This window comes from Myzus persicae, unplaced genomic scaffold, assembly GCF_001856785.1.
Source record: "Myzus persicae strain clone G006 unplaced genomic scaffold, MPER_G0061.0, whole genome shotgun sequence".
NCBI classification, from domain to species: domain Eukaryota; kingdom Metazoa; phylum Arthropoda; class Insecta; order Hemiptera; family Aphididae; genus Myzus; species Myzus persicae.
The window spans coordinates 446,516-507,463 of record NW_019104344.1 but is presented as its reverse complement, the minus strand read 5'-3'; the positions used below and the strand labels follow the sequence as shown (position 1 = coordinate 507,463).

General features: G+C 29.7%; 2 protein-coding genes across 3 annotated transcripts; one reads left to right on the top strand and one right to left on the bottom strand.

The window, feature by feature from the left end:
- The first annotated feature begins 1,223 nt into the window (after nucleotides 1-1,223).
- On the top strand, nucleotides 1,224-24,262 carry LOC111041349 (acyl-CoA synthetase family member 2, mitochondrial-like). 2 transcript variants are annotated; one of them, XM_022325592.1, is made up of 13 exons: nucleotides 1,224-1,345; nucleotides 13,133-13,298; nucleotides 13,400-13,528; nucleotides 13,619-13,842; nucleotides 13,905-14,022; nucleotides 14,157-14,252; nucleotides 15,057-15,205; nucleotides 15,604-15,781; nucleotides 20,364-20,471; nucleotides 23,412-23,557; nucleotides 23,636-23,777; nucleotides 23,840-23,950; nucleotides 24,023-24,262. In XM_022325592.1, exons 2-13 carry the CDS (start codon nucleotides 13,188-13,190, stop codon nucleotides 24,155-24,157), a joined length of 1,647 nt encoding a protein of 548 aa, XP_022181284.1. In that variant the 5' UTR covers nucleotides 1,224-1,345; nucleotides 13,133-13,187; the 3' UTR covers nucleotides 24,158-24,262. The 2 variants fall into 2 exon arrangements, with proteins under 2 accessions (XP_022181284.1, XP_022181283.1); XM_022325591.1 differs by lacking the exon at nucleotides 1,224-1,345 and adding an exon at nucleotides 10,189-10,229.
- Nucleotides 24,263-28,346: 4,084 nt separating this feature from the next.
- Nucleotides 28,347-43,247, bottom strand: LOC111041343 (elongation of very long chain fatty acids protein AAEL008004-like). The gene is made up of 8 exons (XM_022325582.1): nucleotides 42,840-43,247; nucleotides 36,618-36,697; nucleotides 36,273-36,463; nucleotides 31,793-31,873; nucleotides 30,217-30,273; nucleotides 30,027-30,132; nucleotides 29,165-29,301; nucleotides 28,347-28,855 (listed from the first exon to the last, which is right to left on the bottom strand). The coding sequence occupies exons 2-8, from the start codon at nucleotides 36,679-36,681 to the stop codon at nucleotides 28,679-28,681; spliced, it is 813 nt and encodes a 270-aa protein (XP_022181274.1). The 5' UTR covers nucleotides 36,682-36,697; nucleotides 42,840-43,247; the 3' UTR covers nucleotides 28,347-28,678.
- Nucleotides 43,248-60,948: the final 17,701 nt, after the last annotated feature.

The window sequence follows — 60,948 nt, the reverse complement described above, 5'->3', positions numbered from 1 at the left end:
TCATGTAAGGTGGGAATAAGATTTCAATATTTAATTATTTCAACTCTCAGCAAATATTGGAAAATTGAAAAAAATTGATACAATCAATAATATTTTATAGGATAGTCTGTATAGAATATTTGCCTTTAATAAAAACTGCTTGGCAATCCAAAAAAAGAATTAAAAACGAACTTGAAGCTTCAATGGGTGCGGTTATTACTACAGAGTTCTATCTAAGTTTCTATCTCAAAATTTAAGAGCCGACAACTATAAGATTGAATAATTTTTACGTTTTTCGAATAAATAAAATGAATTTTTCATCAGAGTTCAGGTTAGTTAATGTTTAATCACAGAGTATACTTAATTGTATATTCTAAAATAAAATATTGGCCTCAGTTGGTTAGGGAGTTGATGACTTTAGTATCATTCTGTTTAAGTTTATGAATAGTTATAAAAATTAAAATCTAGAAACTTTAGTTTAATTTAATTACAATCTAATAGTATGCACTATGCAGTAATATCAAATAAAGAACCACGGCGACGACGGATGGACGGACACAACAAGCTTAAAAATGTATTTTTTTTCATACTTAATTATAATAATTATTATTATGTACATAATCCTAAAAATGGTTTTATTTAGTTTTCAGTTGGTACCTACTGAGGTATAATATTATTTATAAAAACTCGGCTCAGAATACATCCACTGTAAATAGGTAGTAAACTGTTTCAAATCTATTTCATAACAATAATAATTCTGAAGGGGTTCCCACATTAGTGGACCTCCTTCAACGTGCAGCAATTTGCATGTTATTATTTTTCATTTTTGATTTGTGATGTTTATTGTATTTATTATTTGTACAAAATAATGCTACTACCGACTGTAAATATTCCTCTATTATTTATAATAAAAAACAACAAATTAGTGTATAGCTATAATATAATATAGTAGCTGTTCCCTACCTACATTATGGTGGGGCGTGTGAGCGTGTGAGCGTGTGCGTGTGTGCGTGCGTGCGTGCGTGTGTGTGTGTGTGTGTGTGTGTGTGTGTGTGTGTGTGTGTGTGTGTGTGTGTGTGTGTGTGTGTGTGTGTGTGTGTGTGTGTGTGTGTGTGTGTGNTGTGTGTGTGTGTGTGTGTGTGTGTGTGTGTGTGTGTGTGTGTGTGTGTGTGTGTGTGGTGTGTGTGCAATAGCTGTGCAGACGAAATATAGTTTGATGATGACATATAATATAAGGAAGTAGCTTACTACGGAGAACCGGGCAGTAAAAACAGTATACTGTCAGTCGGAGAGTGCTGGTCGAGTATCAAAGGAGACTGTCAGGAAAGAGGAGGAAGAGCCAGCTAGTCCAGTAAATCATAATGTAGTTAGTATCAAGTTAAGTTAATTATTAGCTTAGAAATAAATATAGTACCTATATTGTGTTGTCGAATAATTATAATATATTATATAAGCGGTAACCCATTTACCCATATGCTGAGGCTGAACTACTGTACCGAGGGCCTATATGGGATAAAGTTTAGTGTATTATAAAATGAAACAAAAGAAAGGACTAATAACAGTTGTATACCTATAAAATATAATGGATGATTCACCAAGAACGATCATACAATTGTTTTCTTAATGAAATTATTCAAATTGTGATTACTGGAATTTGTTTTGGCACCTATAGGTGCCATTGTGTATTAAACTATTAAGTATCATTAGTTACAGTTAAATTTAATCAATGTTTGTAGGCAATTAAACAAGATATTTTTAAATAAATATTTGGAATTTTTATGCCATTTAAAGTATGTTCCCTGTCTTCATTTTTGCAAATTAAAACCACGCTATTTTACTGTATATTTTTAAACAATTAATTTTTTTAAATGTAATTTATGTTTATGGATTGAAATTCAAACGAGTGGTTTCTAAATAATTGAACTTAATGTAGGGAACGACTGCATGTGATAAGCCCACTATGATAGATTTTAACTTTTAAAATATGGGAACTAAGATGATTTTAAAATAGTATTAAAATCATTAATATTATGAATACCATTTAATACGCTTAAAAATTGTCTGAGTATAGTATTACTTATGAGTACTGAACTGAATATAACATACAATTTATATTTTATGTAAAACCATTACTGAGAATTATTATCCTTAGTACATAAAGTTTTATAGCTCAGAAACTACTCGTTAAAATTTTAATTCAGATAAATAAACTATAAATAAATATACATTTTCAAAAAAAAAGTGCTTAACTATCATCAGTAACCATTTAAATAAATTATCATGGTTGAGTATTTTACCAACTCACAAGTAGACCATCTATAATTTTGCACGTTTCAGCACTTGACTTAGCGGATACTCTAGTAGGAATATGTATAAGGATTGAAGGTTAATATTTCCGGAAAAAAACCAGGATTTTATCAAATGCCTATATAAGGCCATTGTTATAGTGTTTAAAATTAATATAAATATTTTTAAAATTTGATTATGCATTGAACATTTGAAAATAAGAATTTAAGTCATAAAATTGATTTTAAAGGTAGGTACAAAAGTAAATATATTTTGATTAACAACAAAATAAAAATTGTTAAAATATTTTAACTTCAAAAATGTCTGTTCGTATGTGGTTGCGCACTTTTTACCTACAAAAAACACAACAAATATTTTAGTTAGTTAAATTAAGAAACTCATAATTGCCCTATAATGTTTATTATTATTAAATTACACTATACGAATACCTACGTAGTATAATGTATATATGTATATTTCTGTATTTAATGTAGAATTATTTACAGAATAATTAATTTTTGTATTACAATGCGGAATAATCGTACAAATTGTATGCGCTATCTAGATAGGTAGACCTACCTATTATATTCAAAACTCTTTCATTGAAAACATTATGCAAATTATATGAACAAATTCGCATTACTACATATTCATGAGGTATAAAATTTAAAATGTACCTAAAAAAATAAAGAAATAAGATATCCACACATTAAATATTATATTCATAATAATAATACGTAATATAATGTATATTTATAATATGTATGTACATACAAACATATAAGTGTAGTCGAGTTTATAGTATTTTTTAGCTCTAAATCGTGATCACCGTGTTAGTAAATAGTTGTTTAATGATATTCCATTATTTTTATATTTTTCGAAGTGTTTGCTATACATTTTCAGATACATTATTAGAGATTGGACATTTTTTTAAAAATAAGGCATGTCTTTATTAGGTACAGTGTCAGGAATGGACATGGACGGTACATTACAAATAATAGTCCAAAAAGCATTAAGTGTGAAAACATGGTCACTCGCACGTATCGGTTATTGTTAATAAAATATTATTTACAGACCATTCTCTGTACAGTACTTGCATAGCCGATTTTTTAAGCTATTAAAGTAATTTAAGCCATTCGTAATTTTGACCAATATATATTTTGTTGCGCTTATTGTGCTTATTATGTTGTCCTTTATGGAATATAAAAAGGTAAAAAACGCACAATGTGTTACGCTTAGAAAATGTAGGTGTCAATGTATGTTTACTATGAAATTGTATTTTAATTTTCAATAATACAACATATGACTTTTGTCTTTTGAGGTACTTTGTGTTACATTTTTAAGTTTTTAACTCAAGAACAAACAAATTGAGAATACATTAATCGCAAATACTAAAAGAAAATCGATATTTTGAAAATTGGTTTTGTGTACTAATTCACGTTTATACCTAATTTTGAAAAGCAGTTGGCATTTTTACTTTTGATCTCTAAAAGTATCAACCAGATCAAATTTCCTACCAACAACCTTCCTCGAAGTTGAAAATCAAAGAATTTTTGGTGCTCCTAAAGTGGTGTCAGGCTAAAAAATAGAATCTCAAAAGTAAAAAGTAAAAAAACATATAGGTACCTAGTTTAATTTTTATTTTGGTAGTTATTTTTTTACTTTTTAATTTTTTGGCTTTAGTCTAAATTCATTTTCAGTTAGTAACTTCGTAGCCTCGTAAGTCATATTATCATATAGTTTATTTAATTTATTATTGAAACATTTTGTTTCTTTATCAGTTCTTTTAATTGTGAATTGTGATACTATTACATTTTTCGAAAAATTTATAATTTAATATATTTTTTTTTAAAACAGTTTTTTCTGGTATTTTAATCTCTACCCATACGAGGCACGAGTCCATAATAGTTCGCCGGCGTTGAACCGGCACAGCCGTCCCTGGCGTTGTTTTTGAATTAACTTGGCAAACTTGACTATTATAATATTATAATATACTGTGGTCAGCGAGGTCAGCAGCGTTTATACAAATAGCATATACCCACCTATTTACATTCCTATATTTTATTATGTATAATAATTTTGCCAGAGTTTGGTCAAGTTGCGGGGGTCGTTGACTCTGTTGTTTTTGCGAGTTAACTGCAAATTTTTGCGATGCTGCTCCGATGTGGGGATGTTGCCGGTACTGATTGCACTCTTTGGGCCCAACTGTAAGTGAACAGGTTTTCAAAAACAAGACTAGTCTGTTCCCTCACACTGATTGGATGTACGCAGAGGTACTCTTAAGGTTTATAAACTATAGTAGTGGTAACAGTGTATGAACACATTCACAAGACTACAAAATAATAATAATCTTATACCGCAGCTCTTTCGAGGGGAAAAAACGCTATAATTTATTGCTTCAAAATGCTAAAAATCGAAAAAAAAATTAAATCGCAACGATTGCGATATAGTTTTCTGGAAGCCCTCAAAGGAGATGCAATCAGGTGAGGTGATTTGTATACCTCAGAGTTTCAAATTTCTATCACTGTAATATTATACGCCTATGAGGTGAGAAATTGTACTTCTTGTTCCTGTGTCACCATCACGCTGTTCTATAAACATAATATAGACACATTAGACGAATTCGATTTCAATGTCATTAACCAATATAGTTGAATTGTAACGTTATTACAACACTCTTTTATTATTATTTCCGCAGATAGGAAACCATGTCACGTCCAAATAGGTATAATGTTTTAATATAGTAATACTTCTAAGATTATGTATATACCTATCTATAATTATGCTTAGGGCTCTGAATTTGATGCATTAAAAAACTGTAGAATATGCATAATCCACTAGGAATTAAATATTAGTTATAATATATATATTTTTTTAAATAAAATTACAAAACATTATTAAATAAAGAAGGACCTTAAATAAATCTTTGCGAAGACTATCCTATACGATTATTGGTGTTATTATCTTTTATAGTAGACAAACATATATTATGTTGTGAGCTATTGTTTTGTGTTTAAAGATAATAGTCAAAAACAGGACGCTTGATAATTTCTTTCTGTTGGTATTTATCAACAAGTGTTACTGACAACGAATAAATATAATTTGTCTTTGGAAAAAATGTTGAATCATTATTGAAATCAACGTTCACAAAAATATACCTGGAAGATAAATTGCAAGGTTAAAATCCCCCGCTCTTACACATAAAAAAAAATTATAATATATTTTGTATTATTAAAATACCTAGTACTAATACTATTAGTCATTATAAATAGCAACGGTATGCAAAATATATTTTTGTACTTACCTATTCAATTTTTTATAAATTAAATTTTTTTTCTTGATTCATTATTTTGCTCGGAATTAATGTCTTATCAATATAAACAATCATAAGCTTGTAAGTGTATGAATGTTAATTAATAAACAAAACAATAAAAAAATGTTTAAATTTATTACTTTAACCAACAGCACAATATTTTGAAAATCTGTCTATTATTATCGTACATAGGTACATATTATTATGTGCCTACTGATTCCAAAACAAATTGTTCAGACTTTTTACCTCAGTCTTCTGAGTGGACCCATTTGTGTTTAGTTTCAATTATCTTATGGGAATTTAGTGTAAAATGGATTTAATGTCGTTTAGAATATCACTAGATAAAAATGTTGATACGTCAAATGTCAATGACCCAATGGATTAGGTAAGTTAAGGTAAATAGGTATATAGGTATATAGGTTTTTATAATTGACACATTTACGGTTTATATTTTGTTAACTAAATAATTATATTATTTCAACATAAATATTGATTATTATATAAAATTCTAAAATACATATATAGTAGTAATAAATTACCGTATAATATTAAATGATTTGAATTAATATTTGGGTGCTTGTTAAAAAGTCCAAACTAGTTATTATTTGGGTTAATCCAGGCGGTACCCATGCAACGAAAAACATAATATTAGTTTAATGATAAACACTAGGTGAGTTCAACCTACTAACTATACTAACCTGGCTATTATAGTAAAATATGTTAACAATGAGCACATGAGTAATTTCAAATCACAAATAATAATATTACGAGGACGCTGTATGACCTATGAACTATACATTTTTCTATCGCTTTGGTATTAATGGTAGGTACAATATAATATTGTGACTATTGTTCCATACCGAAACACAACACTTCAGTTGAGTGTATACCAAAAATAGTCAAAATCTGTCATAAGCTGTTGATAGGTTATTTCACATTTCCACTTACTGATTGAAAAGTAGCTTTTGGTTATAAATAAATTAAAGACGATTTTATTCGCAGATCGATTATTATTCTCCCATTAATCGGTTATTAACCGATGTTTTGTTTGAGTCTTGGTGAATATTTAGACTGGATCTATTATTTTCAAAATATTTATTATAATAGATATATGTAATAAATAGGTAAGAACTTTTGTATGGGATTTGAGTTCAGAGTTTGCATGTTTTCGTTACATCAAAAATATTAAAATTTTTATCCTTCTGCTAAGTAGTTGTTATTCGTGTAAACTGCATATAGTAGTTTAGGTATACAAAATACTAAAATTAGAATGACATAAAGGCGGATCTGCCACATTCATATTTCAGATTTAATATCAGATAATACGCGTATAATACGCATACATATTTAATTATATATTGTGTAATGTGTCAAAATATATTAAATAGTATGATAAGCTGTTATAAGACATATTATTGATGATTTATTAATGGTTATTAAATTACTTTTAAATACCTATTCATTACTTATAAGTGAAGGAAATTTTTTTTTTTATATTACCTAATCATAATGAGCTATTGATAATTTAAAGTTGATGATATTAATATGTATTGCTTAAAATATATCAATTTGGAAAAACAATAAATAATACTGTGCAAATGTCTGGAAATATTAAGAGGACGCTACTCGGACGTTTGTTGTCTCCGTCAGACAAGTGCGCAACATACCAAATTTTAAGCTCAGCAGATCACGTTTACTTCCGTAAGTTTAAAAATTTAAGTGAAATGATCTCTTATTCAATTTAAAGGTAAGATTATTACCTAGGAAATTTCATAGGCTTTTTTTATTACATTTTAATTTTAAAACAAGCTATGACTTATGAGTGTTCTAAGATTTACAAAAAATTTTCAATTTTAAAATACTCATAACTCGCTTTAAAATTAAAATATAATAAAAAGCTCAAGAGATTCCCCATGCAATAATCTTGCCTTTAAATTGTATAAGAGGTCAATTCACTCTGATTTTTTAACTTAAGGAGCTAAACGTGATAATATGCTGCGTACCTATAAAATTCTGACATGTTACTCACTTGTTAGACGGAGACAACAGATGTCCGGTGTAGCGTCCTCTTAAGTCTAACTATGTATTGGCATAAGATATGTATTTGTTATTTTACTCGTTTTACTCGTTTTAAACAGATTTAAAAAAAATTTTACTTTATAAATATTTTTACATTTTTCAAGTATACATTTCAGAATGTCACTGTAGTCAACAGCGCCAACGCGATGAAAAATATTTTATTTTCTGCTATTAAAACACCTGAATCCATACTTACACGTATATGTTATGTTTGTGGGACAAAAACACATTAGCACTTTAGTACTTTACATACATATAATAATTTATTGTTGTTTGGTACCAAAACCACCTACCTCATATTATTTTAATTAAGGTACCTGTATATTATTTACGATGGTGACCAAACAATTTTTTAAAACACATTTTATAGGTATATACAATTTTCGTATGTATTATTACAATGCAAACATAAGTAAATTTGACTACCATTTACCTATTGTACTTATTGTTTATTTACATGACATGGACAATGGGCATGGAAAGAGATGGTACTATACATACGCTGGCGTAGATATATGTGAAAACTAACCAATAATATGTTATTTGTGCTGTGGTTGTCGTTTTCGCATCACAATTGTTAATTTTGACCTTTTTGTAAGACAGTTGTCCATCGTTCGATTTTTTGGTTATACATCGTTAGCGCATCAGCCGTTTGAAAGGTCGTACTTCATTTGAGCATCAATATTATTTAACGATAGAACTGAAAATAGGTGCATACGGCATACCCAAAAGCTCAAGTTGTTTTCTAACTTTAATCTTGAAATGTACGCATTTCTAAGTAAAACTTTTTAAATATTGTAAAGGTATTTCTGGATTAAAAGATTTGTGCCGTATAGTAATATTGTGTACGTCAAAAACTTGACTACATTCAAAAACATTATTTTAAGTACACCATCGGTAAAATAAACCGGTTTCATTTTGTAAAAATAATGGTACATTACAATATATACCAAGTATTGACTTATAATATTATTTTTGGTGTTTAATGAATTGATTTGTGTACAATTAATCTTTTATTAATTTCTACTCAAACTATATGTATAATTTGCATTTTAACTATGACTATAATGTGAATAATTGAAATGATTACAATTTATTTTTTATCCATTTTTATTCAAACTATAAGACGTATATTTGTATTTGTATTTGTATTTTTTTTTTTGAGTAAAAATATAAATTTTTATTTTTTTTAAACTTAAAATTCTTAAATTATTCATTATCCATAAACATTATATATTATATAATATTTTTTTATACGCTTCTATATTATTCAGAATATTGATGAGAATCTGGTGTACGATAATTTGGTGCGGGTAAACAGGCAATGCGCAAATGATAATCCGATGGTGATGCGCAAACGATGTACGATATTTTTGCACAAGTAAACAGACGACGAGCAAATGATAAACGGTCTTTTTGTGGTTTGGTGAGTTACGTATGCGCTCTGAGTGTACGTATCGGCCGGTGTTGTTGGCTCCCGGATGGGTGACCATTTTTAACAATAAATCTTTGCCATACATGCACAAATACATGTTAAAACTAACCGTTTCCTCCTACAAACAGATAATGACCCAAGTTGCCGTGCTTAAGATTAATAATAAAAGAAATATATAGCTAAGCTTTTTATTTTGTTTCTGAACAAAACATACAATATTACAATAATATGCAGTGTTAAAATATAAAAATATAATTAATAATATCTGTACTCACCTACCTAATCAATTAAATTGTATACGTAGGTACTTAGTTACAAAAATCGATTTGAACTAAATTTATAAGTAATTTCTAAAATTCCCTGCCAACTAAGTGTTTGGTTTCATAATGATCAGATATTTCGAGTCCGACAAATTATAACTAAATATGTTTAGTTATTAATATGTGTACTGTATAAAATATTTTGTCTATAATTATAAATATATCGTGTTTGTATTTCACATTATTCATTATTTTTTAATAAAACCGTATTGTACTGTTGTGTACTTTAAAATTCAACTTGGGAATTCTAGATTCTTAGAGTGGTAATATTATGTTGAAGGTTTAGCGAAAATATAAACTAAAAAAAGTCATAGATTGACACTTGTGTCAAGTTAATTCTAAAAGTCAACCTTTATAATGTTGTGTATATTGACTATTCATAGAATTATTATAAAAATGTTGAATATAATAGGGGACTGTAGAAAATATCATTACGAAACGAATTCTGTGTCTCGTAAGGAGAAATACAATTTTTAAATTATAATTTCAAATAGGTTCTATGCAAATACAAAAAATAATGATTTAAATTTCAATGGAGCGGTATTGTTTTGGTTATTCATTTTTTTTATCGGTCTTCATTTAACTGTAATGTCTTCGATCAGTAATTCATTCGTATGCAAGTTTATTCGATGAACCGAATCGGAATATTTGATCGACATTTTGCAAGTTAGGTACAAAATTATCAGATTTATTAGTTTATACTGTGAGCATTAAATTTAATTGTCAAAGTACTTTGACAACGGGTGTATCTAAATAATAATTTGAACACCTTTAAAATGATTGAAGATTATTTCATACAAAACGGCCAAGGAAATAAGTAAGCATAAATTGCAATTTTATTTATAAGGAGTTATAGTTCTGCCATTAAATGATTAATATCATAACCTCGAAAAAAGTGTGTAAACACGTATCAACAATAACATTGGTACAGAAATATTATTAGATGTATATAATTTATAATGATTTTATAATTATTGGGTACAATAATTATTCTATTCAGCTATAAAATCTAACTATTGGTTATAATATAACGATACATTTTTTTTAAAGTGAATTTTTTACATTTAAGTAGTACATATACCTGATGTAATGGCGCAGGTACAGCTTAAAATGTAAATCAGTTATACAATCCAAATTATTACGAATTTATGGGCTTCAGAATTTAAATATCATATCTGTGAGCGTATAATGTATCTTATATAAAATACACTTTATAAAACGGTTTACTTAATATAATATTATTGAGGGTTAGCAATGATTAACTGTACGTTGTATAACCCACAAGTATAAAATTAACAGCAAATTTCGTATTAAATTTTCGAGATGTGTTTGAACGTGTTTGAATGTTAATAGACATATTATTATTATTTCCCAAGAAAAACCTTCAATTGATCAATATGTAAACTCATGTAATTAAAATACTTAGGTATAAATGACATTCTATAATATTATTATAGTATAAGTATTGGCATATTATATGTATATTGAGCGAGTTTCCTGAATAGTAAAAACATCATTATCTCAACTTTGTGTACACGTGTATTACGTTACAAACGATGAATGAATATAAATCGACATTTGACAGCCAATGTAACAATCAAGTATCACAAACTGCAGTGTTTTGACAAAGAAATATATAATATGTAAACTTGAAGTTTTAATGTAATAACAGCTGCTATAGGTATAGGTATCCGTTTTATTATTTTTCACATATCTAATAATATAGGCAATATAAATTTATATTTTAAAAGGACGAAGATTTGATTGTATATCATATAATATTATACATCATATTTTTACTAATTACGAACATCTGTATTTTGTATGTATATATGACGTGTATAGTGTGAGTCTTACTGTGATAACTCGAATTTTTATCTTGCCCCTTGAGGGGTTTTTAAGTTGTGTTTGAGGTATATAAATCAAAAAATACATAAGTCGAAAATATTTTTATTCTTCTCGAGACTAGATTGTATTTTAATCAACGGTAATCAACGGTAATCGTTGTCTGCATTGGTTTAGTTTATTTAAAAGTCACAGTTATATTTAGTAAAATAGTGTCAAATTATTAAACGTGTATCATCTATCATAGTTAATTATTGATAATCTTTAAAAATAAATCTCACTATTTGTCTTGACATTCAAGTTAAAATCCACAGGCATATTGTAAATAACCTACTTATGAGTAACAATAATAGTAGGTACCCGCTACAGTACACGAACCGCGTATATGGTTATATTTATTAAAATGTCTATGATAAGACTGAGGTATGTACATTATTGGAATGTTAAATTTAAAATTATTTTATGAAGATTGAAAGAGAATATTATTTACATTAGGTAATAAAATAAGATTTTAAGTATTATTGCGTCTATTGCAAAACTATAAGAATACCTGAATGAATGTATAAATTAATTGAAAAAAATATTTAACTATCCTATAAGGCTATAACCTTTACCTATTCAGAAATAAAAAATCAGATGTATGAGTGTTTTAGTAATTAAATTTGGTCATGTACCTAAACTAACACGCGCTTTGATTAAGATTTCCGTATAGGACCATTATGTCTAAACGTTTTACATATTATTATAGTGATGTAGTGTATAGCGCTGTAACCACATATTTTATAGGTAGATATCCACTTGACGTATATCTACCTAAGTCAAGCATAATTTATGTTTACCCACAAAACGACTTCCTCATAACCATTCGGCCAAAAACAAGACAAATATGGTTCTATGTAAATCTACATTGCAGTATGATTTATGCTTCGTAATGGTTATATGTCTAGTATCATTGTTGTTTTTTGGATACCACGAAATTCATTTAGTTTGATAAAACGCTGAAAGAAATTACTTGTGAGTTGTGATGTTAGTATAGGAAGGTGCCTTCTTTAAATGGCATTTTTAATAACCGTTAACAAATGTTATTATTATTATTATTATTATTATTATTGTAACAATATACCTGTGTGTTATTTTAAATCCTTGAAAAGACAAACTATGCCATTGATCATATTTATTTTTTAGATTAATTTAGTTCAACATTTTGCGAAGGTTATACGCATTACTGAGATTATGATATTTCGTGTTATCTATAAGATGATCGGATGATCCATTAAAGTATAATATGTGTAATACCCTGATATAATATTTATCGTAGTATGCTGTATAGTTGTACGAACATTTTATAATGTTTCGTACTATTTATTATTTAATTCATTACATGCTTCATTTTGTTATTTTTTATCTTTAAATAACATTTTGTACAGTCCTTGTTTTGAAGGACGATTTTTAAAGTCGAACTTATATACTATTCGGTGTAGTATAAAGTGCAACTATATTATAATATTCAGTAACAAATATTTAAAACGATAAAAATCAAATTGACTCATAATATACGAACGTACTATTATTATTGTTGTATAAGTATAAAGATAATAATATTACCTTTTCATAATTTGATATTTTAAATTGTCAAATTTATTAGTCCAAAAAATATTTGTTTGCATTATTATTTTTGGCCGTCGTTTATTCAATAATATACTTTTTTGGACTATGAATTTATGACATTCATATTACTGCACTTGTCTTACACCATAATAATATGTACCCTTATAATTAATATAATACATTTAATTGTATAATTTGTATAGTATTGTTAAACATTTAATAATTTTAGAATATTTAAAATTTTAAAAATTGAATGATTATCCACAGGTCGACTGCTAAACCTAGTTACTACAAAGGGCCTAAACATGAACCGTTGAAATACATGACCGTTGGACATTTGATCGACGAAGCAGCAGAAAAATACCCGAATAGAGATGCTATAGTATCTGTACACCAGAACCGAAAAATTACATTCTCGGATCTTAAGCATGAGGTTGTAAAAATAAAAGGACCGTAATTTTTTTAGGCAACAAGTGATCAATATAATAAATTATTATATAATTTGATAAAATTTGTGTTTATAAAACAAACAAGGTAGACGAGTTAGCTGCCGGTCTTTTGGAAATCGGCATGAAACCAGGTGATCGGTTATGTTTAATGGGTTCGAATTCAATAGAATGGGAAATCACACTGTTAGCGTCGATTAAAGCCGGCATAATTGCGGTAAGTTTGATTTCCTGCAACATCTGAATTAAGGATGACAATTTTCTTTAGTGTGATGAGATTAGTATGTGTTGCATTATTGATTCTCAGGTAAATATAAATCCATTGTATATGAAAAACGAACTCCATCATTGTCTCAACAAAGTCGATGCGAAAATGCTGATCGCCCTCGAGTTTCATCCGAAACAAAACTATTACGAACTGCTGAAAAACATTGTTCCGGAAATCGCCCAGCAACCTTATGGTAAACCGGTTACAACCAGACACTTGCCAAATTTGGAGTTTATTGTGATGAACACAGAAAAAAACTTACCGTAAGTAGTATTGTCAACGAAGCGAAGTTTGTTAAATTTAATCACTGCCTATCGCATTCTAGAGGAGTCATCAAATACTGGGACGTGTGCCAATCAGGCACGATAAAATCAACGTCATACTTGAAAAAAATTAACCACGAACTGAATCCTCATGCGATATGCAACATACAATTTACTTCGGTAAAAAATTATTTTTGAGGAGTTTTAGTTTTCATAAAATATAATACAATTATTTTTATAACAACAACGAAAGATGTTGTAGCAGTCTAAGGTGTTTTCGATTGTAATAATTAATATAATATTAAATATTACAGGGGACTACTGGAGCGCCGAAGGGAGCGTGTCTGACTCATAATAATATCGTGAACAACTCGTATTTCTATACTAAGAGGATGATGCTAATGGAAAAGGTACTTAATAATTATTAATATTATACAACTCTGATTTCAGAGTATTTGTGATAACTGTAACATTTCACATAGGGGATTTTTTATGTATTACGATAATCTCATCTCGTACCCAAATCGAGATTCTAGAGAATGGTTTTTGAGCTATCAAAACTGTGTGAACGAAGAATAAGGTTTCTATTAATATAATCACTAAACATAACAAATAAAATGTATGTAATATTTAGTCTGATGCTTTTTCTACTCTAATAATCTTTCTATACGAATGATTAACTGTTTGTAAGTTAATATTAGTTACTATAAAATGTTCAAGTCATCAAAGCCCCTCTTCCCATATTTTCCAAGTCTATAAAGTATATATATTATCATGGACTTTCATCCTTAGGATACAAATTTCAATTACTCAGAAATTACTCGTTCGAATTTCCATTTATACATATACCTATCAACATTCCTATTAACATTTAAAAAAAAAATCATGTGCTTAACCATTTACAGTAAGAAAGGAGCTATTCCTGTTTGAAAAAAGATCACAGGACACTCCTTATATATGGCATATAAAGTCTATAACTGTTTGAAAGTATAGTTTTTAAGTACGTATCTCTAAGTACTTAAAAAATCAGAAATTGAAAATAAAATGAAAAAAAAGCATGGTTGGTGAATCGCCCTGTGTAAGAGAGTGATGAATATTCATTGTTATAACGTAATAACCGGAAAATTGTTATACGCTTAGTACATACCTACACCATCTGCTTATGTATAGTATGGGTAATAACTAATAACTAATAATATGTTAATTTGAAATAGGAACACCGAATATTGTTGCAAGTTCCGTTCTTTCATACTTTTGGAACTGTGGTCGGCATTATGGCGAGCTTAAATAGTGGCAGCGCACTGATACTACCAGCTTTTGGTTATAAGCCTATCGAGTCTGCCAAGGCCATACTTTCCGAAAAGTAAGTATTATTAAACGAACATTTTGTTATTACGATTTCCTGTTAAAATTAGAATTTATTTTTAATGAAAAAACACTGGATAGGTTTAGACATTGATTACAACGTATCTACATAATTCTAATTCATTACTATTCATGAAAACAATTAACTTAATAATAATTGTATGTTAATTATTGGTTTAAGTAAAAGAAATATCTTACCCAATACATGATACATAGGAAATATAACAACGACCATACATTCGTCTTATTCGATTTTTTTTCAGTTTTTCTATAACCATTTTTGATAAATGATTTTATACAAGTGCTAATTATTTTTGTTGTAAACTGCCTGCTGTAACAACACATAATGTCCGGAAACAAAATATATATTTTATAGTGTATCATATGTTAATTTAGGTGTACAATATTGTACGGAACACCAACAATGTACATTGATTTGATAAACGCTTCCAAAGAACTATTGGATCAAGGTCATACATTTACTACTCCTGAAATTGGGTTATGCGCAGGAGCGCTGTGTTCACCCAATTTATTCAAACAAATTAAAACCACATTCAATCTCAAAAGACTTGCGGTAATATATTTTATTAGCTATGTGGAAAAAAAAAATATAACGATCTGTGCTTGTGCTTAAGCGTACTGCGCAGTGTTAGTAGGTATCTGTACCATTCCAATGCGTTTGGTCTGATGTACCTTTTGCAACGTTTTCGTCACGAATATCTGATTAAATAATAATCGTAGTGTGAAAATCGATAGGTCCCACAGCACTCATTAAGGAGGCTAAAACCATAATAATATTATAGGTCACGCGAAAAATTAAATTTGCAGTTATTATTCAATCGTATATACATACCACTACACACAACGAAAACGAAGAGGTGAAATATAATAATAACCTATCTGAAGAAGGGGAACAAATTGTATAACGTATTCTCTATAATAAGCGTATTTTAGCGCCTCAAGTGCAGCGTTGTAAAATAATAGGTACATAGTTTAAAGATAGAATTTGGAAATACTGAATTTTCGCAACACCGTATGGTCTGTCTAGACTTAAATGATCCGTCTCACAGCACTGCAACAGCATATTCGTATATAATATTAGGTAGGTACCTTTATCATAATAATAATATCGCGTATGTTATATTTAATTAATTTCAACTGAAATAGATATGTGGTTGATCTATGCAGTGGTTAGTGGTTGCATAATTGCAACTAGATAGGTACTTTTCATGTAGTTGTTTACTAATTATTATACGAACACATAGTAAACACACGTGCATTATATTATGTATACGCGGTAACGCAATAGTGATAATAATATCATAATACGCTTTATATATTTTTCAATAGAATAAGCTGAAGTAAAAAACTATACCTAAATAATTGATAATGGTGTAAATAATTTTCCCTTTGTCTTTCCCACAAATGCATAACCCAAACTAAAAGTTTAAGGCTAATAACCTTTGACGATGAAGCCTTAACAGCTAATTAAAGAACAAAGATAAAGTCTTAATCTATCGTTTTGTCAACACAAAACGCGCATTATTCCGTTGGATAATTGTACAAGAGAGGTATTGGTATTGGGTATACATTATACTATTATAGAATTGTATATATTTTGTATTATGAATGTATATATGTATAATATATAAGTACAATCTATAATTACCTATTCTATAGCTGAAGTCAAAACCAAAAAAATAAAAAATTACATAGATAATGAGTGTATTTTATTATTTTTCATTGATTGACAATTTTAATGAAGCATCAGTAGGTATATTGGGTCAAATTGTTAGAAAAAAGCATCCATCTCTTTGTTATTATTGTTTGTTATAATATTAGAGGTGTACGTAGTTGCATGAAAATAATAATCAGCGGGTTAGTGTACCTATATACAAACTCTGCCCTGGATTAGCAGTTATAGATACTGAAAAGGTCGATTGTAAATTCCGATCCGATAATAATATTTTTGTGCCGATAAAGTTATTAATTATTACGTTTAGAATAATAGTAAACAAGTTAGGAAAACTCACTCTGGGAGCGTGCTATAAATTCCCAAACTCATTCGAATGCAACGCAATAAACTATAATATTCAGTTTATAATTTAAAAAAAATTTGATAACCTTTATTATATTTTGGTATCTACCTATTTTTCAATACTGTTTAGTAGGAGTCTATATTAAATACTCATATTTCATCTTTTTCGTTACTAGCTGGTATGAATTTACTTTGAACAGAACCACTTTAATATTATTTATTTATTTAACCACGGTATAGTATTACAAATATTTATATGTGTATGATAGCTATGAACTAGTAACCAACGTACGGACACAATGGGGATATATGGTATTAAATCATGTTTAGAAACCTAAAACAAACCGATTAAATGCTCAAGCACTTAAAAAAAGTTTTTTTTTATAAGCAGGATGCCACACGGTTATCACTGTCTTACAAACATTTAGAACATGGCAAACTTTAAGTTCGAAATAATATATTTTAATCTGTAATTTCTAAAATTAGAGTGAAATCACCTATTATAAAATGTAAATGCAAGAATATTCTACAGAGCATCTTGGAGGATTTTATTGATATTATTATTTTTGAGTAAGTTATGGTCATTTTAAATGTACAAAAGATACCCTGTATAATATCCTTGTAAGATTGAGACAATAAATGCCCCAAGTCGCGTTCTCTTAAGTATTTAAAGTTTTCTCGGCAAAGTCTCATTGGATATTTACAGTATTGTTTTTTTTTTGTTTTCAGTGCGTAGGCACTAAATACTGTGCTTATACTTTGTCTAGTAAAAACTAAAAAGTCGAAAGTAACGACGACGGTTACAAAGTATGAAAATAACAAAATATAAATGTGTGTAATATACATCATCATTACTATATATTTCTATTTAAAAATAGATAATTTTACGATTAAATATTTACAAATTTGAAATGATTTATATAAACACCAATTACCTACGCAGTTTCGCAAATTATTCAACGAAATGAAAATAAAAAAAAAATTTTTTTTATTTTGTGGAAAACATTTATAATTGTCCTCTCGTTGTGGTATTCTCTAGACGCCGTTTAGCGATTTTCAAAATTAAACACAGTGTGGACCTATTGAACCTCAATAATAGTATGACTTTCAACAATTTGAAAATCGGAGACTAATTAAACATCAACATTTTACCACCCGCAAATTAGAGACTGAGTTTACAAAACAAACGGCAGTCCATTTTACAACTTTCTATAATAATTATTACTGTCGGCCCCAGTTTAGAGTCGTTATAATTTATGCCGATCGTGTATCGTAATAACCTTTAAACAATATCGGCATTGATGATCGAACGTAAGCAACCAGTATTTAAATAGTAATTAAACCAGTAATTAAAAATATAATATATAATTCGTTTAAAAAAATATTTTATGATGTAGGTACACAAACTTCGAAAAATGTTCATCTATTTTAAACCGTATCAATAAACGTTAATAAATTAACTAGGTTACTTATAAAATATAATTAAATATAAGGGAGTTAAGTTTAATTAATTAAACGTAATGATTATACTTTTACTTTTTCACCGCTTTAAAATAAAATACGTCTGTCTATAATTCAGATTTTTATTTGTATTATTAGGCGTATGGCGTACTATAGTATAGTATTATAATAATATGGTGAAACGGGTGTTAGGCGACGGGTAACGATTTTCACATGACTACTCTTACGGGTTCGATTTTCGTCAAAATGTCGTCATTATAAGTACATTAAAAAAAAAATCTTTTCAAACCAGAGGGAAATTCGATGTTAAGAATGGTATGTACAGTTCACACGATTACAATAAACTAATATGTTTATCAGCATGAAATGGTCGGTCAATGACCTGTTGTTAGTCCTTATCCGGAATTTATATAACAAGCTCCAATATAGCCATTAGCAGGATTTTCAAATTCGATAAAAACTATATTAATTCCCCTATAGTTTCTATGAGATAAGAAGATCTTTATTTTGCAGTCGATTAATTAGCTCAACAGCATATTAATTAACCAATACGGTACTTTAAATCTTATTATTACTAAGATGCTACAATGTTATGCGTATAATTATTATTAATTAATTATTACGTGTTAATCATGATTTATCCCCAGGAATAGAACTTTGCCACACAGTCTAAAATTCTGAAAAGAAAAATGGTCATGGCTATTAATAGGTTAAGAAATATATATTGAAACATGTGTGTGAAATTTCGACTTTCATAAATTGTCTTTCGTAAACTGTAAAGAATTAAAAAAATAGATATATGGCTATCGATAGTAAAATGTTGACTATCAATTATCATTGCGGTATTTTGTAATATCGGCATATTTTTAATTTTTAGTACCTATGTACAATTTAACACAATAATACAATATATTGCAATTATTTATACTTGTTATTAAATCTATTTTTGTGTTGTTGAAATATATTTTGTACCATAAAAATGTCAAAGAAGAATAGATACTTATACGTTCACAATAAGGTGAAATATGGATGGTTGGGTTGGGAAATTCTTATAGAATAAATATGTTATGCATTTTTTGTTGACCCAGCTATTTTCCAGCACATCTGTTTATAAATTTATTACTTAATCAATTTCAATAAATTATGATCGAATATTATTTTCCAAATTAAAACTATGAGTAAAACATATCATACTAAAAAAATCACAGCGGTTTCAGTCTCAGTGTAATATACGCAGACCTGTCGTAAAAAATAATAATAATAATTAAAAAAACAGACTTGGCGCACCGTGAAAATATGTTATTACTTAAATTTCCTTGGAATTAAAATAATATAATCAGACACATTTTCAATTTTGCAATATTGCAGGTTGCTTCAGATACCTACGCGTTTACCTAAGGTGGTTAAAAATATACTTGGAGATTTGTTTTAGCTCGACAGCTTAATAATAACAGGTTTACCTACACGGTTAAACATACCATACAATAATAATTAATAATTAACATCATAACAGTATGGTGCTAGGTATAATATATTTACTGAGGAAGTTTAATTTTTTTTTTTTTATTACTTTAACAAGGGTAAAACGTTTTTATTTTGGATCGAATTTTAAAATATTTTATTTGAATGTCATTAATAGACGCCGTTTTGATTTCAGTCGATCTACGGTATGACAGAAGCGAGTCCTATAGTGTTCCTTTCGAATGCCGATGAGGCCGAGCACACATCGCTAACAACAGTTGGTCAAGTGCTCGATCATTCCGAAGTAAGTTGTACACAAAAAATAAATGTGGATATAATATTATGCTATTTATTTGGTATCGCTGATTTGTAGATATTTCTTGTTCACCTTGAAACGGCGTTCGTATAGAGAAAAATATATGATACTAAACTAACGAATAGTATTTATAAATTAATTTGTTTTAATGATTTCTGCAGTTTTTTTCTTCCCATATAATAAACGTAGTAAATGTACTTAAAATTCGTCGTTTCACAATTTTTTAAAATACCAATAATTGAGTTCGTTTTTATAAATATGCATATCGTACATATGCTGATAATAATGAATATAAGCTAACAACTTGAGATTGTAATAAACAGAGCTGAGCATTTAATTTCATAAAAATCCTTAAGATACGGTCCACGATAATATTAATATATTATGCTGCGCTTTTAATTTTGCTAATATAAAATTTAAATTAGAACCATTGGTATGTAGGTAGATAAGAAAATAATGTAATTAAAAATATAAAATGTATGTGTTGAGGTAGGTATCCATAAATAATATTAAATGGAATGAGTACTTATATTCAATATATAATTACTAGATCGAATTTTAGTTTGCAAATACCCACAAACAATTATTTGACTAGATATATTAAAGTAATTTTTTTATGTAGAGTGTAGACATTTAAAAGGCAGACAATTTCAGCAAACATATTCGCGATTACTATCCAATACGGTAGTGGTCTCTACTCACAATCAATCTGTTCTGATCTAATATAAAATTTTAAAAATGTATTCCGATCATGTTTCAAACTTTCAATACACTCTTCCGTTATCTTGAGTCGGTTGCGAGGTCGGGTTGACATTGGCAAGAGACGGGAGACAGGCGATTCTGTATTTATTTTTTTAAACGCTGTGCATTTCTGGTCTGGTTCTCCGAATTCGCACCTCGCTCAATATATAAGGTTATGGGACCCATAGTATGAATGAAATGAAGCTACGGTATTATTATTCGCTCATTATTTACATTTAACTAAAAATCATTAGAAACGACGCGTTTCATGACTGTTTCAACTAGGTTTTACTCGGATCTCAACAATGCAATGTGTGTGCGTGTGTGTGTGTGTTATAAACGATCCACAGCCAAGTGGTTCTGAACCTCAGTACATAGGTACCACCACTACTACATGCTATATACCCACGTATGTACACCTGGAAGCCAATAATTATTTAAAATTTTACAATTATTTTTGATGAGGGGCTCCGATGGGGATTCGATCCTCCCGAAAAACGAATATTTTTATATTTATATGGGATTGCAATCGGTTACAAGATATAAAATACCCAGTTATTATGATTGTACATAATCTTAGACGTGTATTTTATGTTTGGTCAAAATCACCCCCAATTGCTGTGATGAAGATATTATACGTGGTTTACAGTTAATGGAGCTTAAGGCGGGGTAGATCCGCTGGCATTATTTAGTTTTATGCCGCCCATGATCAACTACTATAGTATTTAATATTATATACAAACAGTTCTATAAGTCTATATATACAGTAATATTCTCGGGCGCTTGTGATCGCAACTATAATATTAACTGCAAAATTCACACGATTAACAAAATATAATATTATGCTAATACGGAATATAAATATAAAACAGCCATGAACATGCGCATTATCGTCTAATATTATAATATCGTGCAAGCGAAAAATAATATGTGATACGTAGATTAGATGTTGCATAGATATTTTGTTTGATGGTTTTGCCACGAATGAGATTTGTATCTCATCACTGCTTAACACAATTTATTTACGAATAAAATTGATTTCTGTGCAATGTCATTAAATATATTGTACAGCTCTGGACCAACGAATGAATATTATTAATAAACTATAATAATTATACGGTGTCAAGTTTCGTACATTTTTATATTTATATATACTCCTTAAATATTATGACGATAGACGAATCACACATATTGTTAGTAGTGCAAGGTTGACTACTCAAAGCGCCGTCCAATTGATTTTTCTGTTTTAACATTTTCGTGTATTAGAAAAACAATTAGTAACAGACGTATTGCCGTGAAACCTTAAAATAATATCAAAAGTGGTAGAATTGTGAAGGCCACAGCATTTTTCGAGGAATATAATATTGATTTTTGAAACTTTTCAATATATGATTCATTGTAATCTCTTTATATATAGGTAGTATAATATAATATATTATAATTTATAACCGAACGTATCTTGACTGATTGATCAACGTAGTGCCTAGACTTTAGCGAAGGAGTAAGGACTTGATATTTTGACAGTATCTTCGTACCATTATATATTGTAAAGGTGCACTTAGAAAATATTTTTTCAAAATAATTCGAAGTATGCCCAGGGATACAATATTTGAACTGAGATGCTTACTAAGCTGACTAATTTTGATATAAGGTCGTTTTTTACATATTTTGTTCAATTTTTCCAGGACGAGGTCGGGTTATTCCTACATAGTTATAATAAAATATCGCAATGTATATTATTCAATCCTAGACAAGTTAATGATAATTTTTAATTGGGTTAAATTAAGTTGATGGAAAAAAATTTAAAAAATTTAAAGTTAATAAACATCCTATTTTTTAAACTCAGTTAAGTTCTATTGAAACTTTCAATAAACATATTAAGTTAAGTTATGTTCTTATTTTTTTATAAATATATAAATAGCCAGTAATATTATGATTAACAAAAATAAAATGTAAATGTCTATCAATAATAATTTATTGTATTATATTTATTATTTAATTATTCACAAATTAATTTGGATACGATTAAAAGCAATTTGTTATTTATTAAGTTTATACCAATAAAAATCATTGAAATTAAAAATTAAGTTACTGAAAATTAAATTTTAAAAAGTTTAAATTAACTTAACATTAATTTTTTAACACGTTTATGTCCAGACTATAATGTATTATAATATTTATTTTCAGGTTAAAGTTGTGGACAAAAATGGGATCACTGTGCCGATGGGCAGACCCGGGGAAGTTTGGTTTAAGGGCTACAACGTCATGCCCTGTTACTGGAACGACGAGGAAATGACGAAGAAGGCAATCGGCAACGGTTGGCTTAAATCTGGGTACCTCCTAAGTCTATTAGTTAATTATTTCACCGTATTATACGATAAAAATACCAATATTTTGTTTTCCATGTTTAGTGATATTTTAATTTTGAACGAAGATGGTTACGGCGTGGTCACTGGCAGGATTAAAGACATTATCATCAGAGGTGGAGAAAATATACAACCGCAGGCCATCGAGTATTTCTTGGAGTCTCACCCAGAAATCATCCAAGCACAGGTTCGTATCGAAAAACCAAGTTTTATTTTTTAAATTATTTCGTTGTACCTACTCGTAAAAAGGTGTTTGGAATACCTGACGACCGACTCGGTGAAGTAGTATGCGCCGCCATAACGATTACAAAAGGATCCACTGTTGACGAAGAAACTGTAAAAAATTATTGCAACGGCAACGTGAGTGTTATTATATTAAAAAATACGTCGAACAAATTAAACGATTTTATATATTTTTTGGCACTATTACAGATCGCAAGATTTAAAGTTCCAAACCACGTTTTGATCATGGACGACTTTCCGAAAACTGTCTCTGGCAAAATTCAAAAGTTTAGACTTCGGGACATTATGCAGGATTATATAAGAAATATGAAAAATCGTCAATGATGCATATTGTATTATTTTCAGCTCGACCACGTTCATTCGAGTGAATATTATTTATTATTAGTCTTTTTAACAATTATTATTTATTGGAAACACATAGCTGAAAATTATACGCGTTTTGAGTTCATGGAGCATAGAAGCGGGTAAGGTCGTTAATTGATGCCGATGGTCATGTTGGAACGGCAAAAAGATAGTTGCGTAATATTATTGTGAACACACAAGTATAATTGTTTAGTTTTACATATATTATTTCATTATATAGGTTCTACCACAAATGATGTATATTTAAATACAGTTAAATATTATATTGTAATATAACAATATAATATTATAATCTACGTGTGAGATATAATATTGTGTATGTGCATTTTATAAATTACCGGAATAATGTACGGTGGTACTTAATTGGACACGACGAGTAGTTGAAGTCTGCACGACCGAAACATTACATTTTTTTTAATTCTTACGACTAAGGTTGGAAGATGAGTATATAACCTTGCGTGAGTTTTCTTCCGATGTTTTCACGGATTTCAAAATAACAACGCATTTTCGTCGAGACCTTCAACTAGTAAATAAAAAATAAATTAAAAAATACAAAACAGCGCGTGTTCAAAAACGTCGGCTTATCGTTATTGAAATATACTTACATGGGAAACAATCGTTTCAAAAATAAACACCATTGGTCTGTATTATGTTGCGAGATACATAATAATATGATAGAATAATGAATGAATCAAGTTATACTTATTTTTTTTTTTTGACAAAAAACTAATAAATTATGGTGGTCATATAATAATATTCTCAAACAGTATTGTAATGCAATATATTTTAATATTATTACGCAACGAATACGAATTAATAGGTAGGTACCTACTTATAATAGTGAACTGTGAAACTGATTTTGAAATCTATAATCTGTTATTGTATTATTGATTGTATATTTCATGATAAAGTATCTCCACTGAGAGGTCCTTTATCATTCTGTCATTTCATGTAACTGATATGATGTTTTTATTTTATCAATAATGCGCAGTGTTCATGAATTCAACTTTCAAGTATCATGTAACGGGTGGTGTAAATAGAAGTTATGTTAAAAAGAAATATACAAATTATGACTATAGGTCTATAGCCAAACTTTTTTTCCTTTTAAACAATTCGTATTGATTTCAAACTAAATATTTTGAAGTCTATAGTACTGCACTTAAGTTAATTTTTTTTTTCTTCATTGATTTGAAACATTGGGTTGATGCTAAAAATAAGTGCTCATATTACTAGGTACGTGATTACAATATTATTTAAAATGCTGTTTATTTTATTTTTTACAATTTTTTATACTCAAGTCTTACAGTATTTGATTAGATTAAATTGTACTGTATAGTTTTTGATTAAATCAAATAGAATTGTATAGTTTCTCAATTATTTTATAAAAATGATAATGTTGCAGGTTAGTTAATTTCCAGTCAAACAAAAATCAAATTAGCTAATTAATATAAAAAAAACGCTTTAGTGACCTAAGCAGATTTTTTCAGAACGTCACATTTGAAGTCTTAAAACACCAATATACGTCATATAGGTAAGTGAAAAAATAGCCAACATATAAGTTTAAATACACAAGTATTACGAAATATTGATAATAGTTGGCCTAGTCTATATTTATTATAATAATTATACTTTGGTTAAAATATGTAGATACTTACCTACTTTTTTCGCAACGTTACTCCGTCGAGTTTAGACACTAATAATGTAATCATAAACTTGTTGTTATTAATCAACATAATATGTATATTATTAGTTATTACTTAGAATCAACAAGGGTGGGCATACGATACCTACTAATGATGGAAGTATCATGTACATTATATGTACCTACAATATATGATTGATAGTTATATTAAATTTTCGTTGATGATTACACATTACTAATTATTAATTTCATTTGTATTATTACATATTTAGTAATAATTGTACCTACTTTAATGATTTGGTTCACGAACTACATACATATTATTATGACATATTTTTGATCGTATAAATATGAATGTGTGGCACATTCTTTCGAGTGTGTCCCGAAAAACTTGAAAACTTGCATTAAAAACATTATTGTGCAAGAAGTAAAAATCTACAAAAAATAACTAAACCATTAAAATCAGAAATTACTGATGAGCATAAGAAACTAAAAACTCAAACCTTTGTACACCTTATTTATTAATTAATTACAATGCCCTAAAATAATTTAACAGATTTTGTCGTATCGAAGGAATTAAAAACGTAGTGTGTTCATACTTAAAAGAAACAAGTGTCCACATTCTTTTTAAGATATTTCCTTATAGGGAAAAATGTTTTTTTTTAGCACATACAGGACATAATTATACCTATACTTTACCTATGTATAGGTACTATACCTATTTCTGGGAAAATAGGTAAGAAAAAAAATTATTGAAAATTGTTTAACTGATATATATTTTGTAATACTTATAAGAGATAGTGTCTTCTATTTGATGAATTCAAAATATTGTTTGTAAGTCTTTTTCACTCTTTATATAATCATAATAATATTTTTTCAAATTAAATTTGAATTAGTTTCCATTTTGTGCATTTTATTACAAAAATAATCAATATGACTGAAATGGAATGATTATTATATACTTACCTAATAACATATAATAATAACACTAATAATAAGTAAAAATATAGTTTGAATACATAAGTCTGCATACTTGTCAAAATTTGAGGACGGACAGAAGCAAGATACTTTAGTTATTATTTTCATTTTCACTATAATATAATATATTGTGAAAAATGATTTTATTCCTTAGTCCGTAGAATTTCATGATTTGCTATATTACGTATTAATTATTTATAATATATAAAATCAAACTTTATTTAATTGTGAGTTCAACAATTTTATTTTCAAATTGCTTGTGCCTATATATTATGCATCAAACATACTTGGTACCAAATTAATTATTATAATTATATTAAACAAAAAATACCTATGGTCTAGGATCTACAAGGCTGAGCAGTGAGCATATAAACATCTTTTGAAAGCTCGAGAGTTTTTTATCTAACAATACTAGATTGAATAAATATTATAATCAAAAAACTATTTATTTATAATCAAAAGTATTTATCACTTTCCCAAAATCGGTGAGTCGAAAAATCGAAAAATAATATTAGAAAGTAAACACGTTTAACTATTCAAAAAATAATATGACTGATAAATGATTGTAGTGATAACTTAAGTTGCACCAACAACGCCCGTATGGTTGCAGAGATACACGGCGAAGAAAACTTGGTTAGCTTCCTTAGTGGCTTAGTCATTAGTTTTTTTCCCAAATTATTATAATATTATTGATGGATAACGTCTTGAAATGTTCATCTTATTTAAAGATACAAAATATGGGTTAAAATGTCTAGGAATAATTTAAATATTTAGCAATGATCTGCTATATTCTTATAAATCAGTGAAATAGACAACTTTAATTGAATAGGTAGGTATTACATTTTTGATAAAAAATAATTTACTGTTTTACATTAAAAAAAAATAATATTATACAACATTATCTTTGGTACCTAACGTCATAGTGCGATACTTCGAATTATTATGTTTAATAATACGCCTTAATATACCGTGCGTTTCATGTACATAGGAGTATTGTGTTTTGCATACATTCGTTGAAACAACAGTCATATTTCCATGATCTGAGGACGGGTGATGGATGTCACTACAAACATTTCGAGATTTTTGAAACGTAAAATATACAGTCTTAAATGATATTGATTACATGTCATTACAGCAGTTATTATTAACACATGATTTTTTAGAAACAGTTATTCTAAATATAAAATATAAATAGGTTATATTCGTCCTTATTTTAAAACAAAAACGGTATTATGGACATCTAGTATAGGTACCTATTTTAGGTGTATCATTTATTTGTTAAAAATAATATTGTCATTGAATATAAACTCGAAGTCTCATTATTTAATCGTTTATAAATGTCAAGTTATAATATAATGTCTATTCGCTCGCATTATAATATAGTAAATTTATAATTGCATATTGTATAATATAATGTAATATAATTATAATAGTATTATAACTCTTATTTTATAGTTTAATGAGCATACATCAATATTTATAGTTGAAAAAAATTATCACTAGTTTTTGATTATTATAATTATATTTATCTTAATATTATCAACGCACATATTTGATTGTCTCAATCGATAGACGAACCAAAGTGATGTGCATTGTTTACTTATATCTTACTTTTTGGGAACAACTTAAATAGGTCACATATTTTACAAGTACAAAAATATATATAATACAAATTAACTGCAGTTGGACACACAGCGCATAATAATTAACGATGCATCAGTTACAGCTGCAGCTGCAGTGCAGTTCAAACAATGTGATTGTTTTTTTAAACATTACATTTTTGTAATAATTGGATGATATTTTGTATTGCCATTATTGGATTTTTAGTCATTTCATTGTGGTGATCCGATGCGGTTGCACGTTTACTGCGATTTGGCTTGGAGCAGCTTGTTCTTTTTGTACGCCTGTTGATAGAAGTCGAAAAATAGAGCGAAGAAAATGGTCGAGTGGACCAAAAGTAGGGCGGCCACCAGTTTTGGATATCCACAGTCAAAGAACAGCACTTGGGCTGAATGGAAAAACACTAGAGTGAACTGGAGCTGTGGGAATCAATAAAACAATATCGTCGTTAATGGGACTGGAGGAAAAAAACTATTTTATTATTAATATATTTTATTATTTTATATTTATTATGACAGGCACGAATTCAGATGGTAGAGGGAGGGGGCAACAGTTTGTCACAACACAAATACAATATACATAAATTATAAATACAGTATTTATAATCAATGGTGTTATCCAGTATTAAGCAAACGTATGTCCTTAGCTCCCTCTCCTCTCGGATTCGTCCTCATCATAGGAATTATTATTATGAAGTAATATAATATTATCATCGTATTAATACAGACCAATTGGATGGTGGTCAAATGTTTCTTCCACCAGAGGTACTTTTGGTATTGAGGTCCCATCGCGGACATCATATAGTAAAAGTACATGATCACGTGGACCATATTATTCACCAAGTTCGAAAATGTTCCGTGGCCGCCTGTAAACAATGACATAAAACCATTAGTTAGGTATCAAATACAGTGCACACACAAATACACAATAAAGTATTGCCGTTGAATTATTAAACTAGTGTTATATGAACTATTCGTCACTCGGGTTCAAATATAATACGATGTAGGTATCTTTATTATTTGTGTACCTACCTATATATTATAATATATTTTGTTCGATAAAAATATGAAAATAAAATAGGTCGTCGAAATTAAAACTGTATAACAAGTCTTGCCGTTAAAAAAAAAAATGATTTAATTACGAAATGGCGTGTAAAACGTTTAAAAAATATGAAAAAAATATTTTTAAGTAGCTTACATAATACAATGTATAAACGCACGGCGACGCTATAAATTAATTACAAAAACTAGTGACTATCGCGCGCTAATGACGTAGGTACTTTGTATGCTGTAATACTAATTCATATTTTATAATTGAATTAAATACATCATGCATTCACGTATACGCGTATAGTGGAGCTATATATATTATGATTCCGTGACTAGAATATTTGTCGAGGACCGCGATTGTACGAAACCTACACGCGCGCGTTTTCCTTGGGGTATTTTAAACGAATTGTGTTTCGAGATTTCCCGGCCCTGCGGGGTTCGAACTGGGTCAGAGTGATTTCCTGGGTGGCGGGAACCCAGGGTATACATGACTTTCGCGAATAAACGCTGCAGCGGTGAAATAGTATTGCGCATATTTTACCGGCAATGAATTTGACGCAAATCCACGTTTCGATGGGTGTGAGCGAATGGTGGTACAGATGGAGCAAGCTGATCTGGTTGTCCTTTTTCCTCAATACGAAAAATGCCTGGAACAATACACGAGCATTATAATAATATGAGTGTTATGTAACCACGTCGTATTGCGTGCGATGGTGGCTTCCAATATTTACCGTGTCAACGAACTCTGTCAATTTGGATATGTAGTACCACCAACACAAGTTAGCCATCTGAAACACGACCGGGTCGACAAAATTAATTTTACTACATCATCGTTTAGGCGTGAATAGTCCACATGTATTTATTTATTAATTTTTATCGGGGAAGGACTGAATCCTGCTTCCCATATTTTGACCAATGTACATTTTGAATGAATTACAGTATACCTACTACATAGGTAAAACACTACGCGCAATGAGATTTTATGCGAATTTAGCATTTATAAAAAATGTTGAAATCAGTCAGTATATTATTTTGTATTATTAGGTATTATAGTGTGAATGGTTAACTGCATAACAATTTCAAACACTGATGGAATCATTTAAATTTTTCCGATATAGTAACGAAAAAGTATCGATTAGATTAAAATGTTGTATTTCGTGTACTTAATGAAAGCTGAATCTGTTTACGACTAAATTTATTATAGCTTAGTCAATAATATCATTTCTGCTGGTCCATATATGCATCTCAAACGTTTTAACAAGTTAAATTTAGTTTATTTTGTAAACCAAAAGTGTGCGTTCGTTGGATAGAAATTTTAATCTACGAAATCTCTTAGGGACTTGTAACACAGACAATTTTGATAAAGCGGGATATATTCTTGACAACGTAAAAAAATGTCAAATTTTGGAGATATTCAATTTTAGGAATAAGAATAGAATTTATAGAAATACTCGTATTATATTCATCATCACACTCGATGACAGTACGTCAATGTAGAGCATTACATGAACAATTCGACGCAATTTTTTGAAATTTACTGGTAAATTATTTTTAGGTACATGTTCGTTGTAATAAAGTCAACAAATATGAATATTCTATGTGGCTTTATATATCATTAATATACCTCACTTTACCACTTATATCGAATAATCCTAAAATGTTATCGGTATCAAATATTTTCCACGATACCGAGAGTTAGACATTGGTGATCATCTCAATAATAATATATAGGTATACTATTGAATCTCGCTAGTCGACTAAACAGGGTGATTTACTTAGCAAGCACCTCCCCCCCCATTTTTCCTGTAGGTGTCAACAATGAATTTAATCAAATACTGATTCTTGGAATTTTTAAACATATATCTAGTACCTACTCAAAGCTATATATTCAAATTCTTGAGGCATTTTTAATTGTTATACTACTTAAGGAGTGTCGAGTGGCAATAGAAACTTCTGCTTTTCAAATTAAAACTACTCTTTATCGCGGCAAATTAATTTTGGCATCATGTTTTTGATAATTTTGATGTATCTAATTCAAAATTTGAACGATCAGTTTAAATACAGCACGAGTGTATAGTAGCAAATTGGAGTTCTCGTTTGAAAACAGAGGTTTGTATTTCCACAGAACACTCCTAAAAATAGTGCAAATAAATCTCAAGAATTTTATAGTTCTATGGTCTTTATGTATGTTTAAAAATTCCAAAAGTTAGATTTTGATTACCTGCACTGTCGAAGAAAAAAAGGGTGTGAGCATACTCAGATAATCGCCTTGTTTAGCCGTCGTTACATAATATACATTATACATACCCTCAGTGCAGTAGGGTTGTGTGAATAGTCGACCGGTTGACATTTGTAGCTGTAGTCCAACAACCATCCACTCATCAAGTGCTGAAAAATAATATTCGTTATTTATTGATTTTTGTACCATCTTATTAATTAAATAATCGACGATATAAATTAGCAAACGATATTTGTACACGACTGCCAATACTCGTATAATATATTGATGTTATCTCTTGTCTGTACAAGGAAATAATTATTTTTATCGAATCCCTATTTCATAATACGTGTTTTTTTCGACAAAAACTCGAAAGCAACTATGTTATATTATACCTAATATTATATACGCCTGTGTAACTAACAATATTAGGTATATATTTTACACGATAACCCCGGGGCGTGTACAACGTACGTACGTTCCAGTGGTCGACTGGGTGGCACAATAATTATTTTATTCATTTCTTTCTTTCTTTCTTTTTTTTATCATTATTATTATAATTAACGGGTTCTCGGCAATTTTTAACGTTTCGTAACACTAAACACTGGCAAAGCACCGTCACTGCGGTTTGTCATCGGTAGATTAATGAAACATATCTGTACAAAGCCCATCGAATAAACGATGGAAGGGTTATGTTTTCATTTCCCTGTATGTGCCTACGGTGTACATGGTTTATGGGTCGCAAAGGTTACAAAATTCCTCAAAACTCACCGTACCGTCAAAATAGTTGCGTAAATGTTATAGTGTACAATTTGACTGACCTACATTAAGGAATTTTAAAATGAAAAACTGATATTACATTATTATATTATAATCACACAAAATAAATTAATTGGCACATACTGTTATATAAAACAAAGATTATTGTAATACTCAGCACAATATTATAAACGAATAGTTTGACTATTATTCTTTAGTTTATTTTGTTTTGGAATGTATACGAATAGGTACTTGTTTGCACATATCAAGTGATGTATAGATTTTTTGGAAAATGTGTAAGTAAAATTATGTTTGTAATAAAAATGTTAGCCGTACTATTCGGAGCCAAACATGATAATAATCATTTTATTTGGACTTGATTGTCCGTGGAAGATGTAAGTAAATAAAATAATAAGCGACCTTTATTAAGACGAGTATATTAATATTATGATACATCGTCATGAATTTGTTTTTTTTTATCTGTTTATCGAGCGAATACATCTCGAATGACTTATACTGGAAATTCCAAATTAAAATAATTGTTACTGAATTTTATAATTATTATCGTCTACCTATAGTTTAAAGATGTGCTGATACTTGATAATAATTATACCAATTTAATGCGGAGATGGTACTCAAACCTCTTTTTTGACACTGATTTTGTGTGGATCATACCTATTGACAAGGCCGTGCAATTAAACAGGCTAACTGACGATAACCAACTGGACCAACAAGGACGAACAGAGACAAATTACGGCCTAAGAACTGCGATCCATAGCTTAATAACTTTATCATTAAATCGCTAATTATTTTAACGAGACAATAAATTGAATGATACGGTTGGAATTATTTTATAGTAGTGGTCTTTTAATTTGTCTTGTAAAACTAATAGATACCTACAATCAAGTAAAATCGTAAGACAATGTTCAAGTAGAACTATAAAATTGTATTGCGTGTGGCACTTACGGCGTTTATGATAGGATTGACATTTGACTTGCAGCCACCAAATACCAAAATTAAGGAAAATGTGTAGATGGCTACTTTTTACTGTTATTCGAAAATAAAATAAGTAAACACTTTTTATAAAAAAAAATTCGTATTTTATTTGAACGTCAAACTGAAATTATAATAGTTTTAACCGCATAAAAGTGGATTCTAAAAAAACGTGAATTTTAGGTCTAGTATGTAATTGTCATATCGAACACATCGCAGTTTTAATTATGTTATATTTAGCTCCTATGTAGTCTTATGGATTTATTAATGAACTCCAATGCAAATAAAATAATTAGAAAACACGTCTTGCTTTTGCACATGCTCCACGATGGTTAAAATATTCAATATAATAAGTAAAGCATTGAGATTTATGTCAAATAATATCATATGCTCAAGACAACAATATTTCCATCGTCTAAGATTTCGGACGGGATAAGAGGGGGGGGGGGGTGGAGTGCCCCCGCAACCCTCCATCGCTCGAGTGGTGAGGTGCCAGCGCACCATGCTATTAGAAAACTTAGGGTCGTCCCTCCCCGCGGGCGAGTCCGCTGTATTGTTTGTGCACAGTCTTTGCGCGTGCCACAAACGACAAGCCACGCGATCCACAAACGAATGATAAACGCGATCGGTCCAATAGTCCATTCGGTCGTTGGCGCGACGGCGACGGCGGAACAACACGTGGCGCGCGAGTGATCATGACCTCGATGCGAGTGACCCGGTGCCGTCAAGCTGCGGCTCGAGTGAAAGTGTGAGCAGCGGCAGAAGAAGAAGAAGACGACGACGAAGAAGGAAAAAGGAACGTGAGCCGGCCGGGCCGGGGTTGGGTCGGCGTGGAGATTACATCACAAGGACGGCAGGGCGGGCGGGAGGGCAGGAAAAGAGGGGCGTTTGTTGCCGGACCGCGTGTTACATCATACCCCGGTAGATAGGTATGTATACGCACACACTCGCATTGCCCATGTGTACCTTACATTATATTATTATTTAATAATAATATAATATTTGAGTGCGCGTGACGTCACCAAGTCGGCTGCATTTATTATTATAATATTATACTAAGTTATAGATTCGGTTACCTTTTTCTAAACGTTTTTTTTTTTTGACGGTACATATTTTGGTTACATTATACTAGATTTTTCATACGTGGCTACATTTTCCGTTCGAAATTTGACTTAAGATAATTCTAAATTCGATATTTATATCACTGAGAAATGTCACCACCATTTAATCAGCGTTAGGAAAATTTAGTCTAGTCTGCCGCCTGCGATACTTCCATCGATAATAATAAGAAATTCTTCTATACATAATATACAATTTGAGCGTAATAAGTGCGGCGCACATATTATGTATAAATAATTATGTTCTCAGGAGGTTAGATTATAATTGTAATGCTAAATGTTATTGGAAAAAATGTTATCGTTTGTTTGAAAAAATGTATCATCATTATTATTATTAATGAGAATGTATAAAAATCGAAAAGTCAACTGTGATGAACGTTCTGATTAATTTATGAACTGCGTATTATAATATTTGATATTTTGTTATCCACTTTAATTGCCGACAATTTATTGTCGATCAAAATCTCATCAATATTCGATAACTAAACTCTACAAGTGAACTCCAATGATTTCCAACGTCTTGAATACCACTGAATTTATAATAATATACAGGTAAGTACGCTCGGAGCGCAACGAGTTGTACCGCGAGTGCTGAAACTTCGTTTTCAGGTTTTTTACGACTTATTATTCCATAACACAGTGACGGCGGCGTGACCAACTTTTGGACGGCTGAAAAGTCTGCAGGAACAAAGGACGAAGCGGTGTTTACGTAGCGACGTATCCTTTTTCGGTATCTAGTTGTGTAATGATATTATATCATAACGATTTCTCGGTTTTCAATGTCGATGTTTGGTTTCCAACGAAACGACGAGAAAAAAACTATCTGGATAGAAATGGGTCAAGGTCAGATACGTCTACAAACTCCCCGCAAGCGAAGAAATCGCGACGGAGAGCTTCCGCGACGATCCGTGTTCGTACTTTCGTCACCACTCGTGCGGTTGTCTGCAATCGTATTGTGTATCATTGGGTGAAGAGGTGTCTTTAAATAATAACACACGGACTTAAACGACTGTCTCTGTGAAAAGACAACAGTCAGCGTCAAGTATTTCCCCAGCTATATTTTGTCGTTTATACCTGTTATAATCGATTAGTGAATTTAATACCCACATCTGCCCACAAACGCCTTTTATAATATTATATGTTATTACATACTATATGCATAGGAACAAAATTCATAAGAATTAAACATTTTTTAAAATTATTGAATTGCTAAAACGTACTGTACAGACTATACGTAGTTAATTCCGGTTCTCTGTATTACTGTGATGAAACAACTTGGTATTTGTGCGTTCCACATCAAGCAGTACGATGAATATATGTACTCATTAGATTATTATTATTATTGTTTATTTTTTCAGGCGTTCCTACAGAATTCACCTATTCGGAATAGGTTATACCTCAAATTATATAACTGAATAAACTATTATTATTTACTATTTTCTACCTTTGGAAATGTTATTTTATATATGTACCTACTACACCCGTCCAAAGAAGATTCTGACCCACTGACACTCAAAACCATATATTTTATTCCATCGCGCACCTCACTGACTTTCGTTCTTTGGTGTTAAAACGTGTTTTTATTACGCAACGATTTAGTATCTACCATGATTGACAACTGAATTTCAAATCTGGTGAGAAATGACGTTTGAAAGTCGCGGTGATCGTTATTATTTTTAATTTTTGCAATAGGTCCTACCTCCCACAGCATGACGAGGCTGAAGATGACTTGGCCAGCATTGTACCACACTAGTATATTGTTCAGTTTGAAGGGTTTTCGGTTGGCCATTACTTTAGGCCCCAGGTATGTGACGATATATAAGTATGTGATGACCATGATAAGTGTCGGGAACGGGCTGTCCATCAATGGCCAGTCGTTCACTCGGGGGTCTGTATTAAAAACGAAAAACATTTTTTTTTTGAAACAAACAATTATTATTGGGATTGTAAAATAATGGTTATAATATATTTGTAGGTTCTGTGTAATATAATTAACTATATTACCTAATTATACAAATTAAAATTAAAAATAAGAAAAGTTTACCGCTTATGGAGTCCACGAGGTTTATATATCTGTCGATGGCCATGTTCACTAGAACAGACGCCATGTTTCATTCGTGTTATCTAAAAAAAATAAAAAAACAGATTATATCAAAAACATTAAATTTATTTTCACGGAGGAAGATTTGATATTTTATTTGGATCTTTTCAAGGAAATTATTGCAAGGTCTTGGTCAGTTCTGTGGTGAGATCTGTGGTATCTACATAATCAACGTTCTCTCTATTGTTTTTCTAATTATTATTGACGGAAGAATGTTTAAAAGTAGTTATAGGCACCTACAAGCTTCCTTAAATTCACAATATGTTAATTATTGTTAATTAACGTCTAAACATATTCTATTATACCTGTTATACTTCCTACACTGATAATACTATTGAAACTAAATATTAAATTAAACATTATTATTATTATAAAAGTTTATTTTTTGTGATCTCAACAATAATTGAGTTTCAAACAATATTAGGAAATTATCGTCTAAAATATTTGTATAATTTGAGTTTTAAATGAGTTATAAAAAAAATAAAATGAAAAACAATATCGCAGTTTCGATAACGACGTATGAGAGTTACATTTTCTGTGGTATGAGACACATTTACCCGCAGAACGCTGTATACTATGACACGATATAATTACATCAGATGAAGAAAACGGTGACGTACAGTTTTGTTTACCACAGAATTTTAATCGAGCACATATTATTAAAACACAATGACAACGAGTTAGGTAAATTTTTAACTTGTTTGGCACGAAATTGCAGTAGGACAATAATTCACGGTGTGAATGAAAAAAATGGAGAAAACGCAGACAAAAAAAAAAAATTTAAAAAAATTAATAATGAAATTGCTGAAAAAAAACCCCATCTTTAATAACTGCACAGTGTGTTTGGACGTTGCTGCGTAAGGTCATATTATTATTATTATTGTTATTATTATCATTACAGAAACGACTGCAGCAAGCGATATTACGAGTATACATAAGGTCACTTGCCGAAGACGATATTATTTAGTAGGTAGGTATCCGACGTCCTGCAGTGCACTGCGATCGCGTACAAATCACGTTATTATCATGGATCCACTAATAATAATGTAACATTTGTAAATTGTAATGATTATTATTTCATATATACCTACTGCTCGCATGTAGGTCGAGGTATCGCGTATCGATCGCGTAATTGCATTATTGATGGTCAATTTATTAATACAACACCAAGAATAGTGAAACCAGATATATTATACCTAGTAGCGCGCTGATTATACGTAAGCACACACGATGTGTAGGTACCTAAGTAAATACCATATAGTGATAATATAATAATTACCCATAGTAGGTTATGTAAACCCTCGAGTGGATTTATTCTTTAGGGTATATAGCTACGTTTATGATAAATTTTAATAAATTGCATAGCTAAGACCATACTATATGGGTCGAGGGTCTTATAAAATACCTAAAAGATGTTCAATAATATTCATTATATTTATCATTACTGTTTGGCTATTGTTGACCAAAGTTCAAAATAAATCGTCATGACCTCCGTGGACAGATTAAAAAAACCTTTATAATTAGGTCACACAAGAACTACTGCAGAGCAGTCCAGACGAAATAATATTGGAAATGTATTATTATAGATATAGGTACCATGAATATATTAAACGTCCAGCGAAAAAGACTACGATATTACTGCAATGAGATTTTTTCACTATAACTACGGTTATATCAACTGGTTTTCAACGAGTTGATAACTGTGGTTGTAACCATGGTAAAAGCCAAATATTATGATTATGAACAATATCATACAGTATTTGTCTGTAATGATGTTCGCTATAATTGAGTCCAAAGGCAAAATAATGACACTTTGCTAAAATTACTTTACACGAGTCCGGACTTATAGATAAAAGATTAAACTATACTTCTCTAAAAATACTCTCATGAGATGGTACTTCCGGAGCCAAAGTAGAAGCAAATTCAAGTAAACGAGAACAGAAAATTCGTCTCAGTTGATTTCACCGCAGCACCCTTCCCTCTCAAATCTATTTTGGCTATTCACGAATATTTAATAACTGTGCGTTGCTTTTTGATTGTTTTCCCCTAATAGTCTAGTAAACAAATTGAATGCCTTTTAACTGTTCATCATTAATGATTATTGTTATAAATACCTATTTAAAGTAGGTATAGACCACAAGTTACAACGATTGCCCCCAAACGGTATTTCTTGGTCGCTAATACGAAATAATGTAGGTATTATAATATATATTATGATGTGATTTGGATTTGATAAAAATAGCTGTGTACAGACGCTTAATCGTTTTTGCAACTCAATATAGGTAGGTACACATAATGACTCTAGCATTATTATACTTTCACAATTAGGCAACCGATACCGATTGAGTCAAAGAAATGAAATAATCTTATGTTCCTATAAGTAGAGTACCCTAAAATAGTTTTGATCATATTTAAAATTGTAAAATTTAAAACCATCTATAATTGTTAACAAAACAAAAAAATCTTTTCGGAAATCTACTGCAAAGCTTTTTTTATTTAAGAAAACTTCGTACACGCGTGTATTGTTTCACTTACTAATGCATAACATATCAACTTTTATGTTCAGCAGTTCACACTTTTGTGTTAACTTACAATTTTAGGATGATTTATCGAACTTAAAGGTAAGAAAATTATCACCTCTCTCGTCGATTTTGATAACATTTAAAGTTTTACTTTTTTAAATATTAATATTTTACGCATAGGTACCCATAATTTTCGAGAAATAACAGATTCATTGTAATATGTAAGCTTTGTATGCTAACTACACAACATTTTAACAGCTGAATGAAAATTTTTTCAAGTAGTCCAGTTGTAAGACGGACACATCACATGTGGGCGTGATGTCTTCTTAACATTGTGTGTAACAACCAACATTTAATGCTAACAACATTTTTTGCGTTAAATGATAGAGCTACGGATTACATAGATTTTCAACTGCAAATGTATTTCATGTTATGTACGTAATTAGGTATGTCATTTCAAAAAAAATAGTTTTTTAGACAATATTTTGGTACAAAGATTTTATTTATTCGTACGACGACAATTTATAATTATTGGCACCCACTTAATGTTCTAACCAATTCGAATTGATTGCCAAATTATTCAAAATGCTAGTAAGACAAAATGTTGCAAAGATCGCGAAGACAAATATACATTGTATTTTTAAAATTATAACTTTCAAAACTAAACGTAAATTAAATCACACATTAATTTAAATGAAATGTCCAATAATATTACATCAACAATTATTGTAGTATATTCACTGGCTAATTTATAATACGATGTAAGTATTATTGCATTTTGAGTGCTGCTTATACCTACTTTTTATTGAACAGTTGTAAAATTTACTTAATAGAGAAATAGAAAGTAAGTTAACTGCCGTATTTACCTTGGGACGTAATAATGTTATAAATAAGTTAACTATGTAGAACATGTATTTAATTGTATATATTTTTAATCATTAAACCGTTATTATATGTTAAAACCCGTACACGAAGCATAAAAAAAGTATAACATGCTATGCAATATTATTTAAATTATACCAATAGTAATAATAATAATTATTATTTTTGTTTATAAAAATATTATGCTATATACTTTTACCTATGTTAATATATTGTATATTATTATGTATCACGAGAACATGAAAATGGTCCTTTGTAGTAATTATTGCTTACCATCTGACCAACCTCAGTCGTAAAGGAATTTGCCAATGCGTACAACAATGTTTGAAGGCCTTATACATTTTATTGGTCATAAAAATCTAATAATTGGACTTTTACCCGGAGAACCTTTGTTTAAGTCTTCGGATATTATTCAAGGCTCCCTCGTACCTAACCAGTATATAAATACTCATATTTTTTTGTACTTCTAAGATGGAAATTTTTGTTTTACATCTTTGGAAACACCATACGTAATGCAGCGCGTACGAAGTAAGCAACCTCTTTTCTGCAAGAATCCTTTCACTCTCGAGCCTGTCCAAGTATCAAATAGGTACGCCTAAATCATAGAGTTTAGTGATATTATTTCATCAGAGTAGGGTTCTGCTCGTCAGCTAGGTACTACAAACCTCTAAATATCGGACAATAGTAAATTGTGAAGAATTAAAAATATCTTCTGAGCACAGGAGTGTCGTCCGCAATTGTAGACAAATAAATCTAAAATCTTTACAAAAGTTCGGAACTTACATAATATTATAAGTCGTCCGGTATATAAGATGACAAAAGTATTATTATTGATTTTTGTAAAATATTATGTCACTTTTTTTCGATTGATAAAACAAATATTATGCTGAATTATATCACGTACTATCATACTATGATAAGATTTTATTTATCCGAAATATTAATTATTCGATTTTTTTATTAGGTAAATTAAATTGTTTTCGATTGTTCAATACACTGCTGCCATGGGTTTTATGCGTTAAATGCACTGCTATTTTTTTAAACAGAAACTTCAGTTATTGAACATAAAAAATTGAAAATAAATAAATTTTTGTAGTTACATGAAGGCTTATTCATTTTTAAGTCTGTGTAACAGATATAATATAGATGTTATGATAAATTAAATCTGTATTTCCCACTTTTCATTGTTTTTAATATATTTTAGTGTAACTATTTATAAATACTATTTATATAATATACACACATAAATAGGTATGTATATAATGTCCAATGGGTAAGCAAATCATCAAGTTGGGACCGGTTTATAGTGTTCAGTGTGCACTGTATCAGATGTTATAATAGCCATTGATTAAATTTGCAATATTTACAATCAATGTAACAGCAGCTACATAACTTTTTGCCGGCAATTTTAAATTGCTCGTTATTACGAATGTGCTTGCAGCTACCCGTTAAAAGGATTTCACAGTAAATACGCATTAAAGTATTAAGAACTTTTACGTATAACTAGTGTAAAAATTAATTTAAAAAATATATTTACTTGAGGTTTTTTTTCGCCAACCTCAAAATCAAACCGATTTTTATAGTACCTAATACCAAACGTGTTAGTAACCTACACATAATATTGTATAATTGTATGGATATTTAATTTTGTTTTTCGCGACCGAATTATAATGAATTAAACTATTTTCTTCTACTCTAGTTTCAACAGATGAAATTGGGTACATATTATTGTAAATTCTAGGGTTTAAAATACTTGTATACACACAACTTTAACAACCACTGCAAACATCCTACAACCATTTATATAATTTGTTACATAAAAAAACACATGGAAATAGGTACCTAAAGATCCAATAGCAATAATATATAAACGTATTATGTAAAATAAGATTCTTCGTGTTTCCCTTACAACGTGTATATTACAGGTAGTGCGTAAAATACTAAAATATACACGAAATATTGTAATTGGTGTATTCAACACGGACATGAGTGGTTAAATAATACGCGATTCATAAACTAGTTTAAAGCATATTGACCTAGTGTGGCGATTTCTATAAAAATACATATACGTGGTTATGTAATTTTTAATAACTTGCTATGTATTTTTGAACGCAACATTCACTTACACTATACAAGTATTAGCTTGTTATATTATTATTATTATATCGTAGCTGCGTAAATGAAAATAAAAGTAAAATAACAACAGTATACATACACAGGTATTTTACTGACTTTTGTCTTTTCTGAAAATCGGTATTTTTTTTATTAATGCTTAAATTTATTCAATAACTAGACTGCCCTAAATGCCGAAGTGACAAACTGAAACATATTTTTTCGGTTACACGGTAGGCGACATACCTTCTATTATACCCAAACGCCAACTCGTATATAGCTCGTAGAACTCGGTTAAACAAATAATAATATGCGTTATTACTAATGCTTATTAGGATGAAGTTATATTTTTGTGAAGTATTATGTATATATGGCTTTATAGTAGGTACCCTACTAGGTAACCTACTTGGTAACGTAATGACGATTGCGACGCTGAACCCGAAAATATTTATACTAGCTATCGTTGTAAAGTTATTCGAACAATAATTTATAATATTATGAATTTTGTTGTCTTATGGGATGAAATTAAAAATTTCAATTAGATAAGGATAAGAATAGATGAGGAAACGAACGTTTTCATTGACAGACTATAAAATACCTATTATAGTGTACTAGGAATATTGCTAACAAGATATGTGTAGGTAGGTACCTGAGTTTCGTCGATGCAGTCACTGTCACAATCGAAGCTCTCCTGACGATTTTTCACCGCACTCTCGTCCAAAGTATTGTGATAAAATGGATGATTTTTGCATCAGGTGTACCACTGGAATCCGTCACCATTCACAGTAATTTCGGTGAAAAAACGTTTTGTCACAAGCATAATTCGAAGTTAAACACTTGTTTATAGATTAAAACAATATAAAAGAGAACAACAGTGATAATATTATTTGAAAAATAATCAGCTAAATGTAGACGAAAATGAAAGAGGTACGACGACGAGCCTGCAGCGTCAGACTGGTACGAGTTTAGGTTCGAGCTCGCGGACTCTCGACAGAAATGAAAGTGAAAAAAAATGTAAAATAAATATATACGGTTATTGCAACATAGGAGGCATATGTCTGTCCGCTCGCTGGTTATATACTCGCGTAATCCGCATTAACTTCCCCACTCAGGCACCTATATAATATATTATGTACCTATATAGGCTTGCTGGCGTAATTATTTGTTTTGAGGGTCAGAACTGGGATGAGTCGAAATCCGACTCCTTCTTTCTTTCTCACTCACTCTCTCTCTCTCCCTTACCCTTTCCCCGAGTTCGTAGTATGCATTTCTATACACCTACCTATCCACGCACTATTCATAATTATTGACCTTTACAGCGCACTTGACTTCTTTTTTGTCTATAATCGCTTTGTCCGATTGCCTTGACTTGTGGAAATATGTATTATATTATAGCACTGTCGTTTCCCGGGCAAATAAGTGATTCAAATATTAATATTTTAAGACAACCGAAAAAAACATTAATAATAATATAAACAGTCAAATTATTGCATTACATAAAGGTACCTATTACATTTGTAATAGTGTTACGATTTTGATTTTTAATTTTATAACCTACTTTTAACTTACATTCGACATACTTCCGTAAGTTTTTTGTTAGTTCGTAGCTGTTAAATAGGTCATAATTAATGAGTTTATAATATATAGTAAACATTATGACGGGTATGATCCGTTTCATTTTTAAATAAGAGTAGGTACTGAAGATATTTTTTTTTGAACAAATAATAGGTAAATGATTAATGACAATCGTTAAATTAATAAGGGCGTATTATTATAAATGAAAAAAATATAAATATTTTAGTATGTAACATATTTAGTCATTAATTCAAATTTATTAGTTTCGAAGTTTTTCGCCCATAATAGAAAATGTGTAATTAAATTTATTACATCTTGCTATAGAAAATAATAAATGGTTTGGAAAAAAGACATTTTAAATAATTGCGTTGATAAAATCAGGTATTGATTTTTGTGTTGAATTGTGTTTTTAACTCAAAAAGTTAAGTGAAATAATATATTTGCATTTAAATGAAAAACAATTGTAAGCTTTGCCTTAAAGGGGTCGGAGCAGACGCATTTTTAGTACAAAAACTTGTCATATAATTAGGTACACGAAAAATTCTAACGTCTCAAAAAATAGTCAAATTTAAAATAAATATAAAGTTTTCCTAAAAAAAAATGATCGAAATCCGTCTATCTTTTTCTTTGGGTGATGTGTTTTATTGTTAAGTAATTTTTGGTCGTTGAAATGGTCTAAGTTTATTTTTCCGTAAAGCTTGTATTGTAACGCCTCCGTCCTAAGTTTTAAGAATGTGCCTGTACATACGTTCTTGTGCCTTAATAAAAATCCGGTCACCAACAGCATTGATAATGTAATATTTGGATGTTTAAAATTGAATGACTTGCCCTTAAGTTATTTTATTGAATATAAAATATTTATTAGTTTTATAAGTCATACAGGAGCATGCGTAAATTATAATGAGTTCTCGCCCCTAACAATTATTGGTCTATAAAGAAGCTGTATGGCTATAATCATTATTTTCCTTCAATATTACAACATGGTCACTGTGCCGTGTTTAAAGAAGTGGACAGCTGCACTAGTTGATAGTTTTTGAAGGCAAAGCAAAAAGAAAGATTTGTAGTTTTCTAATTTTCTATAGTTTTTAGGATGGTTTACTACTTATTATTGAAAACTATGCATAATATTATTTAAATATCGTTCGGCGTCGGGAATACTGAGGCGTCGAGACTAGCGATAATGACCGCGGAGTACGATTGACCGTAAAAAAATCTCAGATGATGCCAAAGATTTATTATAACATTTAGGGTATCTTGTGAGTGCGTTCACAGAGCGAGGTACACTGATAAATAGAGCCGTATTTTATGGTAATTACTGTTCATTTTTTCCTAGCTGAAGTCGGTATATTCAGCTGTAGAATGTTATATAAATATATACCTAATAATAATATATGTTTAGATACCTACAGAATATTCTAACAATGTGGTTATTATTATCATTTTTTTTGGTGATGAAAAGTAAATTTCAGAATTTTAAAATCTGCACCCCCCTCGTAGGTGGCATAATAATCGTTAACAATGATTAACTATGACACTATTCATTATAATATTAATTTGAATTTGAATATTATTTACATTTATCAATTGGACAACAATTGTATAAGTTTGTTATGGAACCAAAATATACCATATGCTTAAAACTTGAAGTAAAATATACAACTAAATAAATAATGAGCCCATTAACAGAAGCCCGATGATGGGTAAAACAAATATAGGAGTCCATAAAAAGATTTATAAAACAATAACGTATTATAATAATTGCAGAGCGTTTTTGTTTATCAATCGTTTCGGTTCGTTCGGATTGAATACCTTTCTATTATCTGCAAAATCTACCACCTGCTACTCCAGTAAGATTCTACTCGTTCCTTTAGAAATTCTATAATAGATTTTATCTTTACACGGACGTTGACTTCTGTTGTTATTAATTCAAGTCCACAGGCTTGATTGACTCTTATCACAGATGCCGCATAAAAATTAAGCTGCCCAAATTTGTTGTTACAGCCCAATATTTTTAACTACCGGATAAATGTTTTTAAGGAACTTGGAAGCGTTGAACTTTTTTCTTTGTCTAACACACGTACAATATAAGAATTACGATGTTTTTATCATTCCAAGGTAAAGCAAATTAATCTAGTTGACTCTGAAAAAGGTTTGAATTTGTCATTTAAGTCTATTTTTTAAATAATAATAATTAAATATACATGTTCAATTTTTATTGGTTTTACCTCTCTAAATCCTAAACTATGAAAACGGTAAAAATTTATTTTAATTCAAGAATTTTTATGACACGGGTCCCCAATAAATATCCTAAATGAATATCTAGTTTTAGCTTATATTAATATATTGTCATACATGTTCAATATTATAATATCATGTAGGTATTATGTAATTTGTATTTGTGTACCTAATTAATTTATTAATCATACACAGAATATTTCACGGTGTTAATTTATATTTTTTTTATAGAACTGTACAAAATTGTTTTGATTAAAATGTATATAAATAGTTACAGTAATTATGTTGTTCTATTGATAAATATTTTGTCATTGAAGTATAAGTTATAACAAATAATTGTTTTTGTATTGGTAGACGCACATATAATAGAATACGAATTCCAATACGATCAATAACCAATTATTTGAAGTTTTGTTGATGAACTCGTACAGTAGGCCCTTGGAGAAGATCATCGCGTCAAGCTGTTTCACTACCAGTAGGTGAGCCGATCAAATCTCAATGTTGTGCTGATTGGCCAATTTCTGTCATGGTCAACTTGTTAACGAAATTTGGTGATAAAAACATAATATTATTGCCGGTGGAACAATAGAAAGTCTGGGTAAAATAATTCAACCTAAAGGCTAAAATACAACTGTTTTTTTTTCCAAAATAAGAACACAAAATAAATGCGCTATACACGTACAGGCTGATTTACTAAGAATACTCACCAACATTGTTTCCTTGAATGCCAAATGTTGTACTCAAATACACGAAAACCATTTTTTTTAAATATTGAATTTGTTTATACTACTTAAAGAGTGTCGAGTGATTGCAATACGTACTTCTGGTTTTCAAATGAAAACCCTACTTTTTTACAGTAAGTTATTTAGTGAATAATGTTTTTAACAAATAGGTGTACCTATATGTACCTCATACAGAATTATATTGAGGTAGTTGAGCGTTATTTAAATGTTTGTTCTAAGGATAATAGTCCACAAATATGATTTCACAAAAATGTAAAGTACAGACATTGTATAGCTACACCATTTTTGTAGGTATTTGTTTTCCAGTGTTTCCAATGCATAACTAATAAACAAGTTTTTTGTATATAAATGTCTATAGTATAATATTGCAGTTTTTTTAGTTATCTATGTTTTATTATATTAATTCTTTGTTATTTATGTTTTGATTTATTGTTATATAAATCACATTATTTCCAATTTACTTACATAACCTCTAAAAGTGAGTCTTATCAATATCTGGCCTTATCACACAATTAAATTTTTATTTATTATAACTTTTTTAGGATGCGGTTCTTCTGTGATTTATATGAGTAAGAAATTATTCAAAATGAAAAAATCCATCCAGGCTTATACAACATGGTTTATACAAATCGGTATATTTTAAAAATACAATATAGTGGTCACTTTGAAATAATATTCTGATATTTTATTACCTATAGCCTGTAGCAATGGATTCATTTTCATGCATAATATAATATATCAATATATAATATCAAAAAAAACCATGAATTAGGTAACCACTCGGCAATACAGTAGGTAGGCGTAGGTGTCGATCGTATCTAGCCGAATAGCCACTGTTGTAATGGATGTCTTAAATTTTAATTCAATGATAAATCATTTTATACGATGAGCAAAGACGGTCTAACTTTTTGGTAACCAAGGTTACCAAACAATTAATTTAATAATAATATTAAATTTTTGATTTTTTTTTCCCAATTATTTTCAAAAGTACTTATTATTATCAATTTTGACCTCCTAAAAGTACTAACTAAATTCAATTTGCTATCAGAAACTTTTCAGCAAATTGAAGATCACTATTTGCTCTGCTGAACATTTTTTCTACCAGAAAAAGTGCCTTCAAACACAAAAATAAAAAAGAGTACTCACCATTATGTTATCATTGTAATGAAATCAGTATATTTTTCGCTCCTCTCAAAATCTAAAACTATTTTATAAATATGTACTTGTCCCCTATTTAGCAGATATACCTTCATAATACATATAATTATATAATATATAATTGAAAATGTTTAAAATTACAATTTAATATAACGGTCAGGGCCGGCTCTAGGTTTTAAGGTGCCTAGAGCAAGTTGTAATACTATATCACGTCGAGTCCATATAAATTGTAACTAATAGTTATAATGATATTATTATTTTCGTAGTAATAACAACTAACAATTGTTATAATGACTTGAACAGCTCCCAAATCATTTTTAAGAGCTCGAAAGGGGAAGGGGATAGGCGTATGCGTAGTTTTAATCGATCCAAGGACTGGAAGTAGAAAATTTGTTTAGGACCAATAGACATTTTGTGGTTCCCTCCTATAGTTCTATACACATTACATACCCACTGGTTAGTGGTTACCACAGTTGTCTTGTACCTACCGAATACAATAATTCATCGAGTGCACAAAATACAGAAAATAATAAAACTGTGGCTATCAAAACTATTATTCGATTTGTGTAGTGTGCCAAAACGTATCTGGTAACAAATAATAACATTCCCATTAGACATTGCACTTGGTATATGGTATATAACCATCTGATACCGACTTACTACTATAACGATATATAGTGTGTCAGGTGCCTTATGATTGTTAAAAAAAAAAGTGTGTTATGGCGTGTACCTACTATACTTAACTGAATGAACTGTATAGATGCATATCATAGACAGTAATATGTAGACTGCACTCGTTGTTCCCGTGACGTTTAAAATATAAATCAAATAATACAATTCGTTAATAACTGTTATAATTAGTTGGATTACAAAATTAATTTATTAGACGTTGTGATTAATTTAATAAGGACTAAGTTCAACTGACATACTCTATGGTTTGATTGAATAACACAGGTAATTTGTCTGTAGTTTGTTTCAAGGCAAGTTTTCCAAAAAAATAGCGATACAAAATTATTTACGAAGGTCATGGAAAAATAATAAGATAATAATTGAGTCATAATATTGCAAGTTAACCATTTGAAAATATTGATTACATTGATATTAAAATGCCATTGAGTACTTTTATTTTTTTTTTTTAAACCTTAGAATGGTTTTGGTCTGCAAATTAATTATGTAATCGCTGAAAATAGTACGATATAAAATAAATAATTAGTCAGTCCCTCCTAAGGATATTATAAAATAAAAGTATATACAATATACACTTATACAGTTATACCGTTTTAGTTGTTTTAGTTATGCAATATAGCCAATATTTTAACATTAGTAATGAAAAAAAAACGTTAGACTACGAGTTAAGACGAGCTTTCGAGTTACGACTTTATGAGTAAATTACTAATATCATTATTTGAATCAATTATAAATAGTTCATTATAGAATGCAATGAATCTAAATTTTGATTAACTTTTAAAACTTTTAAATTTTTTCAAACATTTAAACCACCTATTTTATGTAATTTAAAATTATTGATCAGTCATCCTACATTAGGTAGGTATATACAATACAATAGATGTACCTTTATTCATTGCCTATGATTGGATGTTCGTATAATTACATTGTTTTGATTTGATTAATTTAGTACTTGAGTGATTACAAAATAGTATTCGTCTATACTAATGTCTAATATTATAAATTATAACAATAACAAAACATATCTGTTAAACATAATATTAACTTCCTAGATATCCTTAAAAAAAATGCTTATTCAGCGTTAAATAGGAAACGAATTATTAAGTATACATTTTTGTTCGGTTAGTCATGATAAAATGTGCGTATATAGTTAAACTCTTAAACTTAATGAAGTTGAACAACGCGTATATAAATTTAATGCGAATGCTCTCAATGTTCCGCGTTATATATAGGTACCTGTAATAATATGTAGGCATATAGGGTGAACCACCAAGGATAATCCTTGTACCTTTGCATTCGTTCAAATTCTAATTTATGGAATTTTAAAGCATACTTAAATTCATATTTTCAGATAAGTACTAAGAATTGTACCATTTAAGGATTGATCAGTGGTGATTCAAAACTATTTTCTAAAATGTGAAACACCATATTGTTATTTTAATTTTAATTGTGAAGAACATGCTTCTATTTTTAATTGTTGATGCTCAAAAGATCAATGCTTAAAATTTGAAAAAGTAGTTTCATAGTTATTATAAATTGATCGAATATTATACTGAAGAGCAAAAATAATAATCCTTAATAATGATTTTATATTAAATATAAAATATTAAAATGTATGTAATATTCAGAGTAGGGAACTTATTATTAATAGGAACTCAGACAATGTTTACAAATATTACTAATATATGTGTATACATATTATTATAAATTTCTAAAAGTGTTTGATCATGAAGTTCCTATATCTTAAAAGTTTAAATCTATTATTATGAACTATTATCCAACTTTTTATCGCGGATACATAAAATTTAATATAACTCACAAACTAGTTTAATCTGCTTAACTATATACAGTAAAAAGAGTGATGGTTCTCATTAAAAAAAAATTTGTATCAACGCAATAAAATCCTAAAGTAAATGTCGTAAAAAATATAAGTATTTGAAAACATTATGTTTATAAGTACCCATCGTACTTAAAATATTCAAAGAATTAGAACCTGAATAAATTTAATATTTAAGGGAAAACATGGAAGGGAGCAGAGAATAAGGACTGGTAAATCGCACTATGTATTATATTATACATTTATTGGTTGTTATAACTGTTAAGCAGCACCAGAGACGACATAAATTACATCGACGACGGGTTTATCGAAATAATTAAATTTGTTTACAGCACATTTACCATAAGTTGTCGATCCAGAAATCGTTTGTTCCAATCGAGCGGGTCGTGGTTAAATAGCTTTAGATAAGACGCCAGTTCAATTCACCGTGAAAATGTATTCTATTCAATTAAAGTGAATTAGGAAAATTTATTTGGATTTCATACCAATCTGTCCAATTACCTACATGATACCTACATTATTTTCAATGTTACCGTCTTGGTTGTTTTTCAACGACCAAGGTATCAACTTACATAGTCAAATGTTATCATTAAGTATTAACACGTTGCAGATGGTATGGAAATTTCTTTTCCACTCGAATCTAATTATTTAAAATTCAAAATATTAAGTATTCTAAAATTATCTGCTACAGTTGTAAAAATAGAATCAAATAAATTTAAAAAGTCATGACGTGTTAATATTGTCAAAGTTTAAATAATATGTTTTATTTGTGCGACAAACGAGTGACCGTGTTATATTGAAATCAAAGATTCTTTTGTTATAAAATCACAGATTACTAATTTGAGTGATCTAAATATTATTGGAGTTTATTAGCTGTTCAATTATAAATAATTACTAATTTTGTCTATAAACTAAGTTATTTAACGGTAGAAAAATTTCCTTTAGGTAGTCATTTTCGAGGGGCTGTATTTTAGCAAAAATATTAAAACTGATAAATATTTCAGCCGAAAACGTTCCGAAAAGTGTTGACTTTTAAAATACAAATATCGAACAATTAATTGTTTATTTTAATGAGCATATTTTCTTGGTTAAGCGGAGTAGTTTTGGGCAATATACCAGTGTGGTAGGTTGACTATCCGTTTTTCATCTAATGCACTTATAATATTGATATACGCTGTTTACTGTTGGTTTCAAATAAAATGTTTTAGTTTGAAATTGTGTTTTGTGTTGTGTTCGCGGGTGAATGACGTACAATAGCTGTTGTTGATATAAAAACATACCATTATAATAATACTATATTATGTACTATTTCCTAATTATAACAATACATTTAAGAACTCATTAGTACATGCAAACATCACATGAAAATCATATTATTATTATTATAATAGGTCCTTGTCAAATCATTGCTGGCCGCTGCAGCCACACACACGGACGTCATAATAATATATTATATTATTTTATTATCGCGGCGAGCAACGCAATGTCCTTACCCGCCGTATTGTCTAATCATCACGTCTGTCACATTGCATAAATCCTAGCTAGGATGATGTGCCAGGCGTCGCTCGTTGTCTCCAAACGAAAACAATATTCTTCGAATGGATTGTTCTTTGCGGACGGTTGCTTGTTACCGGTCGTCAATCAACGGGCGGTCTAATCTCCGCCGATTCTATGAGAGGTAAACAACAATATAAATCGCTGACATGGTATGCCAATTACAATCTCGCATTATTGTTATTTCAGGATGATACTAATAATATATTATTCGAATAAAAAAACAAAAAAAAAAAACGACTATTTAAAAATGTAAGTGTGCTTATTAGGTATTATTAGCCGCGGTTAATAACACCGACAACATAATAACAACAACAATAATAATAATAGATGTGTTTAATTATGATCATTACATTATTAAAGCCATATTGATGTTTTAATGGTCATCTAAAGCGTAGCGTAGGGCGATGGGGTCGAGCCGCGGTGCTATGTTCAAAGGAATTGACCAGTTTACCGAAACGTGTGAATAGAGTGGTCGACGGTGTTTTCTATTTTGGTATAAGTCTTACGATTATTACTACACATTTTGAGAACACTCTACAACTCAGTGTTATAATGAGCACAACTTATAAGTAGTAAACATAAATAATATACATTAATACATTTGAAAAATGTAATAATTTTAACAATTTTTGCTGTCAATCCAGTTTAATCCATATTACATACTATAACAAAATTGTGATTTGTTTTATTGACGAAGATATTTTGCTTCATTGCTTTGAACCTCATGCTGAAGGACTATTTTTGTCTTTTGATATTTTTACAATTGAAGTAATCATAAATTATCATCACAATTTTTGCTGGCCTTATTTAACTTCGATTAAGTTGTAAAGATTTCCAACTGCTGTAGCTAGCATCAATGAAATACAAAATATTCAAAATTTATGAAATAGTTTATACATTTCTAAATAATAAGTGAATACAAATAGTTGTGGATATTCAATTATATTTTCATTTTTAATATATAAATGAAAATACAATACACAGTATAAACACATTTAGTCCATACCTAATTTAAACATAAATACAACTTCTATCATCTTCTTTTTTGTGAAAATTACAGTTTTACTTGTTTGTATAGGTATAGTATTGGCTTACAAGTTATTTAATTGTACTCAACAAAATCAATTTTAAAATAAACTACCAACATCATGTAGTTAGTTTAAATGAGTGCACAGTGAGCACAATAAGTAATAACTAATAATTTATGTATAATAGTAGTTATAGTACAACTATTTGAGTTGTATACTAACAAAAAAACATTGTTAATGTAATTATTTTTAGAAGAAAAAAACACTACAATTATATTTTGTTTATATTAAAAGCAATTTCGGCCTCATGGGATGTTACATTTTTTGGCGTATTTTATCGTTGCCCAATCTTTTTTTAGTACAAAAACGTCGTTCAAAAATATACTAATAAGTGCTAAATCCAATTCGCCACAGGCACATCATCCATCCAGGTCGAAAAAGTTTACAAAGCGATGTACAGGACACCGATTTACCCTTGAACTTAGCCACAGCTACATTAATTCCGAGTAGGTACACCTATATTGTGCCATATTTTGTATTTTTTTCATTTATTCCAGGGCAATTTCTGGTTATTAAACTAGTTATTATAATATTATAAAATTACAAAACTAACAAATATAATATTATTATATTGTATAGGTACGAGAATAATGAATTGAAAATCGGTAAGTACTGGGATAAAAATATCGGGTATTTTTATTGGCGGGTTGGTCATTGGTTACCAAAATATTTATTTTTAATTACCTGATATCTGTTAATAAATATCATCTGAGAGGTGTTAGTTGCAAATAATTATAGAATATTTGGTCTACGTTTCTTAGGACTATATTATTCCTGGGATAGGATGAAGGGATTTCCGGTCGGATACTCATGTTCAATGTTCATGGCCCACTGCTTCTAAAAAACTCATTTTTTTGTTGAATCTTCCTGGCCTGCTCAAAAAAAAATAATGGTAAAAAAGAATCATTAAGATATTACATCAAAAGGTCATTTATTATGTCGATAAATCCAAAACTGGTGCTAAAATTATGAGCGGTTACACTAAATATAAAATAAATGAAAATTTTACTGTTAAAAGCTTCCATGCACCACTACTGATACCAATGGTTAAATCATTTAAAATGTCTCAAACCTATGTTTTTCAGTACTCTCTTAGGTCAGTCCTCTCCCCCTTCCCCCTAAAAAGCCCAATTCAACACAAGGTCATCTCACAAAAATATATATTAGTACTTTGAAGCGGAACACACGGTTAATTAATTCAACAATAAAACAAGTGTTCCATATATCTAATCCATAATAATTTGCTAGAGTAATTTTACAAAGTTTTAGCACAGAATGACATCGACAATAATAAGTGCGTATAAGTCGCTCTTTAATGACGACTTTAATTACAGCATAATTTCGATGCATTACATTTTAATTGGGTAGCTTAAAAAATCGTATCAATAATATTTTTTTAGAATATACGTATTTTATGACGAGTCATATTAAATTATCACAGCTCATAAAGTAGTATATAAAACTCATGTTATTGTTTGCATTGCCTCGGAAGTCCCAATTCATTTAACGACGAATTTACATTGTTTTGTTTGTATAATACCCTAGTCCTGTTAATATTGAACTCAGAGATTTCGACCTCTGAAACGTAACAATATATTGTTCGACGTCACTAGACGCAGCTCTTGCGTCTCGTGTCATATGCGTTATTTTTCATCAAAAAAGAAAAATAGACTGATCTAAGGTATTATTTTTTATTTCTAAGTTTTGAATATTGTTAAATTGTGTTTAAAATATGAAATATTTACACCAAGCACGTGTTGTTGTAATTATTTTGAATAAAATATGAACTCGTTCGATCTTAGACATCCTATGGCGTATGGCTATTTTGGCGTAAGACTATTTTGGCTTTAAGTTTTGGACTAATATCCAAAAGTCGAATGACTAATAACAAACCCAACTCTTTACTATAAATTATTAAGTGGATAATTTTTTTTTTTTTTGAACATTTTGGTATACCTACTTAATTAAAAATTCGAACGGGTAGTTTCTCTGTGTTATTCAAATACTTGTACAAAAGTACAATAATAATCGTCTTCAAAAATAGTTTTACAACAATTTAAAATATATATTATATTATACCTAGTATTTATTATGCTTTTTTAATTTTCACAAATGATTAATGTTGATATAATATTATTAACCAGTACAATTTTGAAATCACCACACTCCCCATATCTTATAAACCCATTATTAAGAAGTTATTATTTTTAGCACATATAGTAAAATAATTCAAAAACAACTCTTACCAATTTTGATTCACTTCAAAATTTTCAGAATAACTATCCATCAAATGATTTAAAGTTAAACATTGTATTCTCATTTGAAAAACAGAAGTTTGTACTTTCACAGAACACTTCTTAAGTAGTGCAAAGAATCTCAAGAATTTTAAAATATGGTCTTTAATATGGTAGCAAATCTACATTTTTTAAGAAAAAATGGAGGTGAGCTTGCTTGGTGAATTACCCTGTATAATATGTTACCTACTTACCTTTGAATACCTACCTAATTTATTATAATTCATAGATATTTATAAACGCTCTCATATAAATTACCTATTAAAATGATGCTAAACAATTAAAACTCGTTTTTGTTTAAAATTAATAAATATTACAAAAATTAAATGACACTTGATTTCAGACTTATATTAATAATATTATAGCAGGAACACAATAGTAATTATCATGCTATTTACATAATATTAAAAATCAATGGATTGAGAAATGTATTAACTCATCGCTCCGACAAAATGCAGACGAGTTTTCTTTTTTTTTTATCATTCAGTCGGATCTATGTTGCTATACAGTTGTAATCGGTGTACTGTTTACACTTCGGAGACATAAATATTCCGTGACCTTTGATGATTCTATACGTTTACAAATACAAAAAATAATCACGTGCGGTAAAATCGTTTGCCTCTCCAACGCGGGAATATAAAAAGCGAGAGTGGCGTGCGACCAATGAACGCGGACGGCTACTGCACGACCTATACGTGGCGTATATTATTATTATTATTATTATTATTATTATTACTATGCGCATAATATGTATATTGTACGTCATAATAATAATATTATGTACGTCTCGAGAACCTTATAAAACAATAATTATAATTCAATAGCAACCGTTGACCTATAGCCGCTAGTGGCGAGTAGGTAGATAGGTATGTAATAAAATAATTTACATTCGACATCTTTTCGACCGCACATGCGTTCTATACCGTGTACCGGTATCTGGTATTCGCTACCATTCCGTGCGCACGAAATGTATGCATAATATTATGAGTACGTTTATAATATTAATTATTAGCATTCGGTAAAAGTAGTTACCTATCAATGCAGATGGAGCAACGTTTTGGGCGAATTGATCCAAAATGTGATCTATTTGCGCGGAGAGTGCTTCTTTCACAAAAAATACCGTTTGACCGATTGAGTATGCTTTGCGAATAGGCTTATATGTAAATTAATTTATACACTGAACAGTAAAATGATGTGTATAACCCGTCGTCCAGTTCATCTTGGCACTCGCCAACGCTAACAACAAAAGAGTTGGTCCGGAAATATAATATTTTATTAATCACTATGAACAAATAACACAACACATATGTTGCGATAATAAATATAGATTGTATCACTTAACAAAAACCAGTAGATATAGTATAATAAACTACAGTAATTTAAAAAAAATGCGAAATAACTGTTATGCTAGGTATGCGTGTCAAAAATGAAATAGGTAAAAATATTTTGAAAAAAAAAATGAAAAAAAATGTTGTGCATCAAAGACTATGATCGATAATATTTGAGTGAGACAAAACGTTAACAAAAAATTATTTTTCAGCTTCGGCGACATGGCTTTATTATATTATATTCAAAGTAACTACATGAAAAATTCAAAAACATTGTTGATATACTGTAGATTAATACCTATAGAGTATAGACTAATTATTTGAAATAAGTTTAAAACATAAAAAACTATGATAATAATAGGTGTGTAGGATTACGATACGATCAATATGATTGTTGATTTGTTATCATAATTCGTCATGTTAAAAACAAAAATCAATCCTCAAATACTGCGGTAGAAAGAAAGTTTTTGGCTTAGGTTAAATCGTGGAGTTTATCTATTAAACGAAAATCTTGTATGCTGACATCGATCCAAGACGGAGATAGCTCTAGGGGGACTCTGAGGGGTCATAATCCCCTCCCAAGCCCGTATTTCTAAAGAATTGTACATTGTTTAAAACGAAATTTCAAATAAAAAAACATATTGTCTCTGGAGCCGGTTTTCAAGAGTAATACTGTCACTCGTCTTTGCAGGGTATCCGATTTTTATCATAATATGTTATGCTCACACGCGAACCACGAACCGACAAATCCGGAGCTACGGTCGTCGTCTGTCGTCCAAAATATGCGTTACTGCGACCGACACATACACACATACACACACACACACACACACAAACACACACACACACACGAAGATTGTAAACAGTCTCGGCTGGTTATATAAGTTCGACTCTGTCGTCCAGAGTCGCCGCAGATAGTTGCATCACACTCGCTCGCGCCCGGCAACAACCCAGTAGCACACTTAGAAGCGGTGTGTGTTCTTCCTAGTTTTTGACCTCATTCCGCGAGTAAAACGTCTGTTTTTTTTCTCTTCTTCTCCCTTCCACACAGCCGCGGTTACCTACATATAATGACGTGTATGCCTAGGAATTATATTATTATTATTTAATTCTCGCTTACAATATATATACATATCATTATTATAATTATCATCGTCATCATCGCCGTTGCTTATTATTATCAGTCGGGTATACGAGCAATAAATGCCACGCCTGGTGTTGCGATCGCATATATAGTACACACATGGGTAATAAAATTAGGTATGTCGTCCGCGTATCGACATCGGCCGCGGATATATTATATAGGTACACTGCGAAACGCGGTCGGGAGATGTAGTGATGATGTGATGGTTGGACGTGAACGTGCGGCTATTATGTTTATGAGCGAGAGAAGAGACCCTAAGGATAACTCAGTCCAACACATTTTATAATATTATATTGTAATACGCACGAATCGTACAACTCTCGCGATTATGCGCGTAGGTATGTAAAGTATATACCTATCACAGTTTTGTTGATATTATTTATCCAAACATAAATTATATGTACATGCGAAAACTCTCGTTTTTGTTGTGCTCATTATTATTATATATACCTGTTAGGTACGTACCTATATCATGCGTAATACCAAAAATAATTGATGCGTCATTATTAATGCTGTAATGATTGAGTTTGCGTGTCTATTAGCTCTAGAATAATATAATATATTATATATGAGTCAAGTCTACATTTTTTTAATTCTCTCTCTTTCTCTCTAAGAAAAAAAAACAACAAAAATATGCGCAATCTATTTTGACCACTTGTGCGAAATTTTTTCGAAAAAAAACATTGTGTAGTGCAATTATTTCACTGAACGTGAACGCTAATTTTTAAGATTTAAGCACACCCAAAACACGTCATAGGAAAATACAATTTGACCGCAATAACAATATAGGTAGGTATATGTTTAAAAATGTTTACGAGTAACATAGAATGTGCAGTTGTACAATATTTCACGCTGCACAGAATATTGTAAAGAGTAGGTAGTATAGATAGGTCAAACGCAGACTTAACATTATCCTTAATTTGAAAAAAAAAAACTAAAATCGATTGCATCGCTGTTATATAGTTTATACTTTATATATTATACTATGTACAACTTATAAAATATATGGGTCATTAGTACCCGTTAGTCATTACACAGTTATTTCTAAGATTTATCGGTTCTTTATAAATGTGTATAGTTACTTAATAACTAAATATATTATAATTATGAATGGTCTTTAGTTGTTTATGATTTGACACTCCCCCTCGAATGTTATGTATTATTGTATTAAAATCACATTTTAGTGATAATAGCATAGAAGATAGTATCTTTGTACATAGGTATAGGTACCTCAAATTCCAAATGACCACTTATCCCACATAACCATATTATATTATAATATGTTTGGCGAGGCATATTATTTGGCAACACTAAATCGAATAAGGCGATCATTATGACACGTTGTATCGGTGAAATGAAAATAGGTTCTGTATAAACTGTTTAATCATACTCGAAATGGCACGCCCTATAGACCTGAAAATAGCGGATAATTAATTATTACTATTTTAAAATGCGGTACACCAGCATATTATTATGTATATTAATAATAATATTATGCTGTATGTGTTTTGTTCTTAATTTTAAGAAATAATAATTTAATTTTCTCTATTTATTCGACATGAATTTATAAAGACTAAAAAGAGTTCAAGTATATTATAACCACAAATAATAATATACCTTCGTGCCTATTTATGCTGTCACGTTTCGATTGTATAAAGTAAATACAAATATTAATAATACTTAGGTTTCTACTTACTAAGTTATTTATTATTAATATATTCATATATACACTTTACTCGAGCTCGGGGAGCTTATGACACTGCGTCAAAGTCAATTAATCATTAATTAAATTGAAACGACATTCTATATGGACCTAATCTGCCAACCGTAGGTATATCTACCACGAAAAATATATCTAGACCGAAACAAGCGGGTCAGACTACGGAGGATATTGTGCAATAATTATTATTATATTGTGTCTTCTATAACGAAAGTGATTTGTAATTTGTCATTATGTTACTTACTTTGTGTTTACTTATAGTATTTTGAACCTTGTGAAAGATATTTCTTTTTTTTCACTTATACTCTATTTCGTAATAAAATAATAACAAATAACATAATCATCGTAGCTAGTTAAATAAAAAAAATTCCCGTACGGCTAACATTATACTGAGCTCAGCTTATCTCGGAGCAAGCTACAGAGTGTAGTTTATTATTAAATAATAATTGAAGACAATGATAAATCTCTGCGTTTCAAAAAAAAGACTTTTTTAACGTAACCTCTGTTTATTACTTGTCATTTGTCTTAAAAGTTAATCAAAATTAAAACCTTAGTAGACAATTTATTTTTTTAACTTTTATAGGTATAGGTATCAATGTCGTTGGAATTTGGAATAATTTGTTGTTTGAAATTGTATAAAATATAAATAAATAAATACTATATACAAGAATGAGCTAAATAAAATGTTAGAATCGAACAATTCCGTCAAAAATTAGTTTAGAAATAATAAGTTCGATGTAGAACAAATATATTAGTGTGTACTACAACCTATTATTATGTACCTATAATATTAACTCTTGTCAGTGACGGCTTTCCTAAAAAGCATCTATGTTAGTGTGCATAAGGCAGGACATTTTATGATTTTGTTTGTTAAAGTCTATGATATGTATGCGAGTGCATATCGAATAGTTTAAAAATATCGGGAAAAGGCAGATTGGAAAAATCCATAACTCGATGTGAACTCGATGGACTATGGTAACAAGTAGACGAATTTCTTTCCATTTTTATATAGGTAAGTTTTGGAGCTCATTTTTAGAACCATTTTAATCCGACAAGTTAAATTGTCCAAAGTAGAAACGTAGGCACTATGTATGTGGTCGTCAACTTTATAGTTCAAGCTGATGAAAAAATGAATAATTTTGTCGCAATCACAATTCGAAAACGTTACGACGACGAAACATCAGAAGAAAAAATTACAGTTACAAAATAAAAATAATATGGTTAGAACCCTAAAAGGAACAATTTTAAATTGATAAATATTTGTTGAATTTTACAACTTATCAAGATTTTTTTTTAGACGTAATAGATACTTGAAGTTGCAACGATTAAATGCATCAGCAGTGTTATCGATAAAAGCGAGGTATTCAAAATTTAGACATAAACTAAAGAGTC

Coding starts and splice junctions, on each gene's coding strand:
- LOC111041349 (XM_022325591.1), top strand. CDS start 10,189: ATGATTGAAGATTATTTCATACAAAACGGCCAAGGAAATAA. Junction 14,253..15,056: donor GGATGATGCTAATGGAAAAG/GTACTTAATAAT, acceptor AATTTGAAATAG/GAACACCGAATATTGTTGCA. Junction 23,951..24,022: donor AAAATTATTGCAACGGCAAC/GTGAGTGTTATT, acceptor GCACTATTACAG/ATCGCAAGATTTAAAGTTCC.
- LOC111041343 (XM_022325582.1), bottom strand. CDS start 36,681: ATGGCGTCTGTTCTAGTGAACATGGCCATCGACAGATATATAAACCTC. Junction 36,464..36,617: donor CCTCGTGGACTCCATAAGCG/GTAAACTTTTCT, acceptor TTTTTAATACAG/ACCCCCGAGTGAACGACTGG. Junction 30,274..31,792: donor ACAACCCTACTGCACTGAGG/GTATGTATAATG, acceptor GTCGTGTTTCAG/ATGGCTAACTTGTGTTGGTG.